The sequence below is a fragment of the Melanerpes formicivorus genome, unplaced genomic scaffold, assembly GCF_026170545.1.
Source record: "Melanerpes formicivorus ecotype bairdi unplaced genomic scaffold, bMelFor1.0.p_v2 SCAF_67, whole genome shotgun sequence".
Classification (NCBI taxonomy): domain Eukaryota; kingdom Metazoa; phylum Chordata; class Aves; order Piciformes; family Picidae; genus Melanerpes; species Melanerpes formicivorus.
Window position 1 is genome coordinate 2,657,291 of NW_027142419.1, and position 67,801 is coordinate 2,725,091.

General features: G+C 61.1%; 1 protein-coding gene across 1 annotated transcript; it reads left to right on the forward strand.

The window, feature by feature from the left end:
• Positions 1 to 10,448: 10,448 nt before the first annotated feature.
• Positions 10,449 to 58,320, forward strand: CCDC30 (coiled-coil domain containing 30). The gene is made up of 19 exons (XM_068162850.1): positions 10,449 to 10,500; positions 13,441 to 13,556; positions 18,198 to 18,305; positions 20,035 to 20,138; positions 22,665 to 22,818; positions 36,556 to 36,707; positions 38,740 to 38,853; positions 39,250 to 39,493; positions 42,740 to 42,919; positions 43,193 to 43,369; positions 45,455 to 45,589; positions 47,267 to 47,424; positions 48,882 to 49,029; positions 49,856 to 49,977; positions 51,378 to 51,537; positions 53,261 to 53,397; positions 53,624 to 53,774; positions 55,671 to 55,738; positions 56,389 to 58,320. The coding sequence occupies exons 2-19, from the start codon at positions 13,464 to 13,466 to the stop codon at positions 56,600 to 56,602; spliced, it is 2,619 nt and encodes an 872-aa protein (XP_068018951.1). The 5' UTR covers positions 10,449 to 10,500; positions 13,441 to 13,463; the 3' UTR covers positions 56,603 to 58,320.
• Positions 58,321 to 67,801: the final 9,481 nt, after the last annotated feature.

Below are 67,801 nucleotides of genomic sequence, written 5' to 3' on the forward strand. Positions count from 1 at the left end.
ACCCACCAGGTACCCACCTGGCACCCACAGACACCCACAGGCACCCACAGCACCCACAGCACCCACAGGCACCCACAGGCACCCACAGACACCCACAGGCACCCACAGACACCCACAGCACCCACAGCACCCACAGCACCCACAGGCACCCACAGCACCCACAGCACCCACAGACACCCACAGGCACCCACAGCACCCACAGGCACCCACAGACACCCACAGGCACCCACAGCACCCACAGGCACCCACAGCACCCACAGCACCCACAGCACCCACAGACACCCACAGACACCCACAGCACCCACAGCACCCACAGAAACCCACAGCACCCACAGCACCCACAGACACCCACAGACACCCACAGGCACCCACAGACACCCACAGCACCCACAGACACCCACAGACACCCACAGACACCCACAGGCACCCACAGGCACCCACAGCACCCACAGACACACACAGGCACCCACAGACACCCACAGACACCCACAGCACCCACAGGCACCCACAGCACCCACAGACACCCACAGACACCCACAGGCACCCACAGCACCCACAGCACCCACAGCACCCACAGCACCCAGCAGGCACCCACAGGCACCCACAGACACCCACAGGCACCCACAGCACCCTCAGCACCCACAGACACCCACAGACACCCACAGCACCCACAGGCACCCACAGGCACCCACAGCACCCACAGCACCCACAGCACCCTCAGCACCCACAGACACCCACAGCACCCACAGGCACCCACAGGCACCCACAGCACCCTCAGCACCCACAGGCACCCACAGCACCCACAGCACCCACAGACACCCACAGCACCCACAGCACCCACAGGCACCCACAGACACCCACAGCACCCACAGACACCCACAGCACCCACAGCACCCACAGGCACCCACAGCACCCACAGACACCCACAGCACCCACAGCACCCTCAGCACCCACAGGCACCCACAGCACCCACAGCACCCACAGACACCCACAGACACCCACAGCACCCACAGCACCCACAGACACCCACAGCACCCACAGACACCCACAGACACCCACAGGCACCCACAGCACCCACAGACACCCACAGCACCCACAGACACCCACAGACACCCACAGGCACCCACAGACACCCACAGCACCCACAGACACCCACAGGCACCCACAGACACCCACAGCACCCACAGCACCCACAGACACCCACAGCACCCACAGACACCCACAGACACCCACAGGCACCCACAGACACCCACAGCACCCACAGGCACCCACAGACACCCACAGCACCCACAGCACCCACAGCACCCTCAGCACCCACAGACACCCACAGACACCCACAGCACCCACAGGCACCCACAGACACCCACAGCACCCACAGCACCCACAGACACCCACAGCACCCACAGACACCCACAGACACCCACAGGCACCCACAGCACCCACAGACACCCACAGGCACCCACAGACACCCACAGACACCCACAGACACCCACAGGCACCCACAGCACCCACAGACACCCACAGGCACCCACAGCACCCACAGCACCCACAGACACCCACAGCACCCACAGCACCCACAGCACCCACAGGCACCCACAGCACCCACAGGCACCCACAGCACCCACAGCACCCACAGACACCCACAGGCACCCACAGCACCCACAGACACCCACAGCACCCACAGACACCCACAGCACCCACAGGCACCCACAGCACCCACAGCACCCACAGCACCCACAGGCACCCACAGCACCCACAGCACCCTCAGCACCCACAGGCACCCACAGCACCCACAGACACCCACAGCACCCACAGGCACCCACAGCACCCACAGACACCCACAGCACCCACAGACACCCACAGCACCCACAGGCACCCACAGCACCCACAGCACCCACAGCACCCACAGGCACCCACAGCACCCACAGACACCCACAGCACCCACAGACACCCACAGACACCCACAGCACCCACAGACACCCACAGACACCCACAGACACCCACAGGCACCCACAGCACCCACAGCACCCACAGGCACCCACAGCACCCACAGCACCCACAGGCACCCACAGACACCCACAGACACCCACAGCACCCTCAGCACCCACAGACACCCACAGACACCCACAGCACCCACAGGCACCCACAGACACCCACAGCACCCTCAGCACCCACAGACACCCACAGACACCCACAGCACCCACAGGCACCCACAGGCACCCACAGCACCCACAGCACCCACAGACACCCACAGACACCCACAGCACCCACAGGCACCCACAGACACCCACAGCACCCACAGCACCCACAGACACCCACAGGCACCCACAGCACCCACAGACACCCACAGCACCCACAGCACCCACAGACACCCACAGGCACCCACAGCACCCACAGGCACCCACAGCACCCACAGCACCCACAGCACCCACAGACACCCACAGCACCCACAGCACCCACAGGCACCCACAGACACCCACAGGCACCCACAGCACCCACAGACACCCACAGACACCCACAGGCACCCACAGCACCCACAGACACCCACAGGCACCCACAGACACCCACAGACACCCACAGCACCCTCAGCACCCACAGACACCCACAGACACCCACAGCACCCACAGGCACCCACAGGCACCCACAGCACCCACAGCACCCACAGACACCCACAGACACCCACAGCACCCACAGACACCCACAGGCACCCACAGCACCCACAGACACCCACAGCACCCACAGCACCCACAGACACCCACAGACACCCACAGCACCCACAGGCACCCACAGCACCCACAGCACCCACAGCACCCACAGCACCCACAGGCACCCACAGACACCCACAGCACCCACAGCACCCACAGACACCCACAGCACCCACAGACACCCACAGACACCCACAGCACCCTCAGCACCCACAGACACCCACAGACACCCACAGCACCCACAGGCACCCACAGCACCCACAGCACCCACAGCACCCACAGACACCCACAGCACCCACAGACACCCACAGACACCCACAGCACCCACAGGCACCCACAGACACCCACAGCACCCACAGCACCCACAGCACCCTCAGCACCCACAGACACCCACAGACACCCACAGCACCCACAGGCACCCACAGACACCCACAGACACCCACAGACACCCACATCACCCACAGACACCCACAGACACCCACAGCACCCACAGACACCCACAGACACCCACAGGCACTCACAGCACCCACAGCACCCTCAGCACCCACAGCACCCTCAGCACCCACAGACACCCACAGCACCCACAGACACCCACAGACACCCACAGGCACCCACAGCACCCTCAGCACCCACAGCACCCACAGCACCCACAGCACCCACAGACACCCACAGACACCCACAGCACCCACAGACACCCACAGACACCCACAGGCACCCACAGCACCCTCAGCACCCACAGCACCCACAGCACCCACAGCACCCACAGACACCCACAGCACCCACAGCACCCACAGACACCCACAGCACCCACAGACACCCACAGACACCCACAGGCACCCACAGCACCCACAGACACCCACAGGCACCCACAGACACCCACAGACACCCACAGACACCCACAGCACCCACAGGCACCCACAGACACCCACAGGCACCCACAGCACCCACAGACACCCACAGACACCCACAGCACCCACAGCACCCACAGGCACCCACAGACACCCACAGCACCCACAGACACCCACAGGCACCCACAGCACCCACAGCACCCACAGACACCCACAGCACCCACAGACACCCACAGACACCCACAGGCACCCACAGCACCCACAGACACCCACAGACACCCACAGACACCCACAGACACCCACAGACACCCACAGCACCCACAGGCACCCACAGACACCCACAGGCACCCACAGCACCCACAGACACCCACAGACACCCACAGACACCCACAGCACCCACAGGCACCCACAGACACCCACAGGCACCCACAGCACCCACAGACACCCACAGACACCCACAGCACCCACAGGCACCCACAGCACCCACAGCACCCACAGACACCCACAGCACCCACAGCACCCACAGCACCCACAGGCACCCACAGCACCCACAGCACCCACAGACACCCACAGGCACCCACAGCACCCACAGACACCCACAGCACCCACAGACACCCACAGACACCCACAGACACCCACAGGCACCCACAGCACCCACAGCACCCACAGGCACCCACAGCACCCACAGACACCCACAGGCACCCACAGACACCCACAGCACCCACAGGCACCCACAGACACCCACAGCACCCACAGGCACCCACAGACACCCACAGCACCCACAGGCACCCACAGCACCCACAGCACCCACAGGCACCCACAGACACCCACAGACACCCACAGCACCCACAGACACCCACAGCACCCACAGCACCCACAGGCACCCACAGACACCCACAGGCACCCACAGCACCCACAGCACCCACAGGCACCCACAGCACCCACAGGCTCCCACAGGCACCCACAGACACCCACAGGCACCCACAGCACCCACAGCACCCACAGGCACCCACAGACACCCACAGGCTCCCACAGGCACCCACAGACACCCACAGGCACCCACAGGCTCCCACAGGCACCCACAGACACCCACAGGCACCCACAGGCACCCACAGCACCCACAGCACCCACAGCACCCACAGACACCCACAGGCACCCACAGGCACCCACAGGCACCCAGCAGGCACCCACCAGGCACCCACCTGGCACCCACAGGCACCCAGCAGGCACCCACAGGCACCCAGCAGGCACCCACAGGCACCCACAGGCACCCACAGGCACTCACAGGCACCCACCAGGCACCCACCTGGCACCCACAGGCACCCACCAGGTACCTACCTGGCACCTACAGGCACCCACAGGCACCCACCAGGCACATGCCTGGCACCCACAGACACCCTCAGCACCCACAGGCACCCAGCAGCCCCTTGCAGAGGCAGGCTGCAGCTCTGCAGCCCCCAGCTGAGCAGCTGTGCAGGCTGGAGAGGGGAGCTGGGCAGAGCCTCCTGAGGCTCAGCAAGGCCAAGTGCGAGGTGCTGCAGCTGGGTCAGGACCATCCTCAGGGTCAGGGCAGGCTGGGGGAGGAGGCTGGGAGCAGCCCTGCAGAGAAGAACCTGGGGGCTTGGATCTCCAGGCTGCCCAAGGCCAACCCTCCCAGCCTGGCCTCCCAGCAGAGGGCTTCCACCCTCCCAGCACTGCTGTGGCCTCCCCTGGTCCCTGTCTGAGCTGTGCTGAGGGCCCCAGGGCTGCCCCAGCACTGCAGGGGAGGTCTGAGCAGAGCAGGGCAGAGGGCAGAATCCCCTCCCTGCCCTGCTGCCCACACTGCTGGGGATCAGCCCAGGCCAGGCTGGGGCTGGCAGTGCCTGGGGCCAGCTCATCTCCAGCTCTTCACTCCCCAGCACTCCAGGGCTTGGGCTGGGTGATGCTGGAGAGGCTGTGGGGCAGCTGGGAGATGCTGGAGGGGCTGAGGGGCAGCTGGGTGATGCTGGAGAGGCTGTGGGGCAGCTGGGTGATGCTGGAGAGGCTGTGGGGCAGCTGGGTGATGCTGGAGGGGCTGAGGGGCAGCTGGGAGATGCTGGAGAGGCTGTGGGGCAGCTGGGTGATGCTGGAGAGGCTGTGGGGCAGCTGGGTGATGCTGGAGAGGCTGTGGGGCAGCTGGGGGATGCTGGAGGGGCTGAGGGGCAGCTGGGTGATGCTGGAGGGGCTGAGGGGCAGCTGGGAGATGCTGGAGAGGCTGTGGGGCAGCTGGGTGATGCTGGAGGGGCTGTGGGGCAGCTGGGTGATGCTGGAGGGGCTGTGGGGCAGCTGGGGGATGCTGGAGAGGCTGTGGGGCAGCTGGGTGATGCTGGAGAGGCTGTGGGGCAGCTGGGTGATGCTGGAGGGGCTGTGGGGCAGCTGGGTGATGCTGGAGGGGCTGTGGGGCAGCTGGGGGATGCTGGAGGGGCTGTGGGGCAGCTGGGTGAGGCTGGAGGGGCTGTGGGGCAGCTGGGGGATGCTGGAGGGGCTGTGGGGCAGCTGGGTGAGGCTGGAGGGGCTGTGGGGCAGCTGGGTGAGGCTGGAGGGGCTGAGGGGCAGCTGGGTGAGGCTGGAGGGGCTGAGGGGCAGCTGGGGGATGCTGGAGGGGCTGTGGGGCAGCTGGGCTGGGTGATGCTGGAGGGGCTGAGGGGCAGCTGGGTGATGCTGGAGGGGCTGTGGGGCAGCTGGGTGATGCTGGAGAGGCTGTGGGGCAGCTGGGTGATGCTGGAGAGGCTGTGGGGCAGCTGGGGGATGCTGGAGGGGCTGAGGGGCAGCTGGGAGATGCTGGAGAGGCTGTGGGGCAGCTGGGTGATGCTGGAGAGGCTGTGGGGCAGCTGGGTGATGCTGGAGAGGCTGTGGGGCAGCTGGGGGATGCTGGAGGGGCTGAGGGGCAGCTGGGTGATGCTGGAGGGGCTGAGGGGCAGCTGGGAGATGCTGGAGAGGCTGTGGGGCAGCTGGGTGATGCTGGAGGGGCTGTGGGGCAGCTGGGTGATGCTGGAGGGGCTGTGGGGCAGCTGGGGGATGCTGGAGAGGCTGTGGGGCAGCTGGGTGATGCTGGAGAGGCTGTGGGGCAGCTGGGTGATGCTGGAGGGGCTGTGGGGCAGCTGGGTGATGCTGGAGGGGCTGTGGGGCAGCTGGGGGATGCTGGAGGGGCTGTGAGGCAGCTGGGGGATGCTGGAGGGGCTGTGGGGCAGCTGGGTGATGCTGGAGAGGCTGTGGGGCAGCTGGGTGATGCTGGAGGGGCTGTGGGGCAGCTGGGGGATGCTGGAGGGGCTGTGGGGCAGCTGGGGGATGCTGGAGGGGCTGAGGGGCAGCTGGGGGATGCTGGAGAGGCTGTGGGGCAGCTGGGTGATGCTGGAGAGGCTGTGGGGCAGCTGGGTGATGCTGGAGAGGCTGTGGGGCAGCTGGGTGATGCTGGAGAGGCTGTGGGGCAGCTGGGTGATGCTGGAGGGGCTGTGGGGCAGCTGGGTGATGCTGGAGGGGCTGTGGGGCAGCTGGGGGATGCTGGAGAGGCTGTGGGGCAGCTGGGGGATGCTGGAGGGGCTGTGGGGCAGCTGGGTGAGGCTGGAGGGGCTGTGGGGCAGCTGGGTGATGCTGGAGAGGCTGTGGGGCAGCTGGGTGAGGCTGGAGGGGCTGAGGGGCAGCTGGGTGATGCTGGAGGGGCTGAGGGGCAGCTGGGGGATGCTGGAGGGGCTGTGGGGCAGCTGGGCTGGGTGATGCTGGAGGGGCTGAGGGGCAGCTGGGTGATGCTGGAGGGGCTGTGGGGCAGCTGGGTGATGCTGGAGGGGCTGTGGGGCAGCTGGGGGATGCTGGAGGGGCTGTGGGGCAGCTGGGGGATGCTGGAGGGGCTGTGGGGCAGCTGGGTGAGGCTGGAGGGGCTGTGGGGCAGCTGGGTGAGGCTGGAGGGGCTGTGGGGCAGCTGGGTGATGCTGGAGGGGCTGAGGGGCAGCTGGGGGATGCTGGAGGGGCTGAGGGGCAGCTGGGGGATGCTGGAGGGGCTGAGGGGCAGCTGGGGGATGCTGGAGGGGCTGTGGGGCAGCTGGGCTGGGGGAAGGCCAGAGCCAGGCAACATCTTGCATGTGGAAGCAGCCTGGGCTGGCAGTGCAGAGCAGCCTGCAGCTTGCTCCTGGTCCGTGGTGGCAGAGTGCCCAGCAGGCAGGGGCCTGGCAGGGCCTGAGCCTTCCCCACTGCAGCTGCACTCCCTCAGCTCCCTCTCTTTTGCCCCCCACAGCAAGATCCCTGCTGCCCTGCAGCCTGCACACAAGGACCAGCACCAAGGACTTGCTGGTGCTCAGCAGCTGCAGGCCCTGAGGATGTTGCTCCTTGGCTCTGGGGTGCTGAGAACTCAGAGAGCATTTCACAGGCTCACAGAATGCATCAGGTGGAAGGGAACCCAAAGGGCATCTTGGCCAAGGCCCTGCAGGCAGCAGGGACAGCTCCAGCTGCAGCAGTGTCATAGTACCATAGAATCAGTCAGGTTGGAAGGGACCACAAGGCTCAGCCAGTTCCAACCCCCCTGCCATGGGCAGGGACACCTCACACTAGAGCAGCCTGGCCACAGCCTCAGCCAGCCTGGCTGCAAACACCTCCAGGGCTGGGGCCCCAACCACCTCCCTGCACAACCCAGTCCAGGGCTTCACCACTCTCATGGGGAAGAGCTTCCTCCTCCCCTCCAGCCTCAATCTCCCCACCTCCAGCTTCATTCCATTCCCCTAGTCCTAGCACTGCCTGAGATCCTGAGCAGTCCCTCCCCAGCCTTCCTGTAGCCCCCTTCAGATCCTGGAAGGCCACAATGAGGTCACCTCAGAGCCTTCTCTTCTCCAGACTGAACAGCCCCAACTCCTTCAGTCTGTGCTCACAGCAGAGCAGCTCCAGCCCTCTGCTCATCCTCCTGGCCCTGCTCTGGACACCTTCCAGCACCTCCAGATCCCTCTTGCCATAGGGGCTCCAGAACTGGAGGCAGGACTCCAGGTGGGGTCTCCCCAGAGCTGAGCAGAGGGGGAGAATCACCTCCCTTGCCCTGCTGGCCACACTTCTCCTGCTGCAGCCCAGGCTCTGCTTGGCTTTCTGGGCTGCAAGCAGGCTGCCCAGGGACACAGCCAGGCTGATCTTGAATGCCTCCAGGGATGGAGCCTCAACCACCTCCCTGGGCAGCCTGTGCCAGTGTCTCCCCAGCCTCACTGTTGCAGAACTCCCTCCTGGTGTCCAACCTAACTCTGCCCTGCTCCAGTTCCAAACCACTGCCCCTCAGCCTATCCCCACAGCCCCTTCTGAGCAGTCCCTCCCCAGCTGCCTGCAGCTCCCCTGCAGGTACTGAAATTCAGCTCTGAGGTCTCCCTGGAGCCTTCTCTTCTCCAGGCTGAGCACCCCCAGCTCCCTCAGCCTGGTCCCACAGCAGAGCTGCTCCAACCCCCTGAGCATCTTTGTGTCCTCCTCTGGACCCTCTCCATCAGCTCCAGGTCCTTCCTGTGTTGGGGCTCCAGAGCTGGCCCCAGGCCTGCAGGTGAGGTCTGAGAGAGCAGAGCAGAGGGGCAGGATCCTCTCTCTCCAGCTCTGGCCACACTGCTCTGGATGCAGCCCAGGCTGCCCTTGGCCTCCTGTGCTGCCAGTGCCCCTTGCTGGCTCCTGTCCAGCTTCTCCTCCCCCAGCACCCCCAAGTCCTTCTCCTCAGGGCTGCTCTCCACCTCATCAGCCCCCAGCCTGGGTTGGTATCAAGGATTGTCCTGACCCAGGTGGGTCCTGACCCTCTTGGCCTTATTGACCCTCATGAGCTGCTCTTTAACTCACCTCTGCAGCCTGTCCAGGTCCCTCTGGATGCCAGCCAGTCCTTCAGGCTTACCAGCCAGTCCTTCAGGCTTACCAGCCACACCACTCAGCTGGATGTCATCTGCAGTCTTGCTGAGGGTGTCTCAGTCTTGCTGTCTGGAGCATGCATGAAGATATTGAACAGCCCTGGCCCCAGTACAGAGCCCTGAGGGACAGCACTTGTCACCTACCTTCATCTGGACACGAAGCTGCTGACCACTACCCTTTGGATGCAGTCATCCATCCAGCTCCTTGTCCAGTGGACATTCCTGCCCAGTGTGCCCTGGCCTAAGGAGCCTGGTACCAGCTGGGCTTGGTTGCTGTGAGAATCTGGAAGATTGCATCCAGCTCTGGGCTGCCCAGCTCAGGAGGGACAGGGATCTGCTGCAGAGAGTCCAAGGGAGGCTGCAAGGCTGCTGAAGGGACTGCAGCACTGCCTGGGGAGGAGAGGCTGAGAGCCCTGGGGGTGTTCAGGCTGGAGAGGAGAAGGCTGAGAGGGATCTGATCAATGGCTATCAATAGCTGAGGGCTGGGGGTGAGGAGGGAGGGGACAGGGCCAGGCTCTGCTCACTGTGCCCTGGGATAGGCCAAGGGGCAGTGGATGGAGACTGCAGCACAGGAGGTTCCAGCTCAGCATGAGGAGGAACTTGACTGTGAGGCTCCCAGAGGCCTGGAGCAGGCTGCCCAGAGAGGTTGTGGAGTCTCCTCTGGAGCCTTTGCAGCCCTGCCTGGATGTGTTCTGTGTGCCCTGTGCTGGATTCTCTGCTCCTGCTCTGGCAGGGGTTGGACTGGAGGCTCTCCAGAGGTCCCTTCCAAATCCTAACATCCTGTGAGCTGTGGTCGCAGGTCCTGATGCTGCTCTCAGAGCTGGTGAAAGCTCCTGGCCAGCCTCCAGCCCCAGGCTTTGGATGGTTTGGAGCCTGGCAGGGCCGGGCAGGGCAGTGAGCACTCTGCTGTGCATCGATTGCTGGGGATGGAGGCAGCCTGCTGCTGCAGCCCCCCCCGCAGCCGCTGCAGCTCCTGCGCAGCCTGCAGCCTGCCGCTGCCCTCAGTGCATCACAACCTGCCTGGGGAGAGCTCTGCCTCCTCACCTCCTCGAGGGTCAGCTCTGACAACCTGTCCAAAGGGTGAGTAAGGCTCTGGTGCTTGTCCTGTCTGCCTGCTTGGTTTCCCCATCCCTGTGCTCCGCAAAAGGAGCTTAGAGCACCCCAGAGGCTCCCCCAGCGCTCTGCCCCCTCCTGGCCTCTCCTCCAGCACCAGCTGCTCTCCAGACAAACTGCTTTGCTGCTGCAGACCTGACAGGGAATCTCTGCTCCTCAGTGAACTGCCTCTGAGCAGTGGGTTTGGGCCAGTGAGGAGGTGCAGCTGGTTGCTTGCCTTGAAGGGAAGAGAGGAGATGGCTCCTGGCCAGCCTGCAGCCCAGGTCCTGGGCCCTTGGTGCCTAGAGGCTTCAGCTGGGTGCTGAGCTCTCTCCTGCTCTCCTGATTTCTTTGTGTGCTCTTTATTTTTCCTTATTCAGGAGGAGTCTGAGGGAGACCTCCTTGCTCTCCCTGGCAGGAGGCTGCAGGGAGGTGGGGGTTGGTCTCCTCTGTCTCGTCTCAGGTGACAGAAGGAGAGGCAATGACCTGGACTGGTGCCAGGGGAGGGAGAGGTTGGCCATGGGGAACAATGTCTTTGCTGCCAGAGTGGTCAGGGGCTGGCCCAGGCTGCCCAGGGAGGTGGTGGAGTCCCCAGCCCTGGAGGTGCTCAAGCAAGCTGTGGCCATGCTTTGATGGCCATGGTTTGATGGCCATGGTTTGATGGCCATGGAGGTGCTGGCTGGCTGACCTTGGAGACCTTCTCCAGCCCAAACAACTCTGTGATTCAGCTCTGTATGTGCAGTAAGAATCAGAGAGTGGCTCAGGCTGGAAGGGACCTCAGAGATCATCTCCTCCACCCTCCCTGCCATGGGCAGGACACCTCTCAACTACACTCAGTTGCTCCAGGACTCATCCAGCCTGGCCTTGAGCACCTCCAGGCAGGAGGCAGCCACAGCCTCCCTGGGCAGCCTGTGCCAGAGGCTCAGCAGCCTCACACTGAAGAGCTTCTCCCTGAGCTCCATTCTAACCCTGCTCTGCCTCAGCTCCAAAGTGCTGCAGTGCTGTAAGGGCACAGCACAGCTGCCCCCTCTTGTCCTGGTGGACTTGGCCTCCTGGTCAGCCCTGCAAGTGCTTGAGAGCTGGGGAGAAGGGGTGGGTGGGTGGATGGATGGATGGATGGATGGGTGGATGGAGAGAGCAAGCTGAGTTGTGCTGCTTGCAGGTCCAGAATGTTCTCAGGGCTCCTGGTGCTGGCAGATGGATTCTTCAGTATGATGGAGACTTTGAAGGTCTTCCTTGCATTCATTTGAACTCCCAGGACTTTGGGGGTTGGGGGAGTTTACCACATTGGATCCAAGACCAGTTTGGGTTGGCCATGAGGAACAATTTGTGGCCCTTGAGGGTTGTCCAGGCCTGGCCCAGGCTGCCCAGGGCAGTGGTGCAGTCCCCATCCATCCCTGGAGGGGTTTGAAAGCCCTGGAGAGGTGGTGCTGAGGCCATGGTTCAGTGGTGCCCTGGCAGGGCTGGGGGGAGGGTTGGATTTGAGGAGCTTGAAGGCCTCCTCCAAGCAGAACAGCTCTGTGATTCTCTGGTTCTGTCCCAAGGAAGCAGAAGCAGCTTTGCTTTGGCCTGAAGAGACCTCAGGCTGCAGCTGAGAGCTCCTGTGCCTGGTGTGAAGCTGAGGAATCTTTGTTCCCCTTCCCTGCTAAGGAGAACTCCTCCCAGTGGCTTTGAGGAGGTTACCAGAGCACACTGGGAGCCCTTCCCAGCACTGTGCTGTGGAGATCTGGGGCTGCCTCCTGCATCTGGGATGCAGCTGGGGTGAGCTGCTGTGATGCCTGCCTGTGGGCACTGGCTCAGCCTCCCGGGGGGGATGTTTCTCCCTGGCTGTTCCATAGCCATCCCTGCTGCACAGGGCTGGGCAGGGATCACACAGCCACAGAGCTGCCAGGGCTGTTGAGGCTCTCCAGGATCATCCAAACCAACACAGAGCCACAGAGCTGGCAGGGCTGGAAGGGAGCTCAAGGCTCAGCCAGCTCCAGCCCCCTGCCATGGGCAGGGACACCTCACACCACAGCAGGTTGCTCACAGCCACCTCCAGCCTGGCTGCAAACACCTCCAGGCAGGAGGCTTCCACCACCTCCCTGGGCAGCCTGTGCCATCAGCCCAACCCCACCATGGCCACCAAGCCCTGCCCCAGCTGCCATGGCCACAGGCTTTTTAGAACCCCTCCAGGGCTGGGGACTGCACCACCCCCCTGGGCAGCCTGGGCCAGTCCCTGACCACTCCTGCAGCAAAGAAATTGTTCCTCAGGTCCAACCTAAACCTCCCCTGGGGCAACTTGAGGCCATTTCCTCTCATCCTGTCCCTTGTTCCATGGGAGCAGAGCCCAACCCCACCTGGCTCCAGCCTCCTCTCAGGGAGCTGCAGAGAGCACTGAGGTCTCCCTCAGCCTCCTCTTCTCCAGGCTCAGCACCCCCAGCTCCCCCAGCCCTGCTCTCCAGACCCTTGCCCAGCTTCATTGCCCTTTTCTGGGCACTCTCCAGCCTCTCACTGTCCTCCTTGGACTGAGGGGCCCAGAGCTGAGCCCAGGCCTCGGGGTGTGGGCTCAGCAGTGCTGGGTGCAGGGCTGCTGTGGTTGTGCCTGCAGCAAGCTGTGAGTTCTGCTCTGAAAGGAGGACCTGAGCCTGCTGGGGTTTCTCAAAGCTCACCCCAGGCTGGCCCTGAAACCCAAACCTAAACCCCTGAGCTGAGGCATTTCCCATGATCCAGAGGAGAAGTCAACCCCTGGAATAAGCATGGAGAGGCTGTGCTGAGGCTGCTCTGCTCCTGAGCCTGGTCCCTCTGCCCAGTGGAGCAGGAGACGTGCCGGAGGTGTGGGGAGCTGCCCCCCACACACAGATGTGAGTGAGAAGCTGTGGCAGCCCTGCAGAGGGCTTGGTGCAGAGCCAAGCTGCAGGTGGTGAGCAGTGCTGGTGCTGTGTGCAGGCAGGAGGGAGCTGCAGCAGCCCATGGAGCACAGCAGCAGGCTGGACCAGGAGATGCTGGCGCTGCAGGCGCGGGTCCGGGCGCTCGACCTGCAGAGGAAAACCTTCCTGGGGCTGGTGAGTACCCAGCCCCTGCCCTGCTCTGGGGCCAGGCAGGCCTGGCTCAGCCCTGCTCCTCAGCCTGCCCTGCCCCTCAGCCTCCCCTGCCCCTCAGCCAGCCCTGTCCCTCACCCTGCCCTGCCCCTCACCCTCCCCTGCTCCTCAGTCTGCCCTGCCCCTCACCCTCCCCTGCTCCTCACCCTCCCCTGCTCCTCAGCCTCCCCTGGTCCTCACCCTCCCCTGCCCCTCAGCCTGCCCTGCCCCTCAGCCTGCCCTGCCCCTCACCCTCCCCTGCCCCTCAGCCTCCCCTGCCCCTCAGCCTCCCCTGCCTCTCAGCCTCCCCTGCCCCTCAGCCTGCCCTGCCCCTCACCCTCCCCTGCTCCTCAGCCTGCCCTGCCCCTCACCCTCCCCTGCTCCTCAGCCTCCCCTGCCCCTCAGCCTCCCCTGCCTCTCAGCCTCCCCTGCCCCTCAGCCTGCCCTGCCCCTCACCCTCCCCTGCTCCTCACCCTCCCCTGCCCCTCACCCTCCCCTGCCCCTCAGCCTCCCCTGCCCCTCAGCCTGCCCTGCCCCTCACCCTCCCCTGCCCCTCACCCTCCCCTGCCCCTCAGCCTGCCCTGCCCCTCACCCTCCCCTGCCCCTCACCCTCCCCTGCCCCTCAGCCTGCCCTGCCCCTCAGCCTGCCCTGCCTGACATTGCACCAGGGGAGGGAGAGGTTGGCCATGAGGAACGATTTCTCTGCTGCAGGAGTGGCCTGGGGCTGGCAGAGGCTGCCCAGGGAGGTGGTGGAGTCCCCAGCCCTGGAGGTGCTCAAGGAACCTGTGCCCATGGTACCTGGGGCCAGGGGTTGGTGGCCATGGTGGGGTTGGGCTGCTGGTTGGCTTGGATGATCTGGGAGAGCTTTTCCACCCCAAACAATTCCCTGCTGAAAGCTGCTGTGTGGCCACACCTGGGACAGCCCCCAGCCCCCAGCCCCCCAGGACTGGATGACCTTGGAGGCCTCTTCCAAGCCAAACACTTCTGTGGCTCTCTGCTTCCCCCTCTGTTTCCCATGGCAAATGTTTCCAGAGCTGCCCTGCTGAAGTTCCAGGGCTCATGGGATTACAAACCTTGGGAATTAGGCAGCAGCAGCCTCCAAGGAGGGTTTGAAAGCAGCTGCTGGCACTGCAGCCCTGCAGAGCCTCAGCTCTTGCAGCAGCCTCAGTGCAGGGGGAGGCTGAAGCCCCAGCGAGCACAGGGAGCTCTCTGCACACTCAGCCCCTGTGTGTGGCCCCCACATCCCTGCCCTGCTGCACAGGGCCAGCCTGGGGCTGGCTGCTTCCAGAGGTGAAAGGAGTCCCTGGCAGGCAGAAATAGGCTGTGGTGGAGCTGCTGCCTGTGGGCACTGAGTGCCAGGCAAAGCCTCCTGGGGGCAGGGTGGGCAGGGGCTGCCTCTGGCTGGGCAAAGCAAACCCTCTGGGGGCTGAAATCAGCAAATCAGGGAAAGCCACAGGGACAGAGAACAGGTTGGCTTGGAAGGGACCTTCAACATCATCCAGTGCCAACCCCCTGCCATGGGCAGGGACACCTCCCACCAGCACAGGCTGCTCAGGGCCTCATCCAGCCTGGCCCTGAACACCTCCAGGCAGGGGACAGCCACAGCCTCCCTGGGCAGCCTGTGCCAGAGGCTCCCCAGCCTCACTGCCAACAATTCCTTCCTCATCTCCAGTCTCAGTCTCCTCCCTCCCAGCTCAAAGCCACTGTCCTCATCCTGGCACTCCCAGCCCCTGTCCAAAATCCCTCCCCAGCTCTCCTGGAGCCCTTCAGGCACTGGAACTGCTCTGAGGTCTCCCTGGAGCCTTCTCCAGGCTGCACAGCCCCAACCCTCCCAGCCTGTCCCCACAGGGGAGGTTCTGCAGCCCTCTGAGCATCTTTCTGCCTGTGAGTTAGAGGCAGCAGGCTGAGGAGCAGGCTGCCAGCTGCCTCTGGCTTGGTGTGCAGGGCCACTGACCCCATGCCTGCTGTGTGCTCCTCTGGTTGGAGTGTGGAGCCTCCCCCTGCAGGAGCTGGTGTGAGGGAATCCGTGTGGGTGGGCTCTGCATGTGCCTGTGGGTGTGGATGGAGGCTGAGGAGGTCCTCAGCCATGTGGGGCTCAGATGGATCCATCTGTGCTGCTGGGCACCCCTGAGGAGTGCAGGATTGTATCTGTGTCTGCAGAGTCACAGCAGCACAGAGTGCTCTGGGCTGGGAGGGAGCTCCACAGCTCATCCACTCCACCCCCTGCACTCAGCAGGGACATCCTCCCCTGGAGCAGGTTGCCCACAGCCCTCTCCAGCCTCCCCTTCAATAGCTCCAGGGATGGAGCCCAACCACCTCCCTGGGCAACCTGCTGCAGTGCTCAACCACCCTCATGGTGCAGAACTTGTTCCTGAAGAGCAAGAAGGTTGTCCAGGCCTGGCCCAGGCTGTGGTGGAGTCCCCACCCCGGGAGGGGCTTCAGAGCCCTGGAGATGTATCACAGCATCACAGTACAACTTAGGTTGGAAAGGACCTCGAGGATCATCGAGTCCAAGCTGTCACCACAGACCTCATGACTGAACCATGGCTCCAAGTGCCACATCCAATCCCCTCCTGAACACCTCCAGGGATGGGGACTCCACCACCCCCCTGAGCAGCACATCCCAATGGCCAACAACTCTCTCTGTGTAGAACTTCCTCCTCACCTCCAGCCTGAACCTCCCCTGGCACAGCTTGAGACTGTGTCCTCTTGTTAAGGTGCTGGCTGCCTGGGAGAAGAGACCAACCCCTTCCTGGCCACAACCACCCCTCAGGTAGTTGTAGAGGGCAATGAGGTCTCCCCTGAGCCTCCTCTTCTCCAGGCTAAGCCACCCCAGCTCCCTCAGCCTCTCCTCACAGGGCTGTGCTCCAGACCCCTCCCCAGCTTTCTTGCCCTTCTCTGGACACCTTCCAGCAGCTCAACCTCTTTCCTAACCTGAGGAGCCCAGAACTGGACACAGGACTCAAGGTGTGGCCTAAGCAGTGCTGAGCACAGGGCAGGATGAGCTCCCTGCTCCTGCTGGCCACACTGTTCCTGATGCAGGCCAGGATGCCCTTGGCCTTCTTGGCCCCCTGGGCACACTGCTGGCTCATGTTCAGGCAGCTGTCAATCAGCACCCCCAGGTCCCTCTCTGTTTGGCAGCTCTCAGCCACTCTGCCCCCAGCCTGTAGCTCTGCCTGGGGTTGCTGTGACCAAAGTGCAGCCCCTGGCACTTGGACTTGTTGAATGCCATCCTGTTGGCCTCTGCCCATCTGTCCAGCCTGTCCAGGTCCCTCTGCAAAGCCTCTCCAACCCTCTAACAAATCAACTCCTGCTCCCAGCTTGCTGTCAGCTGCACATTTACTGCTGATGGACTCAATGCCCTCCTCCAGATCATCAATGAAGATGTTAAAGAGCACAGGGCCCAGCACTGCTCCCTGGGGCACACCACTGGTGCCTGGCTGCCAGCTGGCTGTGGCACCATTCCCCACCACTCTCTGGGCTCAGCCTCCAGCCAGTTCCTAACCCAGCTCAGAGTGTTGTGGTCCAAGCCACGAGCTGACAGCTTAGACAGCAGTTTGCTGTGGGGGATGGTGGCAAAGGCCTTGCTGCAGCCCAGGCAGACCACATCCACAGCCTGCCCCACAGCCACCAGGCAGTGCCCTGGGCATGGAAGGAGATCAGGTTGGAGAAGAAGATCAGGTTGGAGATGTGGTGCTGAGGGCCACGGCTCAGTGGTGCCCTGGCAGTGCTGGGGTGAGGGCTGGACTCAGTGGTCTGAAAGGTCTCTCCCAAGCAGAATGGTTCAGTGATTCTGAAGTGAGCACTGCAGGACTGGACAGGTAGCCACCCTGCAGGCTCTGCTGTCCCCCCCCCTGCCCTTGGATGCAGCACAGCTGAGGGCCCAGCAGAGGGCACAGCTGAGGGCACTGCTGCAGCCCAGCGCTGCCCTTTCAGAGCCACAGAGTCAGCCCAGGCTGGCAAGGACCTCTGAGGGCATTGAGTCCAACCTATCACCCAGCACCATCTGATAACTGAACCATGGCACCAAGTGCCTCATCCAGTCCCTTTTTAAGCACTTCCAGGGATGGGGACTCCACCACCTCCCTGGGCAGCACATCCCAAGGGCCAATCTCTCCTTCTGGGAAGAACTTTCTCCTCACCTCCAGCCTGAACCTCCCCTGGCACAGCTTGAGACTGTGTCCTCTTGTTCTGGTGCTGGCTGCCTGGGAGAAGAGCCCAACCCCCACCTGGCTCCAACCTCCCTTCAGGGAGTTGCAGAGAGCAAGAAGGTCTCCCCTGAGCCTCCTCTTCTCCAGGCTAAGCAACCCCAGCTCCCTGCCCTGCTCTTCACCTCCCCACGTGGGCTGAGGCCACCCAGCTGGAGCAGCCACAGGATCTCAGCCATCCCCCAGGCTGAGTCATGGAATCACAGAAGAGTTTGGCTTGGAAGAGGACTCTGAAGGTCATGGAGTCCAACCCTCAGCCCAAGACCACCATGGGCATTAAAGCCTGTGCCCAGGTGCCTTGGCCACTCCTTCCTCGTGGCTCAGGCTACCTGCAGCAAGCTTGGAGGCAATCTCAGCTCTCTAAGGCAGAAAGGTGAAGGCTCACCAGAGCCCCCAGCAAATGTTCTTCCTTCTGCAGGTTGAACAGCTCAAGGAGGAGATCTCTGAGTATCAGAAGAGTGGGAAGCAGGGACTGCCACTGCCTGCACCAACCCAGGCTGAAGGAGTTGCTGTGTCCTCGCTGCAGGTAGCTCTTCTAGAGAGCAAACTGAGCCTCCAGCCCCCCCAGAGCCACAAACACCCAGCTTGGAGCAGAGCCTCAGGATCACCAAGTCCAGCCCAGAGCTCTGCTCTGCAAGGGTCACCCCTAACCCACAGCCCCAAGCTCCACCTCCAAACCACCTCTGAGCACACCCAGGGCTGGGGACTCAGCCACCTCCCTGGGCAGCCTCTGCCCCTGCCTGACCACTCTGGCTGGGGACAAATGTTTCCTGCTGTCCAGTCTAACCCTGCCCAGTGGCAGCTTGAGGCCATTCCCTCTTGCTCTGTCACTAATGACCTGTGAGAAGAGAGCAGCAGCAGCCTCTCCACTACCTCCTTGCAGGTAGTTGCAGAGAGCCAGGAGGTCTCTCCTCAGCCTCCCCTTTTCCCTGCCAAGCAGCCCCCTCTGCACTCCAGCCCTGTGCCAGGCAGGAGGACCTCTGGCCGTGGAGCAGGGGCTGTGTGTGCTGCCCAGGAGTGCCTGCCCTGAGCTGGGAGCTGTGTGTGGAGCATCTCTGCTGGTGTGAGCCTTGGTGGGGCTGGGGGATGTGCTGGGGTTGGTGGGGCAGGATCCCAGGCCAGCTGCAGGCCATTTGCAGCCAGGGCAGCTGCCCAGAGGTGGCTCCAGGAGGATCCAGATCATGACTCAGTGTGAAGGGGGAGGTCTGCTGAGCAGAGGGGACCTTCCTTCTTGGCCCTCCTGCTTTGCCTCCTGCTCTTGCTTTGGCTCCTCCTGGCCCAGCTCTTCCTCCTCCTCCTCCTCCTTCTCCTGCTCCCCAGGGCTGCTTTCCCCCTTAGTGTCTCTGCTGTCCCTTTGCTGGGCTGAGCAGAACTTTATCCTCTTTCTACTGGCCTTGGTGTCAGGTTTGTTGTTCCACCCAATCCATTTCCAGCTCAACCCACAGCTGCTCTGCCCTTTCCTGCTCCTCTTCTCTGCTGGGGAGGCAGCACTGGGTAGCAGAGCAGCTGCTGTAGCTTAGCCCCAGCTGGGCTGAACCTTGGCCTTTGATTTGCTGTCCAACATCTCTTCGGGGTTCAGCTTAAATAGCTCACCTGGGAGCATGGCAGACCTGCAGTGGGAGAGTTCAGGAGGGTGTGAAGCCCTTAGAGTCACAGAATTGTCAGGCTTGGAAGGGACCCCTTGGATCATGCAGTTCCAGCCCCCTGCCATGGGCAGGGACACCTCACACCACAGCAGGTTGCTCACAGCCACCTCCAGCCTGGCTGCAAACACCTCCAGGCAGGAGGCTTCCACCACCTCCCTGGGCAGCCTGTGCCAGGCTCTCACCACCCTCATGGGCAACAACTTCTTCCTGATCTGAATGCCCCCACTTCTAGTCTTGCCCCAAACCCTTAAGAGGAGAGGGGTCAGGAGGAGCCCTGAGCAGGATCCCCAGCAGGAGCCTCCCTGTTCCCCAACCTCACAGAGCTCCATGGGTAGTGTGACCCTTCTGCTCCTGTGACCCAGCTCAGGGCAGCTGCCCTGGCTGGCTCCACACTGCTGTGGGCCAGCAGACCATGGCTGGGCTGGGCTCCTGTCCCACATGGGAGCTGGTCCTCTGGCTGGTGGACTCTGTACCACAGGCAGATGCAGTTGCTGCAGCTCCTCTCCTCCCATCCTTCTTTCTGTCTGAGCCTGGGGAAGCTTTGGGATCACATCAGCCCAAGGTTTCAGTCTTCACTGTGTGCTGGTTTGCCATCTTCTCTTGCCACAGGGCACAGAGGAGGAAGGGAGGCTTGAAGGAGGCTGTGCTTCATCAGGCAAGGCTGGCTTGGAGCAGGAAGAGAGGCAGCAGGCTGGTGACACACTTCAGAAACGGTGAGCAGGGCAGAAGTCCTTCAGCTGCTCTGCCCTGGTGCTGCTCAGCTGCTGCTCTGGCTGCTGCCTCCCTGTCTTGCAGGCTGCTGTGGTGCTGGGCTGCTCTAGGCTGGCATGGAGTCAGCCTTGTTCCTGTGCTCTGGGGTAGAGTCAGCCTTGTCCCTGTGCTCTGGGGTAGAGTCAGCCTTGTCCCTGTGCTCTGGGCTAGAGTCAGCCTTGTCCCTGTGCTCTGGGGTAGAGTCAGCCTTGTCCCTGTGCTCTGGGCTAGAGTCAGCCTTGTTCCTGTGCTCTGGGCTAGAGTCAGCCTTGTCCCTGTGCTCTGGGCTAGAGTCAGCCTTGTTCCTGTGCTCTGGGCTAGAGTCAGCCTTGTTCCTGTGCTCTGGGCTAGAGTCAGCCTTGTCCCTGTGCTCTGGGCTAGAGTCAGCCTTGTTCCTGTGCTCTGGGCTAGAGTCAGCCTTGTCCCAGTGCTCTGGGGTAGAGTCAGCCTTGTCCCTGTGCTCTGGGGTAGAGTCAGCCTTGTCCCAGTGCTCTGGGGTAGAGTTAACCTTGTCCCTGTGCTCTGGGCTAGAGTCAGCCTTGTCCCTGTGCTCTGGGCTAGAGTTAGCCTTGTCCCTGTGCTCTGGGGTAGAGTTAACCTTGTCCCTGTGCTCTGGGCTAGAGTCAGCCTTGTTCCTGTGCTCTGGGGTAGAGTTAGCCTTGTTCCTGTGCTCTGGGCTAGAGTCAGCCTTGTTCCTGTGCTCTGGGCTGGAGTCAGCCTTGTCCCTGTGCTCTGGGCTAGAGTCAGCCTTGTCCCTGTGCTCTGGGCTGGAGTCAGCCTTGTCCCTGTGCTCTGGGCTAGAGTCAGCCTTGTCCCTGTGCTCTGGGCTGGAGTCAGCCTTGTCCCTGTGCTCTGGGCTAGAGTCAGCCTTGTCCCTGTGCTCTGGGCTGGAGTCAGCCTTGTCCCTGTGCTCTGGGCTAGAGTCAGCCTTGTCCCTGTGCTCTGGGGTAGAGTCAGCCTTGTCCCTGTGCTCTGGGCTGGAGTCAGCCTTGTCCCTGTGCTCTGGGCTAGAGTCAACCTTGTTCCTGTGCTCTGGGCTAGAGTCAGCCTTGTCCCTGTGCTCTGGGCTAGAGTCAGCCTTGTCCCTGTGCTCTGGGCTGGAGTCAGCCTTGTCCCTGTGCTCTGGGGTAGAGTCAACCTTGTCCCTGTGCTCTGGGGTAGAGTCAACCTTGTCCCTGTGCTCTAGGGTAGAGTTAACCTTCTCTGCTCTGGGATAGTTAACCTTCTCCTCTGCTCTGGGATAATTAACCTCCTCTGCTCTGGGGTAGAGTCAACCTTGTCCCTGTGCTCTGGGGTAGAGTTAACCTCTGCTCTGGGATAGTTAACCTTCTCCTCTGCTCTGGGATAGTTAACCTTCTCCTCTGCTCTGGGATAATTAACTTCCTCTACTCTGGGGTAGAGTCAACCTTGTTCCTCTGCTCTGGGATGGAGTTAACCTTCTCCTCTGCTCTGGGATAGTCAACCTTGTCCCAGTGCTCTGGGATAGTTAACCTCCTCTGCTCTGGGGTAGAGTTAACCTCATTCCTCTGCTCTGGGATAGTTAACCTCCTCCTCTGCTCTGGGGTAGAGTTAACCTTCTCCTCTGCTCTGGGATGGAGTCCACCTTGTCCCTGTGCTCTGGGATGGAGTCAACTTTATTCCTCTGCTCTGGGATAGTTAACCTCCTCTGCTCTGGGGTAGAGTTAACCTCATTCCTCTGCTCTGGGATAGTTAACCTTCTCCCTTGCTCTGGGGTAGAGTCAACCTTGTTCCTCTGTTCTGGGTAGAGTTAACCTTCTCCTCTGCTCTGGGATGGAGTCAACCTTGTCCCTGTGCTCTGGGATAGAGTCAGCCTTGTTCCACTGCCTCCAGATCAGGCAGCCTGGGGGCAGTGCAGTCCTGGGGGGTCTGCAGCCCTTGGCTCTTTCCTGTCACTTTCTGCAGTCTGTGGCTTTCCCAGCAGCAGAGGCTTGAGCCTTTGTGGCTCTCTGCAGACAGAAGTGGTGGGTTTGAAACTGTTTTGCCTTTGGGAGGGTTCCTCTGGGTCTGGCTGCTGCCCAGGCCTGCACCAAAGCCTTTGGCTTGCAGACTTCAAACCCTGGGATTTGTAAGGGGAGTTGAAGCATCATTCTCCTGTGGTCTGCTCAGGAAGCTGCTTTGGCTCTCCTAGGCGGGGGGGGGGGGTGTCTGATCCCATCCCTCTGACTCTTTCCCTTCAAGTGCCCAATCCTCTTCCCCCCCTCCTCCAGCAGTGGGGTTTGCCAGTGCCTCTCTGTGCTTCACATCCCCCTGCCCCAGCAGCTCTCTCCCCAGACCTCCCCCAGTCCTTGTGTGGGGCTCAGCACCACCTCAACAGGAGCAGGCAGAGGGCTGTGAGGGTGGGCATGAGGAGGGAGAGGCTCCCTGGTGCCATCACATTGGCTCTTCCTCAGCAGTGGGGGGCAGTGGGTGCTGGCAGGCCTGGCCTTGGTGAGGTCAGGCCTTGGTGTGATGGAAGCCATGGGGGGCAGGAGCTCCCAGCTCCTCCACAGGCTGCACAACCTGGAGCAGGAGGGCTTGGTGGAGCACAGTGAAGAGCTGGAGTCAGCCCTGGGAGAGAGACAGATCCAAAGCAAGCAGGAGAAGGAGCAGCTGGAGAGTGAGGTGGAGGCACTGCACTGGAAGGTGAGTAAGGAATGGCAGAAGTGGGCTTAGGTTTGGAATCCTGGAATCACTTGGGTTGGGAAGACCTCCAACACCATCCAGCCCAACCATCCTCTGCCTCTGCTGGGGCTGCTGCTAAGCCTTGGCCCTCAGCACCACATCTGCACAGCTCTGGAGCTCCTGCAGGGCTGGGGATTCAGCCTCTCACTGAAGAAGTTTCTTCTCATGTCCAACCTAAACCTCTGCTGGTGCATCCTGAGGCCACTGCCTCCTGTCCTGCCCCTTGTTCCTAGGGAGCAGAGCCCAACCCCCCCCCGGCTCCTGCCCCCTCTCAGGGAGCTGCAGAGAGCAAGGAGGTCTCTCTCAGCCTCCTTTCCTCCAGGCTCAACACCCCCAGCTCCCTCAGCTGCTCCTCCCCAGCTGTTCTCCAGACCCTTCCCCAGCTCTGTTGCCCTTCTCTGGCCCTGCTCCAGCCTCTCAATGTCCTGCTTGGACTGAGGGCCCCAAAACTGAGCCCAGGATTCAAGCTGTGGCTTCACCATTGCTGAGTCCAGGGGGCACAATCCCTGCCCTTGCTCCTGCTGCCCACCCCACTGCTGCCCCAGGCCAGGCTGCTGCTGCCCTTCTTGCCCCCCTGGGCACCCCCTGGGCTCATCGTCAGCTGTCTGCTTTGGTTCAGCCTGGCTCCTTTGCTCTCTGCTTATTGTCTGCTGAGAAGAGGAGAGGTCTGACCCAGGCCTGCAGGCTTAGGGTGGCAGAAATGTCCCTGGCAGAATCTGCTGGCTTCAGCAAAGAGGAAGAACTTGCAGCAGTGAGCAAATGGAGCTTGCTTGGTGCAGATCCTCCCTGTGCCACAGCAGTGCTGTCCTTCCCAGCCCCTGTCCTCCCTCTCTGGTGCTTGGGCCAGCAGTGTGCCCTGGCTGAGGCACCTCCTGCCCCCACAGGAGAGGTGAAGCCATGTGCAGAGCACACTGAGCTGGGTTAGGAACTGGCTGGAGGCTGAGCCCAGAGAGTGGTGGTGAATGGTGCCACAGCCAGCTGGCAGCCAGGCACCAGTGGTGTGCCCCAGGGAGCAGTGCTGGGCCCTGTGCTCTTTAACATCTTCATTGATGATCTGGAGGAGGGCATTGAGTCCATCAGCAGTAAATGTGCAGCTGACAGCAAGCTGGGGGCAGGAGTTGAGCTGCTGGAGGGTGGAGAGGCTCTGCAGAGGGACCTGGACAGGCTGGGCAGATGGGCAGAGGCCAAGGGCAGGAGATTGAACACATCCAAGTGCCAGGGGCTGCACATTGGCCACAACAACCCCAGGCAGAGCTACAGGCTGGGGGCAGAGTGGCTGAGAGCAGCCAGGCAGAGAGGGACCTGGGGGTGCTGGTTGATGGTAGGCTGAACATGAGCCTGCAGTGTGCCCAGGGGGCCAAGAGGGCCAAGGGCATCCTGGCCTGCATCAGGAGCAGTGTGGCCAGCAGGAGCAGGGAGCTCATCCTGCCCTGTGCTCAGCACTGCTCAGGCCACACCTTGAGTCCTGTGTCCAGTTCTGGGCTCCTCAGGTTAGGAAGGAGGTTGAGCTGCTGGAAGGTGTCCAGAGAAGGGCAAGAAAGCTGGGGAGGGGTCTGGAGCACAGCCCTGTGAGGAGAGGCTGAGGGAGCTGGGGTTGCTTAGCCTGGAGAAGAGGAGGCTCAGGGGAGACCTTCTTGCTCTCTGCAACTCCCTGCAGGGAGGTTGGAGCCAGGTGGGGGTTGGGATCTTCTCCCAGGCAAGCAGCACCAGAACAAGAGGACACAGTCTCAGGCTGTGCCAGGGGAGGCTGGAGGTGAGGAGGAAGTTCTACACAGAGAGAGTTGTTGGCCACTGGGATGTGCTGCCCAGGGAGGTGGTGGAGTCCCCATCCCTGGAGGTGTTCAGGAGGAGACTTGATGGGCTGCTTGGTGCCATGGGTTAGTTGTTTAGGTGGTGTTGGATGATAGGTTGGACTTGGTGATCTTGAAGGTCTCTTCCAACCTGGTCTATTCTATTCTATTCTATTCTATTCTATTCTATTCTATTCTATTCTATTCTATTCTATTCTATTCTATTCTATTCTATTCTATTCTATTCTATGGGCTGGGGACTGCTCTGTCTCCTGGCTGAGCTGAAGCTGAGCCTTTGTGGCTCCAATTCCAGTTGCATCTTTTTTGCTCTGGAGCAATTTCTTCTGAAGCATTGTTAGCTCAGAAACTCAGATTTGCCCTGAGGATGTCCTGGGGGGCATCAGTGCTGCTGATGGACATCAGTGGGGATCTCACAGAGTGCTCTGGGCTGAAAGGGAGCTCCACAGCTCAGCCACTCCACCCCCTGCACTCAGCAGGGACATCCTCCACTGGAGCAGGTTGCCCACAGCCCTCTCCAGCCTCCCCTTCAGTAGCTCCAGGGATGGAGCCCAACCACCTCCCTGGGCAACCTGCTGCAGTGTTCCAGCAGCCTCCTGCTGCAGAACTTCTTCCTCACCTCCAAGCTCAATCTGCTCTGCTCTGCTCTGAAGCCATTGTCCCTGGGGCTGGCCCTGCAGGCCTTTGCCAGCAGTCCCTCTGCAGCCTTCTTGCAGCCCCTTCAGGTCCTGGGAGGTTGCTCTGAGGTCTCCCTGGAGCCTTCTCTTCTGCAGGCTGAACACCCCCAGCTCCCTCAGCCTGTGCCCACAGCAGAGCTGCTCCAACCCCCTGAGCATCTTTGTGGCCTCCTCTGGAGCCTCTCCACCAGCTCCAGGTCCTTCCTGTGTTGGGGCTCCAGAGCTGGCCCCAGGCCTGCAGGTGAGGTCTGAGAGAGCAGAGCAGAGGGGCAGGATCCTCTCTCTCCAGCTCTGGCCACACTGCTCTGGATGCAGCCCAGGCTGCCCTTGGCCTCCTGTGCTGCATCTCAGCCTGCCTGCTCCTGCCCAGCTTCTCCCCCCCCAGCACCCCCAAGTCCTTCTCCTCAGGGCTGCTTTCCCTCCCCTGCTCCCCCAGCCTGTGCTGGCAGTGAGGATTGTTCAGCCCAGGTGCAGGACCTGCACTTGCTGTGGTTGCAGCTCCTGAGGCTCACCTGGGCACCACCTCTGCTGCTTGTCACCAGTCTCCATCTGGACAGCACAGAGGGAAGCTCAGGCAGGTTTGGAGTCTGAGTGGTGCTCAGCCAGAGCCCTGCAGTGCTGTGGGGCTGGGGGATGGCAGCCAGGTGCAGCACCTCCCTTGTGCTGGCCTGGCCACACACCTCCAGCATGGGATGCTCAAAGGAGGAGAGGCTGAAGCACTGTCAGTAGCCACTGGCTGTGAGGGAAACTCTGAGGACAGTGTGGAGGCCTCTTCAGATGCCCTCCTGGGGGATGCCAGCAGCCTCCACGCTTCTGAGTGTGCAGCTGAGGAGCCAGGGGCAGGCTCAGAGCTGGGAACCACCCCAGGCCTGTCCCCCAGGGCTGGCTGGGCTGTTGTTCCAGGCAGGCTTTGTTCAGCAGAGCCTTTCCCACTGGAGCAGAAGGAACACAAACCCTCCACAAAGCAAACAAGTTGTGTTCCCAGGCTGGACAAGAGCCTTCCTCCCCAGAGTGCTGCTGAGCAGCTCCTTGGGAAGGCTGCCTGGGGGGGCAGACTGAAGGAGTTGGGGCTGTTCAGTCTGCAGAGGAGAAGGCTCTGAGGTGACCTCATTGTGGCCTTCCAGGATCTGCAGGGGGCTCCAGGAAGGCTGGGGAGGGACTGCTCAGGATCTCAGGCAGTGCTAGGACTAGGGGGAATGGAATGAAGCTGGAGGTGGGGAGATTCAGGCTAGATGTGAGGAAGAAGTTCTTCCCCATGAGAGTGGTGAAGCCCTGGACTGGGTTGTGCAGGGAGGTGGTTGAGGCCCCAGCCCTGGAGGTGTTTGCAGCCAGGCTGGCTGAGGCTGTGGCCAGGCTGATCTAGTGTGGGGTGTCCCTGCCCATGGCAGGGGGGTTGGAACTGGCTGAGCCTTGTGGTCCCTTCCAACCCTGAATGAAACTATGAAACTATGCAGCAGGGGCTCTGAGGAGCCTGGGAGGTGGAAGCTGGGGGCCTGGCACAGGCTGGGCAACCACTGCAGCTGAAGTGAGGCACAAGGACAGGCTGGGGGGAAGGGGAGGTGAATTAACCCTTGCTTAGCTCCAGCAGCCAGGTTCCCACATTGCACTGGGCTGGAAGGGACCCCCAGAGGGCATCTTGTCCACCCCCCCCAGGCAGCAGGGACAGCTCCAGCTGCAGCAGGCTGCCCAGGGCCACATCCAGGCTGACCTTGAATGTCTCCAGGAACAGAGCCTCAGTCACCTCCCAGGGCAGCCTGTGCCAGTGCCTCCCCAGCCTCACTGTGCAGAACTCCCTCCTGCTGTCCAACCTAACTCTGCCCTGCTCCAGGTTCAAACCACTGCCCCTCAGCCTATCCCCACAGCCCCTTCTGAGCAGTCCCTCCCCAGCCTGCCTGCAGCTCCCCTGCAGGTACTGAAATGCAGCTCTGAGGTCTCCCTGGAGCCTTCTCTTCTCCAGGTTGAGCAGCCCCAGCTCTCCCAGCCTGGCCCCACAGCAGAGGTTCTCCAGCCCCCTGATATCTTCATGGCCTCCTCTGGAGCCTCTCCAGCAGGGCCATGTTCTACAGCTGGCCCCAGGCCTGCAGGTGAGGTCTGAGAGAGCAGAGCAGAGGGGCAGGATCCTCTCTCTCCAGCTCTGGCCACACTGCTCTGGATGCAGCCCAGGCTGCCCTTGGCCTCCTGTGCTGCATCTCACCCTGCCTGCTCCTGGCCAGCTTCTCCCCCCCCAGCACCCCCAAGTCCTTCTCCTCAGGGCTGCTTTCCCTCCCCTGCTCCCCCAGCCTGGGCTGATACTGAGGCTTGCCCCAACCCAGGGGCAGGTTCTTGCACTTGGCCTTACTGAACCTCCTGAGGTTCTCCTCAGCTCCCTTGTCCAGCCTCTCCATCTGCCTGGATGGAGGCTGCAGAGCTGCTGCCTTCACCTGCAAGGGGCTGGGGGGTGCCTGGGGGGTGCCTGGGGGGTAGTGAGGGAAGGAGTGAGCAGGGCAGGTGCCCTGGAGCCTGGAGCCAGGCCTGCTGCTGGGTGCTTGCCAGCCTGCCTCATGTGGGGAGGACTTGGAAGTCTTTTCTCTTGGCATGCCTGCAGGAACCTTGGCTGCTGAGGCCACTGAGTCAGAGCAGGGCCAGCAGGACACAATGTGAGCATTGTTCTGCCGCTGGCACCCTGCTGATTTGTGCAGCTTCAGTGCTTGAAAGTTAGCAGCCTGGAGGGGGAAATAAGGGAAATGATGGCAGTGCCTGGCTGGGAGTGAGCTTCATGGCCAAAGGCTGGCTGGGAGGGGTGGGAAAGGAAGGTTTGCTGTGCTTTTGAGAGCCCTTCCACAGCTCTAGGGCCTTGTTGAAGCCCAAACCACCACCCAGCCCTGCAGGGGGAAGGGGTTTATGGCCTGGGTGCCACCCCAGGGAGCTGCTCAGCACCTTGGCTGGGTAACATCAGCTGCTTGGTGGTGAGAGCTGCTGTGCTGTGGGCTGGAGATGGCTCCCTGCTGGCAGCTCCAAGAGAGCCTCCTCGTGCCTGAGACCTGCAGTGGCAGCAAAGCCATCCCTGGGTGAGGGTGGAGAGTGCCAGGCACAGAGCTAACTCCTCACAGTCTCACAGGATCACCAAGGTTGGGAGAGACCTCAAAGATCATCCAGTCCAAGCTGTCACCACAGACCTCATGGCTGAACCATGGCTCCAAGTGCCACATCCAATCCCCTCTGGAACACCTCCAGGGATGGGGACTCCACCACCTCCCTGGGCAGCACATCCCAAGGGCCAATCTCTCTCTCTGGGAAGAACTTTCTCCTCACCTCCAGCCTGAACCTCCCCTGGCACAGCTTGAGACTGTGGCCTCTTGTTCTGCTGCTGGGTGCCTGGGAGAAGAGCCCAACCCCCAGCTGGCTCCAGCCTCCCTGCAGGGAGTTGGAGAGAGCAGTGAGGTCTCCCCTCCCAGCCCAGCAGCTCACACTGGAGGCAGAGAGCTGTGAGCTGTGCTCCCCCACCAGTGGCATTCCATGGCAGAGCAGCTGGGGCTCACAGCTTGCTCTCTGCCTGGCATCACCCAGGAGGCTGAGCCTCTGGTTTGAGCAGTCCTGGGCTGGGAGAGGGCTGAGGCCTCTCTCACCTCCTGCCCAGTCCCTGGGCTGCAGCCTCTGCAGCCTCCCAGAGGCTGTGATTCAAGTTGCCCTTGGCTCAGGGAGGGCTAAGGGCCTCTCCCCTCATGCCCAGTTCACAGCCTGGAGCTTTCCCTTGGCTCAGGGAGGGCTGGGGGGGCTCTGCCTCTCCTGTGTGCTCCATTGCCAGGCTGTAGCCTTTCTGTGGCTCTGCTGGGATTCAGTTCCCTGGGAGCCTTTCCCCTTCCTGCCTGGGTGCAGGGGCAAGGCCCAGGTGTGGTCACTGCCTGCCAGGGAGGCTCTGCAGCTGCTCCTGCAGCAGCTTTGGGCTCCAGCTCTGCCTGGCTGGGCACAGGGCAGGCTGCCTGACTGCTCAGCTGGCTGAAGCACTGTCCCAAGGCAAGGAATGCCCCTGGGGAAGACAGAAGCCTGGTGGCTGAGCCTCTAGGATGGGGCACATGCAGACATGGCCAGGGCCACACACAGCTCCCAGCTGTGTCACAAAGTTGATTGCATTGCTCCATGCTGACCTGGAGCCCAGAAGTGCCCAGGGCAGCACACTCAGGGCTGCTTGCAAGGTCAATCACAGATGCTGGGCACTTGCCTGGAGGTGTCCAGGCCAGCACACCCACAGGTGCTCAGCCACTGCCTGGCCTAGGGCATGTTTGGGGGCTTGAGCTCCTTCCATGCCCAGGGGACTGCCTGGTGGCTGTGGGGCAGGCTGTGGATGAGCTCTGCCTGGACCTCAGCAAGGCCTTTGCCACCATCCCCCACAGCAAACTCCTGGCCAAGCTGTCAGCCCCTGGCTGGGACAGCAGCTCTCTGAGCTGGGTTAGGAACTGGCTGGAGGTGAGTGAGTGGTGGTGGTGGTCTCTTCTCCCAGGCAAGCAGCACCAGAACAAGAGGACACAGTCTCAAGCTGTGCCAGGGGAGGCTTAGGCTGGAGGTTAGGAGGAAGTTCTACACAGAGAGAGAGATTGGCCCTTGGGATGTGCTGCCCAGGGAGGTGGTGGAGTCCCCATCCCTGGAGGTGTTCAGGAGGAGACTTGATAGGGTGCTTGGTGCCATGGGTTAGTTGGTTGGGTGGTGTTGGATGATAGGTTGGACTTGGTGATCTTGAAGGTCTCTTCCTCTCCTCTCCTCTCCTCTCCTCTCCTCTCCTCTCCTCTCCTCTCCTCTCCTCTCCTCTCCTCTCCTCTCCTCTCCTCTCCTCTCCTCTCCTCTCCTCTCCTCTCCTCTCCTCTCCTCTCCTCTCCTCTCCTCTCCTCTCCTCTCCTCTCCTCTCCTCTCCTCTCCTCTCCTCTCCCTCTCCTCTCCCTCTCCTCTCCCTCTCCTCTCCCTCTCCTCTCCCTCTCCTCTCCCTCTCCTCTCCCTCTCCTCTCCCTCTCCTCTCCCTCTCCTCTCCCTCTCCTCTCCCTCTCCTCTCCCTCTCCTCTCCCTCTCCTCTCCCTCTCCTCTCCTCTCCTCTCCTCTCTCCCATTCCTCTGCTCCAGCCACTTTCAAAGCTGCTTTGGCAGGTGGTTGTCAGTGCCCCTCCTGTGCCAGGGCTGTCTCTAGCTGCCCCCTGGGTTTTCCCTTTCAGAGACTCTAACAGCAAAGCAGCAGCTCAGAGCTGGTAGCCAAAGCCTCTTCTCCAGAGGGCAGAGAGGAACTTTTCAGACCTGGGAATTCAGTGCAGATTTATCTGGGGCCAGGAGGCTGTGGAGGGTTCATGGTCTCAAACTAAAAGAGCAAGATGCAGACTACACAGGAGGAAGAGAATGTTTACACTGAAGGGAGCCAGAGCCTGGCCCAAGCTGCCCAGGGAGGTGGGAGAAGCCCCAGCCCTGCAACCACTCAGCTCAGGCTGTCTGGGGCTCTGAGCAGCCTGCTCTGGCTGCAGATCAGAGAATCAGAGCATCCCAGCTCAGGCTGGAAGGGACCACAGGGATCATCTCCTCCAACCTCCTGCCATGGGCAGGACACCTCTCAACCAGACTCAGCTGCTCCAGGAGGCAGCCACAGCCTCCCTGGGCAGCCTGTGCTCAGCAGCCTCACACTGAAGAACTTCTTCCTCAGCTCCACTCTAACCCTGCTCTGCCTCAGCTCCAAACCCTTCCCCCTTGGCCTGGCTCAGACCCCCTCAGCAAAAGTCTCTCTGCAGCCTTCCTGCAGGATCCCTTCAGCTCCTGGCAGCAGCTCTGAGGTCCCCCTGGAGCCTTCTCCTCTGCAGGCTGCACAGCCCCAGCTCCCTCAGCCTGTGCTCACAGCAGAGCTGCTCCAGCCCTGGGATCAGCTTTGCAACCCCCTCTGGAGTCCTGCCTCCAGTTCTGGAGCCCCTAATGCAAGAGGGATATGGAGGGGCTGGAAGGTGTCCAGAGCAGGGCCAGGAGGAGGAGCAGAGGGCTGGAGCTGCTCTGCTGTGAGCACAGCCTGAGAGAGTTGGGGTTGTGCAGGCTGGAGAGGAGAAGGCTCCCAGGAGACCTTCTCGTGGTCTTTCAGGATCTGCAGGGGGCTGCAGGAAAGCTGGGGAGGGACTTTGGAGGGTGTCAGGGAGGGATAGGACTGGGGGGGATGGAGCAGAACTAGAAGTGGGGAGATTGAGATTGGCTGTGAGGAAGAAGTTGTTGCCCAGGAGGGTGGTGAGAGCCTGGCACAGGCTGCCCAGGGAGGTGGTGGAAGCCTCCTGCCTGGAGGTGTTTGCAGCCAGGCTGGAGGTGGCTGTGAGCAACCTGCTGTGGTGTGAGGTGTCCCTGCCCATGGCAGGGGGTTGGAGCTGGCTGAGCCTTGAGCTCCCTTCCAGCCCTGCCAGCTCTGTGGTTCCTTGCTGCCACAGCCTGGAATTCTTCCCAAATCCTATTACAAGAGGGATGTGGAGGTGCTGAAAGGTGTCCAGAGCAGGGCCAGGAGGAGGAGCAGAGGGCTGGAGCTGCTCTGCTGTGAGCACAGCCTGAGAGAGTTGGGGTTGTGCAGGCTGGAGAGGAGAAGGCTCCGAGGTGACCTCATTGTGGCCTTCCAGGATCTGCAGGGGGCTGCAGGAAAGCTGGGGAGGGACTGCTCAGGATCTCAGGGACCAGAGCTTTGTGACCTCCTCTGGACTCCCTCCAGCAGCTCTGTGTCCTCCTCCTGCTGGGGACAGCAGAGCTGGAGGCAGGACTGGAGGTGAGGTCTGAGCAGAGCAGAGCCCAGGGGCAGAATCTCCTCTCTTGCCCTGCTCAGCTGCCCCTGCTGGCTGCAGGGGGTTGGTCCAGATGAGCTTTGAAGGTCCCTTCCAACCCAAACCATTCCATGGGCATGAGCCTTCACCTCTCCCTGCCACAGGCTGGGATGGAGCTTGGAGCTCCCTGCAGAGCAGCTCACAGCCACCTGTGAGCAGCAGCAGCTTCTCTGGGCTCAGCTGTGGCTGCTCCTGAATCTCTTTGCCTTGGGGCTCCTCTGCTCTCAGTGCTGTGCTCCCTAACCAGGACCTGCCAGGCTAAGGAGGCACAGAATCAATAAGGCTGGAAAAGAGCTCAGAGCTCAGCAAGGCCAAGCTGTCACCCAGCACCTCCTGACAACCAACCCATGGCTCCCAGTGCCACATCCAAGCCCCTCCTGAACACCCAAGGGGCAGAGAGGTCTCCCTGAGCAGCTTGCTGGGCACTGCCTTTTGTTTCATGCCCTGGGGACCGCAGGAGCCTTTGCTTGACGCAGTTTCACTGCTAAGTAGACTTCTGGTGGCCTTATCTCTGCTGGCAGAGCTGCTGATGCTCTTTGTCTGCCAGCTGGGCCGTGGAGGAGAGCAGGAGTGTGTGGTGAGAGCAGGAGTGAGTGTGTGGTGAGAGCAGGAGTGAGTGTGTGGTGAGAGCAGGAGTGAGTGTGTGGTGAGAGCAGGAGTGTGTGGTGAGAGCAAGGTGGCACCAGGGCTGGCCCAGACACAGGCAGGCAAGGGGCTGAAACCAGGCTCCAGTCCAGGAGAGCTGCAGGTGTGTGGCCTGGGTCAGGCAGAGGAGGACCAGAGGGGGTCTGGCAAAGGGCTGGGGGTGGGGGGAGGCTATGCCTATTAACCCTCCCCCCTCAATTTTAGCGCTGTGAGAGGCCTTGGAGCAGCTGAGGGTCACTGCCCTGCCCTGAGCAGAAGGGAAGTCCTGAGCTGCTGCTGCAGCAGATCCTGGAGGGACAGTGGCATCTAGAGGACAGCACTTGGATGGTGCTGCTGGCAGCACATTGGCCCTGCCAGAGCTTGGGGTGCCATCCAGTGCCACTGGGGAGGAGACAGACAGACAGACAGAGTCTGCTCAGCAAGATACCAAACTGGGAGCCTTGGCTGAGACCCCTGAAGGCTGTGAGGCCATCCAGAGACCTGGACAGGCTGAGAGCTGGCAGAGAGGAACCTGCTGAGGCTCAGCCAGGATGAGAGCAGAGTCCTGCAGCTGGGCAGGAAGAACAAACTGCAGCAGCTGAGGCTGGAGGAGATCTGCTGGAGAGCAGCCCCAAGGAGAGGGACCTGGGGGTGCTGGGGGGCAGCAAGCTCTGCATGGGACAGCAATGAGCCCTGGGGGCCAAGAGGCCAAGGGGGTCCTGGGGGGCATTCAGCAGAGAGTGGCAGCAGAGCCAGGGAGGTTCTCCTCCCCCTCTGCTCTGCCCTGCTGAGACCTCCCCTGCAAGATTGCATCCAGCTCTGGGCTGCCCAGCTCAGGAGGGACAGGGAACTGCTGCAGAGAGTCCAAGGGAGGCTGCAAGGCTGCTGAAGGGACTGCAGCACTGCCTGGGGAGGAGAGGCTGAGAGCCCTGGGGCTGTTCAGGCTGGAGAGGAGAAGGCTGAGAGGGATCTGATCAATGGCTATCAATAGCTGAGGGCTGGGGGTGAGGACGGAGGGGACAGGGCCAGGCTCTGCTCACTGTGCCCTGGGATAGGCCAAGGGGCAGTGGATGGAGACTGCAGCACAGGAGGCTCCAGCTCAGCATGAGGAGGATCTGTGAGGCTCCCAGAGGCCTGGAGCAGGCTGCCCAGAGAGGTTGTGGAGCCTCCTGCCCTGGAGGCTTTCAAAGGCAACCAGGATGTGTTCTGTGTGCCCTGCCCTGGGGGTCCTGCTCTGGCAGGGGGCTGGACTCAATGTTCTGCAGAGATCACTTCCAGCCCCTGACATCCTGTGGCTCTGTGGTGTGGGGGATGTGGAGAAGCCAGGAGGAGTCCCTCTGTAACCTGCTCAGCCCCCAGGACCCTTCCCTGCCATGGGACAGGCTCTGTGCTTGGCTCAGGCAGCAGCTGCCTGCTGCTCTCCCCTGAGGAGAAGGCTTCCACCCATCAGAGGGGGCAGGAGCTGAGCTCTGAGCCTGTGTGGGGCTGCAGGGGTCTTCAAGAGAGAGGACTCTGCCTGTGCTTGGTGGGACTCCTGACTTCACAGGTGGGTTTGTTCCCTTTGGAGAGGCAGAGCAGCTGGCTGGGGCTCAGCCATCGGCCAGCAGAGTGCTGGGGCTTGGCTTGGTGTGACCACATCAGGGTCTCACAGGAGGGGCTCCAGAGCAGGCCACAAAGGTGACCAGAGGGCTGCAGCACCACTGGGAGCTCAGCCTGGAGAGGAGAAGGCTCCAGGGAGACCTCAGAGCAGCCTTCCAGGACCTGAAGGGCTCCAGGAGAGCTGGGGAGGGACTCTGGACCAGGGCTGGGAGTGCCAGGATGAGGACAATGGCTTTGAGCTGGGAGAGAGGAGACTGAGAGTGGAGATGAGGAAGAGATTCTTGAGAGTGAGGCTGGGGAGACTCTGGCACAGGCTGCCCAGGGAGGCTGTGGCTGTGCCCTGCCTGGAGGTGTTCAGGGCCAGGCTGGATGAGGCCTTGAGCAGCCTGGGCTGGGGGGAGGTGTCCCTGGGCATGGCAGGGGGCTGGAGCTGGCTGAGCTGTGAGCTCCCTTCCAGCCCAACCCATTCTGTGGATCTCTCCCAGGAGGTCAGGGCTGGAGCTGGTTGCTGCTGTGTGTGTCAGGGTGCCCAGCCTGGGGCCAGGCAGTGGCTCTGGGACATGGGAGTGATGTGCTCCAAGCTGGAGCCATGCAAGGAGCTCTTTCTGCAGCTCTCTTCTTGTTCTTAAGAGGGTTTTGGACACTGGAGAGGAGAAACCTGCTCCTGGGTCTGCCTCAGACCCACTGACTCCTGCTCTTTCCTCCCCAGGGGCTGCCTGACTCCCAACCAGAGCTTACAAGGCAGTGTGAGAGCTTCCCAAGGCTCCAAAGCACCTCAGCAAGCAGAGCTCTCCTCCCTGCTTCCCTTGGGCTGGGGCTTTGTGAGCCAGGGCTGAGAGCCCCTCGTGCCTGGGGGCTGATGCAGGCAGGAGCAGCTGCTCAAGGGGAACTGAACTGACCTTGGTGTAGGGAAGAAGACCTGGAAGGGAGATGCCAGTGCTGGCAACCCCCCAGGCAGAGCTGCAGCTGCAGGAGCCCAGCTCCCTGGGAGCATTCAGAGGCCTTGGTGGATTCTTCTTGGAAGGGTTTGAGTTCACCACTGCTTAGCCTGGGCAGGTTGTGGTGCTGGCCTGGCCTGGGAGTGCCAGTGCCCTCCTGTGCTCCTTCTGCCTTCCCCTCCTGCCCTTTCCATGTCCTTGGTGTCTTCATGCCCTGCCCTTGGGTCACACCAGCCCCATGAATGCTGCAGCCTGTGGGGCAGAGTGCTTGGGAGCTGGAAGAGGCCCTGGGGGTGCTGGGTGACAGCAGCTGAAGGTGAGCCAGGGGTGCCCAGGGGGGCAAGAAGGGCAGCAGCAGCCTGGCCTGGAGCAGCAGTGGGGTGGGCAGCAGGAGCAGGGCAGGGACTGTGCCCCTGGGCTGGGCACTGCTGAGGCCACAGCTTGAGTGCTGGGGTCAGGACACTGAGGGCTGGACAGGTCCAGAGAAGGGCAACAGAGCTGGGGAAGGGTCTGGAGAAGAGGGCTGGGGAGGAGCAGCTGAGGGAGCTGGGGGGGTTCAGCCTGGAGGAGGGAGGCTGGGGAGAGACCTTCTGGCTCTCTACAGCTCCCTGAGAGGAGGCTGGAGCCAGGTGGGGGCCAGCCAGGGACAGGGTGGGAGGATGTGGCCTCAGGCTGCAGCAGGGGCACTGGAAAGGGGCTCTGGGCACTGGCCCAGGCTGCCCAGGGCAGTGGTGCAGTCCCCAGCCCAGAGCCCTGGGGATGTGGTGCAGTGGGGCCCTGGCAGTGCTGGGTGAAGGCTTGGGCTGGATGAGCTTAAAGCTCTCTTCCAAGCAAAGTGACTCTGTGAGCACCACTGCCTGGTGCTGAGGCCTGGGGTGGTGCTGGGAGTGCAGAGCAGCCCTCTGCAGCTGGGGGCTTTGGGCTGCCCTGGCTGGGGGCTGCCCTGGCAGCACCTTGGGGCTCCTCCTGCCTTCCCAGCAGCTCTGTAGTGATGTGGCAGCTGAGGTGAAGCTCTGGGAGCTGCAGATGGGCAGCAGGAGGCTGCAGTCAGCCACAGGGAGGTTTGCTGATGGCTTTCACACTGCTCCTTCCCCTGCAGAGGAAGGACCTTGCAGCTGCAGCTTCAGCAGTGAGGAGCTGCAGGAGCTCAGCTGCAGAGTCCCAGCCCAGTGCTGGTGGAGCTGCCAGAGCGCCTTGAGCTGCTCCTGAGGGCTCCATGAGGCCACAGCAGATCCCAGCTGGGGTGGTTTCTGACCCTGCAGGTCTCTGAAGTGCTCCAGGAGAGAGAGCAGGGCCAGGAGCTGGAGCTGGGAGAGCGATGTGCAGCTGCAGAGCCCCAAGGAGCACAGCTGGCTGCAGTGGTGCTGCTGGGAGATCAGATCCAGGGCCTGAGGGCTGGACAGGACCTGCTCTGGTAAGCCTTGGCCAGGCCTCTGCTGCCTCCTGCTCTTTCTCTTTGCTGCCTCAGCTTTTAGCCTTTGCAAAATCCCTCTGGTGCTGCTCCTGGCAACAAAAGGCCACAGCAGCTTTGTGCCCTCCCCGTGGCACATGGAGGCTCCCTGCCTGGAGAGCTTCCAGGGCAGGCTGGATGGGGTCCTGGCCAGCTCTGGGGTCCCCAGCACAAGAAGGACACAGAGCTGCTGGAGAGAGTCCAGAGAGGGTATCACAGTATCACAGAATCAGTCAGGGTTGGAAGGGACCACAAGGCTCAGCCAGTTCCAACCCCCCTGCCATGGGCAGGGACACCCCACACTAGATCAGCCTGGCCACAGCCTCAGCCAGCCTGGGCTTAAACACCTCCAGGGCTGGGGCCTCAACCACCTCCCTGCACAACCCAGTCCAGGGCTTCACCACTCTCATGGGGGAAAAACTTCCTCCTCCCCTCCAGCCTCAATCTCCCCACCTCCAGCTTCATTCCATTCCCCCTAGTCCTAGCACTGCCTGAGATCCTGAGCAGTCCCTCCCCAGCCTTCCTGGAGCCCCCTTCAGATCCTGGAAGGCCACAATGAGGTCACCTCAGAGCCTTCTCTTCTCCAGACTCAACAGCCCCAACTCCTTCAGTCTGTGCTCACAGCAGAGCAGCTCCAGCCCTCTGCTCCTCCTCCTGGCCCTGCTCTGGACACCTTCCAGCACCTCCAGATCCCTCTTGCCATAGGGGCTCCAGAACTGGAGGCAGGACTCCAGGTGGGGTCTCCCCAGAGCTGAGCAGAGGGGCAGAATCACCTCCCTTGCCCTGCTGGCCACACTTCTCCTGCTGCAGCCCAGGCTCTGCTTGGCTTTCTGGGCTGCAAGTGCACACTGAGAGCTCCTGGGGAGCTTCTCCTCCCCCAGCACCCCCAAGGCTCTCTCCTCAGGGTTGCTTTCCAGCCAGTCCCTGCCCAGCCTGCATTTGTGCCTGGGATTGCCTGCACCCAGCTGCAGGACCCTGCCCTTGGTCTTGTTGAACCTCCTGAGGTTGGCTTGTGCCCACCTCTCCAGCCTGCCCAGCTCCCTCTGGATGGATCCCTTCCCTCCAGCTGTCTGCTGCACCACACAGCTTGGTGTCAGCAGCAACCCTGCTGAGGCTGCACTCAGTGCCACTGTCCATGGCACCCACAGGGATGTTGAACAAGCCTGGGCCCAGGACTGATCCCTGAGGACTTCAGCTGTCCTTGGAGGGCAGGGGGCTTTGGAGGGCAGGGGGCTTTGGAGGGCAGGGGGCTTTGGGTGTTGGGACTCTTGCAGGTCCCTGACTCCCCTTTCTCATCAGATCAAGACAAGTCTGGGGGTGCAGCACCTGTGCTCAAGCTGCCATTAGCAAGAGAGGTGAACAGAAGGCATTTAATGGCCACACACATGGAGTGGAGCTGCCAGCCCAGCCCCAGCCTGGCCTGGGCTGAGCCCCAGCAGTGTGGGCAGCAGGGGCAGGGAGGGGATTCTGTCCTCTGCTGAGCTCTGCTGAGACCTCCCCTGCAGTGCTGGGGCAGCTCTGGAGCCCTCAGCACAGCACAGACAGGGACCTGGTGGAGCAGGGCCAGAGGAGGCCACAGCAGTGCTGGCAGGGCTGGAAGCCCTCTGCTGGGAGGCCAGGCTGGGAGAGTTGGGGTTGGGCAGCCTGGAGAGGAGAAGGCTCCAGGGAGATCTCCTGGTGGCCTTGCAGTGCTTCAAGAGGCTGAGCAGAAACCTGGGGAGAGGCTTTTGGGCAGGGCCTGTTGTGCCAGGCCAAGGGAGGATGGTTTGGAACTCAAAGATGGGGATTCAGAGTGGAGAGAAGGGAGAAATGTTTGCCCTTGAGGGTGGGGAGAGCCTGGCCCAGGCTGCCCAGAGAGCTGGGAGCTGCCCCATGGCTGGCACCAGTCCAGGTGAGGCTGTTTGGGGCTCTGAGCAGCCTGCCCCAGCTGCAGCTGTCCCTGCTGAGGGCAGGGGACTGGTCTGGGTGAGCTCTAAAGGTCCTTTCCCACCCAAAGTGCCCTTGGGCCAGCTGATGACTCCCAGTGCAAGCCTGGGTTGAAGGCAGTGCAGCTGCAGCCAGCTCAGGTGCCTTGGGGGCTGGGGACTGAGATGTGTGACTCCAGGACCAGGTGGGTGGAAGAGCTGCTCAGGACACAGGGTTTGGCCTGAGGTCCATCAGACAGCTGGGTGGGGAGACCTGAGCCTGAGCTGCCACTGCCTGAGTGCTCTGTGCTGCTGCTGGGCATAGCTCGCTCTGGTGGCTCTGTGCCAGCCTCGGGCAGCAGCTTCTGAGGAGTCACCAGGAGCTGACCCTTTGCACAGACATCTGGTGGGGGCTCAGTGAGCAGAGGAGCCTCAGCCTTGCCCAGAACTGCTCCAGCCAGGAGCAGATCCCCCTTGGAGCCTGCCAAGACACCCAGGTCTCACCCTGAGTGTCCCTCTGGGCTCTTGCACCCCAGAGCTGCCCCTCAGAGGGTGGTTCCCCTGGATGTCTGCACTTCTCTCCCTCCTGTTTCTCCTTCCAGTTCTGAATGGCTGGAGAGCAGCAAGAAGAGGCAGGAGCTGGCTCAGAGGCTGCAGGAGAGCAGTGAAGAGAAAGGGCAACCTCCCCCACCACCAACCCTACTCCACGAAGAGCTCCTGGCTGCTGCAGGGAGCCACAGCGCCAAGGAGGAGCCCCTGAGGCTGAGCCACGGCTCGGTGCCCACAGACCCCAGGCTGCTGCCGGCTCAGAGCTCTGCAGGCAGTGCAGGGGGCAGCACGGTGCAGGTAGGGGGCAGCACGGCACAGGTAAGGGGCAGCACGGCGCAGGTAGGGGGCAGCACGGCACAGGTAAGGGGCAGCACGGCGCAGGTAGGGGGCAGCATGGCACAGGTAAGGGGCAGCACGGCGCAGGTAGGGGGCAGCACGGTGCAGGTAGGGGGCAGCACGGCACAGGTAAGGGGCAGCACGGCGCAGGTAGGGGGCAGCATGGCACAGGTAAGGGGCAGCACGGCACAGGTAGGGGGCAGCATGGCACAGGTAAGGGGCAGCACGGCACAGGTAGGGGGCAGCACGGTACAGGTAAGGGGCAGCACGGTACAGGTAGGGGGCAGCACGGCACAGGTAGGGGGCAGCACGGCACAGGTAAGGGGCAGCACGGCACAGGTAGGGGGCAGCACGGCACAGGTAGGGGGCAGCACGGCACAGGTAAGGGGCAGCACGGCACAGGTAAGGGGCAGCACGGCACAGGCAGGGGGCAGCACGGCACAGGTAAGGGGCAGCACGGCGCAGGTAGGGGGCAGCACGGCGCAGGTAAGGGGCAGCATGGCACAGGTAAGGGGCAGCACGGCACAGGTAAGGGGCAGCACGGCACAGGCAGGGGGCAGCACGGCACAGGTAAGGGGCAGCACGGCACAGGTAAGGGGCAGCAGGTAAGGGGCAGCAGGTAAGGGGCAGTACGGCACAGGTAAGGGGCAGCACGGCGCAGGTAGGGGGCAGCACGGGAGAGGCAGGGGGCAGCACGGCGCAGGTAAGGGGCAGCACGGCGCAGGTAGGGGGCAGCACGGCGCAGGTAAGAGGCAGCACGGCGCAGGTAAGAGGCAGCACGGCACAGGTAAGGGGCAGCACGGCGCAGGTAGGGGGCAGCACGGCGCTGGTAGGGGGCAGCACAGCACAGGTAGGGGGCAGCACGGCACAGGTAGGGGGCAGCACTGCGCTGGTAGGGGGCAGCACGGCACAGGTAAGGGGCAGCACGGCGCAGGTAAGGGGCAGCACGGCGCAGGTAGGGGGCAGCACGGCGCAGGTAAGGGGCAGCACGGCGCAGGTAGGGGGCAGCACGGCACAGGTAAGGGGCAGCAGGTAAGGGGCAGCACGGCGCAGGTAGGGGGCAGCACGGTGCAGGTAAGAGGCAGCACGGCACAGTTAAGGGGCAGCACGGCGCAGGTAGGTAGGGGACATCTGCCACCTGCAGGCCTCAGCTGCTTCCCTGGGGGCCTGGAGAGGCTGAGTGGCCTCACTGCAGGTGAGAGGGAGAGGTGATTCAGTCCTGCAGCCGTGGTTTAAAGCTTTGTGAGGCTCTTGCTCTGCTCCTCTTTGGGATGGGAAGTGCTCTTCCCCCCCAGGTCTTCCTCCCTTTCCCCCCCCCAGGTTTTGCTCTCTTCCCCCCCCCCCCCCCCCAGGTCTTGCTCCCTTTCCCCCCCCCCCAGGTCTCCCTCACTCCCTTCCCCCCCGGGTCTCCCTTTCCCCTGAGGTTTTGCTCCCTTCCCCCCCAGGTCTTCCTCTTGCTACAGTTACTCCTCCTCACCCCTCCTCACTCTGCTCTAACTCTCCACCCCAGGAGCTCACCCCACAGCTGCTGCCCTGTGGTGGCAGCTCACAAAGCCACTCTGTTTGCAGAGCTCCCTGCTCACTGCAGGGCTGGAGGAGCCTTGCAGGTCCCTGCCCACCCAAACCAGCCTGGGATCCCCAGGGAGCTGCTGGGGTTTGCTGCAGCCCAGCACTGGTGGCTGATGTCCTGCTGCCAGCTGCTGTGCCAGCTGCTGTGCCCTGCTTCTCCCCACAGTTTGCTGTGCTTCCAGTGCAGTTTGGTCACCTTTCTTGCTGTGGGATCTGCAAAGGGAAGGGAAGAGCAGCCAGGAAGACATGGGGAGGGGAGCCAGCAAGGGAGCCTTCCCCTGAGGGCAGGAGGGGAGTGTGAGGAGGAGCCAGGGTGATCTGCAAGAGTTTGGAAGGGGAGAGAGGAGAGTGGGAGTGAAGAGGAGAGGATCAGAGTCCTGCTGATAGCAGGGAACAGCAAACCTGTACAGAGAGAACCAAACAAGCCCCAGGGGGTGGAGAGGATCCTGCTGGGAGCAAGTCAGGGAAAAAAACCCAACCCCCAACTGCTGTGGAGCACAAAACCACTGCCAGATCCCAGGGGGCTGGATCCAGTTTGCCCAGCCTGGGAATGTGTCTGGACATTCCCCAGAGAAAAGAAACTGCATCTCCAGTGGCTCAAAACAGAGAGTGCAGAGCCAGGGGGCAGGTGGAGGTGGCTCAAGAGCAGAGTGCAGAGCCAGGGTGGAGGTGACTCAAGAGCAGAATGCAGAGCCAGGGTGCAGGTGGCTGAAGAGCAGAGAGTGCAGAGCCAGGGTGCAGGTGGCTGAAGAGCAGAGAGTGCAGAGCTAGGGTGCAGGTGGAGGTGGCTGAAGAGCACAGAGTGCAGAGCCAGGGTGCAGGTGGCTGAAGAGAACAGAGTGCAGAGCCAGGGTGCAGGTGGAGGTGGCTGAAGAGAACAGAGTGCAGAGCCAGGGTGCAGGTGGAGGTGGCTGAGGAACAGAGAGTGCAGAGCCAAGGTGCAGGTGGCTGAAGAGCAGAGAGTGCAGAGCCAGGGTGCAGGTGGCTGAAGAGCAGAGAGTGCAGAGCCAGGGGGCAGGTGGAGGTGGCTGAAGGTGATGCTGGGAAGCAGGGCTTTGCTGCATGAGACCTTTCAGCCTGTGTGCAAGGCACTTGCAAGAGGAAAGGTGACCCAGAGAGCTCCATTCTCTTCTGAGAGCCACCCCAGAGCATCAGAGAGCATCTCATGGTGCCCAGGCTGCTGTCACACTGTGCCAGCTGCTGCTGCTGCCAGGACTCACCTTGTTCCTGCTCCCTCAGGACTCACCTTGTTCCTGCTCCCTCAGGACCCACCTTGCTCCTGCTCCCTCTGGCAGCAGAGGCTGGATGGCCCCTGCTGCTCAGCTGCTGCAGAGTTCAGGCAGCCTGGGTGGTGCTGCTGGGCTGTGAGAGGTTAATTTGGGCAGGAGCTGCTCCCTCACCCAGGTCACTGCATCTTCTCCCTTGACCTCAAGAGCTGAGTCACCTCCTGTGAGGGGCTGGGGGGTTAGGGAGCAGGACATGGGGTGGGGGCAGGAGGAGCCCTTGCCTGGCTTTGTCCATCTGCCCTACCTAAAAGCCCTTAACTGCTGCTGGCATCCTCCCACCCTGCCCTCTGCCAGTCTCCCTCTTTCCTGGAAGTGACTCCCATGTAAGCTCTGTCCTCTGCTGCTCCTGCAGAGGCTGCCTGACAGGACCTGCCAGCAGCAGCAGAAGATGCAGCAGCTGCAGCAGGGGAAGATGCTGCAGCAGGAGGAGATGCAGCAGCTGCAGCAGGGGAAGATGTTTCAGCAGGAGGAGATGCAGCAGCTGCAGCAGGGGAAGATGTTGCAGCAAGAGGAACTGCAGCAGCTGCAGCAGGTGGAGATGCAGCAGCTGCAGCAGGGGAAGATGCTGCAGCAGGGGAAGATGCTTCAGCATGAGGAGCTGCAGCAGCTGCAGCAGGGGAAGATGTTGCAGCAGGAGGAGATGCAGCAGCTGCAGCAGGGGAAGATGCAGCAGCTGCAGCAGGGGAAGATGCTGCAGCAGGGGAAAATGCAGCAGCTGCAGCAGGGGAAGATGCAGCAGCTGCAGCAGGGGAAGATGCTGCAGCAGCAGGAGGAGATGCAGCAGCAGGAGGAGGAGCTGCAGCAGCTGCAGCAGCAGGAGATGATGCAGCTGCAGCAGGAGGAGGAGCTGCAGCAGCTGCAGCAGGAGCTGCGCCGTGTGCAGGCCTTGTGCAGCTCGGCAGAGCGGCAGCTGAGCTGTGAGAGGGAGAAGAACCTGGAGCTGCAGAAGCAAAACCTCCTGCTGCAAGAGGAATGCACCAAGGTAGGAACAGAGCTGGGAGGGCTGCTTGAAGAGAGCAGGGCACACCTGAATGGCCTCCTGGCCTGCAGCAGGAACAGTGTGGCCAGCAGGAGCAGGGAGCTCATCCTGCCCTGTGCTCAGCACTGCTTAGGCCACACCTGGAGTCCTGTGTCCAGTTCTGGGCTCCTCAGGTTAGGAAAGAGGTTGAGCTGCTGGAAGGTGTCCAGAGAAGGGCAAGAAAGCTGGGGAGGGGTCTGGAGCCCTATGAGGAGCAGCTGAGGGAGCTGGAGGTGTTGAACCTGGAGAAGAGGAGGCTCAGGGGAGACCTTCTTGCTCTCTCCAATTCCCTGAAAGGAGGTTGTAGCCAGCTGGGGGTTGGTCTCTTCTCCCAGGCACCCAGCCCCAGAACAAGAGGACACAGTCTCAAGCTGTGCCAGGGGAGGTTCAGGCTTGAGCTTAGCAAGAAGTTCTCCCCAGACAGAGAGATTCCCTTTGGGATGTGCTGCCCAGGGAGGGGGTGGGGGTGGTGTCCCTGGAGGTGTTTAAGCAGAGCCTGGATGAGGCACTTGGTGCCAGGGTCTGGTTGATCAGTTGGGGTTGGGTGGTTGGTTGGACTTGGTGACCTTGGAGGTCTCTTCCAACCTGGCTGATTCTGTGGTTCTGTGACTGGACCTGGTTTGAATTTGGCTGTACAGAACCAGGAGCTCTCCACCTGCATGGGAAGTTGACACACCAGAGGCTTGGGACCCAGACAAGCTTGAGCAGTGAGCCTGGGTGAGCCTCAGGAGCTTCACAGTATCACAGAGTCACCAAGGTTGGAAGAGACCTCAAAAATCACCAAGTCCAAGCTGTCACCACAGACCTCATGACTGAACCATGGCTCCAAGTGCCACATCCAATCCCCTCTTGAACACCTCCAGGGATGGGGACTCCACCACCTCCCTGGGCAGCACATCCCAAGGGCCAACAACTCTCTCTGGGAAGAACTTTCTCCTCACCTCCAGCCTAAACCTCCCCTGGCACAGCTTGAGACTGTGGCCTCTTGTTCTGGGGCTGGGTGCCTGGGAAAAGAGCCCAACCCCCACCTGGCTCCAACTTCCCTTCAGGGAGTTGCAGAGAGCAAGAAGGTCTCCCTTGAGCCTCCTCTTCTCCAGGCTAAGCAACCCCAGCTCCCTCAGCCTCTCCTCACAGGGCTGTGCCCCAGACCCCTCCCCAGCTTTCTTGCCCTTCTCTGGACACCTTCCAGCAGCTCAACCTCCTTCCTAACCTGAGGAGCCCAGAACTGGACACAGGACTCCAGGTGTGGTCTCAGCAGTGCTGAGCACAGGGCAGGATGAGCTCCCTGCTCCTGCTGGCCACACTCTTCCTGCTGCAGGCCAGGATGCCCTTGGCCTTCTTGGCCCCCTGGGCACACTGCTGGCTCCTGTTCAGGCAGCTGTCAATCAGCACCCCCAGGTCCCTCTCTGCCTGGCTGCTCTCAGCCACTCTGCCCCCAGCCTGTAGCTCTGCCTGGGGTTGCTGTGGCCAAAGTGCAGCCCCTGGCACTTGGACTTGTTGAATGCCATCCTGTTGGCCTCTGCCCATCTGTCCAGCCTGGCAAGGTCCCTCTGCAGAGCCCTTCTGCCCTCTCACTGACCAACTTCTGCTCCCAGCTTGGTGTCAGCTGCACATTTGCTGATGCCTCACTCCATCCCCTCCTCCAGATCATCAATGAAGATGTTAAAGAGGATGGGGCCCAGCACTGAGAGCTTCCCCAAGGCCAAGGGAGGGGTGGCAGATGCCCCATCCCTGGCAGCACTCAGGTCAGGTTGTTGCAATGTCCCTGCTGAGTGCAGGGGGTTGTGCAGGATGAGCTTTGCAGGTCCCTTCCCACCCAACCCACTCTGCCAGCCCCTGGCTGTGCTCTGCAGGTGCTGTCCCTGCTCCCAGCATTCCTCTTGTCTGCCTCAGCCTTGCTCCTCTCCCACTGCAGGCACTGCAGGAGGCTTCTGCTGAAGTGCAAAAGTGATTTCTCCTTCTTTTGAACCTCAGGTGAAAGCTGAGCTGAAGCAAGCCCGGGCTAAGCTCTCAGACACGACTGAAGCTTGCTCCTCTCTCTCTGCACAGTGGGGAAAGAGCCAGCAGAAGGTGCAGGAACTTGAGCAGGAGCTCCTGAAGTGCTCCCAGGCTGAGAGACTGCAGAGCAGCCTGCAAGAGAAACTTGCCCAGGAGAAATCCAAAGCCTGCGAAGCACAGAGAAAGGTAACTCAGGGGTGGGAGCTGAGCTCACAGCAGCTCTGGCTGCAGCAGCAGAGGAGGAAGAAGCAGCAGCAGCTACTCAGGATTGGTTCCCTGAAGTCCATTTTGCTGGTCCAGTTTGAGATCCCTTGGCACTGAGTGCAGCCTCAGCAGGGTTGCTGATGACACCAAGCTGTGTGGTGCAGCAGACAGCTGGAGGGAAGGGATCCATCCAGAGGGAGCTGGGCAGGCTGCAGAGCTGGGCACAAGCCAACCTCAGGAGGTTCAACAAGAGCAAGGGCAGGGTCCTGCAGCTGGCTGGAGGCAATCCCAGGCACAAATGCAGGCTGGGCAGCCCTGAGGAGAGAGCCTTGGGGGTGCTGGGGGAGGAGAAGCTCCCCAGGAGCTCTCAGTGTGCACTTGCAGCCCAGAAAGCCAAGCAGAGCCTGGGCTGCAGCAGGAGAAGTGTGGCCAGCAGGGCAAGGGAGGTGATTCTCCCCCTCTGCTCAGCTCTGGGGAGACCCCACCTGGAGTCCTGCCTCCAGTTCTGCAGCCCCTATGGCAAGAGGGATGTGGAGGTGCTGGAAGGTGTCCAGAGCAGGGCCAGGAGGATGAGCAGAGGGCTGGAGCTGCTCTGCTGTGAGCACAGACTGAAGGAGTTGGGGCTGTTCAGTCTGGAGAAGAGAAGGCTCTGAGGTGACCTCATTGTGGCCTTCCAGGATCTGAAGGGGACTACAGGAAGGCTGGGGAGGGACTGCTCAGGATCTCAGGCAGTGCTAGGACTAGGGGGAATGGAATGAAGCTGGAGGTGGGGAGATTGAGGCTGGAGGGGAGGAGGAAGTTCTTCCCCATGAGAGTGGTGAAGCCCTGGAATGGGTTGTGCAGGGAGGTGGTTGAGGCCCCAGCCCTGGAGGTGTTTGCAGCCAGGCTGGCTGAGGCTCTGGCCAGGCTGATCTAGTGTGGGGTGTCCCTGCCCATGGCAGGGGGGTTGGAACTGGCTGAGCCTTGTGGTCCCTTCCAACCCTGACTGATTCTGTGATGCTAAATAGGTTAGGAAAGATGTCTGCTCTGAGTGGGAGCAGAGCAGCCAGGTGTGATGGCTCAGCTCCTGGCCCTAGAGCTCACTGCTCTGCGGAGCCTGGCTGCAGGCAGCCCAGGGCAGCTGCTTGCTGAGGAGGTTTGCTGCTCTTTGCTGGGGGGCACCTTGCACAAGCTGCTGTTCTGCAGGGCATCCTCTCGAGCTGTCCCTGCACTGCCAGCTGGGCTCAGCTCTGGAGTGTGCAGGACCAGCCAGGGACCACAAGGTTGCTGCTGATGCACAGCAGGGGCTGGACCCAAACCTGGGAGCTGCTGGCAAAGCTTTGCCTTTCCTGGGCTGGGACACAAAGAGAAGCAGAGAATCATAGAATCATTTTGGGTGGAAAAGGCCTTTCAGATCACCAAGTCCAACCAGTAACTAACTACCCAATCTGGTACTAAACCATGTCCCACAGCACCACCTCTGTGACTAGTGGTCACTGTATCCCCCTGGCACTAATCCTGGAATCAGTTTGGTGGGAGAAGCAGAAGCACTCTGAAGGAGAAGCAAATCTTTCATGCCCCTGGCTTGGAGCCTGAGGGATCCCAGGGCCCTGATCCCTCCCATTCAGGCACTGGCTGATGACTTCAGACAGCTGAATCCCTCTCCCATTTGCCTCCCAGATCTCCAAACTGCAGCAGAAGCTGAAGGCTTCCCAACAGCAGCTGCTGCTGGCTGAAGCCTGTGGCTCAGACAAGAAACTGCTGGAGGAGGAGCTGAAGGAGGCCAGAGAGAATGGAGCTCGTGTGCAGCAAGAACTCCAGGAGGAGCAGCTGAAGAGGTATCAGGTGCTGGGTGAGGCCCTGTGCTGTGAGCAGAGGGCAGCTGTGTGCCAGCAGACACTGCTGTGCCAGCCTGCAGCTCCCTCCTGCAGCTTCCCTCCTGCAGCTTCCCTCCTGCAACTCCCTCCTGCAGCTTCCCTCCTGCAACTCCCCTCCTGCAACTCCCTCCTGCAGCTCCCTCCTGCAGCTTCCCTCCTGCAGCTCCCTCCTGCAGCTTCCCTCCTGCAGCTCCCTCCTGCAACTCCCTCCTGCAACTCCCTCCTGCAACTCCCTCCTGCAGCTTCCCTCCTGCAACTCCCTCCTGCAGCTTCCCTCCTGCAGCTCCCTCCTGCAGCTTCCCTCCTGCAACTCCCTCCTGCAGCTTCCCTCCTGCAACTCCCTCCTGCAGCTCCCTCCTGCAGCTTCCCTCCTGCAACTCCCTCCTGCAACTCCCTCCTGCAACTCCCTCCTGCAGCTTCCCTCCTGCAGCTTCCTTCCTGCAGCTCCCTCCTGCAGCTTCCCTCCTGCAACTCCCTCCTGCAACTCCCTTCTGCAGCTTCCCTTCTGCAGCTTCCCTCCTGCAGCTTCCCTCCTGCAGCTTCCCTCCTGCAACTCCCTCCTGCAACTCCCTCCTGCAGCTTCCCTCCTGCAGCTTCCCTCCTGCAACTCCCTCCTGCAACTCCCTCCTGCAACTCCCTCCTGCAGCTTCCCTCCTGCAGCTTCCCTCCTGCAACTCCCTCCTGCAGCTTCCCTCCTGCAGCTTCCCTCCTGCAACTCCCTCCTGCAACTCCCTCCTGCAGCTTCCCTCCTGCAGCTTCCCTCCTGCAACTCCCTCCTGCAACTCCCTCCTGCAGCTTCCCTCCTGCAGCTTCCCTCCTGCAACTCCCTCCTGCAACTCCCTCCTGCAACTCCCTCCTGCAGCTTCCCTCCTGCAGCTTCCCTCCTGCAGCTTCCCTCCTGCAACTCCCTCCTGCAGCTTCCCTCCTGCAACTCCCTCCTGCAACTCCCTCCTGCAGCTTCCCTCCTGCAGCTTCCCTCCTGCAACTCCCTCCTGCAACTCCCTCCTGCAGCTTCCCTCCTGCAGCTTCCCTCCTGCAGCTCCCTCCTGCAGCTTCCTCCAGGGCTCACAGTCACTGCCCTGCTGCTTTCACCTCCTGTCTCCCCTTTCTGCCTTGCCTCTCTCCCTGGCAGAGCTGTGCAGGATCTCCTTTTGTGGAGATGTAACAGCTTTTGGGGGGGCCCAGCTGCCCCAGGAGGTGCCTGGCCTCTCCTTGCCAGCCCAGGGATGTGCTTTGCGCTCTAGGTGCCAGCAGTGCCTCGTGCACGCATCCTGCAGCCTTGCATGGGACACGGGGACAGGGAAGGGCTGCTGCTCTCTTTCTGCCATCCTTGCTGCCCAGGGCAGGGGCAGATGTTTCCAGCCTTGGGGCCCCGGGGTGGGGCTGCAGGGCAGTGCCTGAGGGCAGGCTGCTTTCAGGAAGCTGCTGGAGCAGCAGGCGGAGGAGCTGCGGCAGCAGCTGCGGCAGGCGCGGGAGGCGGAGGCGGCGCTGGCCAGGCTGCAGGTGGAGCTGCAGGCCAAGACTCTGCACCTCCTGGAGGGGGAGAGGAAAAGTGACTCCAACGAGGTGAGCCAAGGGCATGCTGGAGCCTGAGCCTCAGGAGCAGAATCCAGCACGGTGGGGGTCAGAAGGGACCTCTGGGGATGTGAGGAAGAAGTTCTGCAGCAGGAGGCTGCTGGAACACTGCAGCAGGTTGCCCAGGGAGGTGGTTGGGCTCCATCCCTGGAGCTATTGGAGGGGAGGCTGGAGAGGGCTGTGGGCAACCTGCTGCAGTGGAGGATGTCCCTGCTGAGTGCAGAGGGGTTGGGCTGGGTGAGCTTTGGAGGTCCCTTCCAACCCAGACCTGTGCTTCTATGATGTGGTCAAAGCCTCCTGTTGAAGCAGGGTCACCCAGAGCACTGAGCCCAGGGTGGCAATGGCCAGGGGGGGTTGGAACCTCTCCAGAGAAGGAGACTCCACAACCTCTCTGGGCCAGTCCAGCCAGGTGCTGAGCCCTTGCAGATGCTGCTGATTTCAACAGGAGCTGGAGGAGAGGCAGCATCCCAGGTCATGTAGCTGCCCTGGGGATGCAGCTCTGAGGGCACAGGAGGGACTGAAGGGAGGGGGAAGAGGCTGTCCCCTGTTTCTGCAGGACAGCTGTGGCCAAGTCCTCTGCCTGGGGCAGTGCTTTTCCACCCTCCCCCCTGCCAAAGCCCACAGCCCCCAGCAGGGCAGAAATCCACCCTCCCACTGCTTCCATCCCTTCTGCCACCCAAGGCTGCTGCCCCCTGCCCTGGATGCCCCCTGGAGCGGGAACCCCTGGGACTTGTGCCAGGGAAGCTGTAGAGAGCAGGCTGAACAGAGGCAGGGGAGCAGAGGCCAGCCAGAGGAATTACTAACTGCTGCTTCCCAGCACCTGCAGTGCCAGAAGGAGAAGCAGAAGCTCTCTGAGCAGCTGGGGCTGCTGAAGGAGGACAACAAAGCTCTGTACGAGGAAGGAGTTCGCCTGCTGAAGCAGAAGGAGCTGTGTGTCAGGTACTGCCTGAGCAGCAGGGACCTGTGCACAGGTGCCCAAAGGAGCCTCCCAGCCTGCCCTGGCTGCCAGGGGAGCTCAGGGAGCAGGGCATGCTGAGAGGCATCACATGGCACAGGCACAGCACCCAGGAGGTCAGGCCCAGGCAGCAGGGGGTGCGAAAGGCAGTTCCTGATGCCTGACCTCCTCCTGCAGCCAGGTGAGCTGCCTGGGGCTGTGGGCACTCTCTGCTGCCCTGCAGTGAAGCCTTGCACCCCTTGCACCCTGTCTCCCCCAGCACCCTCCTGCAGCAGCTCCTGGCACAGGGCTGGGCTCAGTGCCCTCTGCCCTGGATGAAGCCTGGCTGAGGGCCAGGCCCAGAGAGTGCTGGGACTGGAGCTGGACCTGGCTGCACCCAGCCACCAGTGGTGGCCCCCAGGGCTCAGCTCTGGGCCCTGTCCTCTCTAATCACTGTTTGGGGGAGGGCAAGGAGGCAGCCTCAGTGAGTCTGCAGGTGGCACCAAGCTGGGTGGCTGAGTCCCTCTGCTAGAGGGGAGGGAAGCCTCACAGGGGGTCTGGGCAGCTCAGAGCCATGGCCAAGGCTCAGTGGATGAAGCTCAACAAGGCCAAGGGCCAGGGCCTGCCCCTGGCTCACAACAACCCCATGGGGAGCTCCAGGCCTGGGGAGGTGTGGATGGAAAGCTGCAGCTGGGAGAGGGCCCTGGGGGTGTTGGGTGGCAGCCACTGAGCAGGAGCCAGCAGTGCCCAGGGGCCAAGCAGGGCAATGGCCTCCTGGCTTGGGGCAGAAGCAGGGTGGGCAGCAGGGCCAGGAGGTGACCATCCCCTGTGCTCAGCACTGGGGAGGCCACAGCTGGAGGCTGTGCTCAGCTCTGGGCCCTCCCTGCAGGAAGGACACTGAGGGGCTGGAGGTGTCCAGAGCAGGGCAGCCAGGCTGGAGAAGGGCCTGGAGCCCCTGGGCTAGAGGAGGGCTGAGGGAGCTGGGGGGGTTGAGGCTGGAGGAGAGGAGGCTGAGGGAGACCTCCTTGCTCTCTGCAGCTCCCTGCAGGGAGGTTGGGCTGAGGAGGGGGCAGCCTCTGCTCCTTGGTGCCAAGGGCCAGGAGCAGAGGCAATGGTTGCAAGCTGCCCCAGGGGAGGCTGAGGCTGGAAGCAGGAAAGATTTCTGCCCTGGCAGGGATCTCAGCCCTGGAATGGTCTGCCCAGGGCAGTGCTGCAGTGCCCAGCCCTGGGGGGTTCCAGCAGCTGTGGGCCTGGGGCTGGGGGGCAGTTGGACTGGAGGGGCTTGGAGGTCTCTTCCAAGCAGATCTATTCTGTGAGCTGGGATATGGCTGAGGCTGCCAGGCCAGGCTTGGAGGAGCATCAGTAACCCCAGGAGCTCTCCTGCCTTGCCCTTGCCCTGTGGCAGCCTGGTCCCTGCCCCCAGGCAGTACAAGGAGATGCAGCTGCGGCACAAGGAGAAGCTGCGCAGGGCCAAGGAGACCTTCATCCACGAGGTGAAGCAGAGGGACAGCAGGATCAAGCAGCTGGAGAATGAGCTCAGCCTGACCAAGCTGCAAGTGGAAAAGGTGAGAGAAGGCAGCCAGGACTGCAAGGGAAGGCACTGGAGCAGCTGCAGGCTGTCTGCAGGAGCCTCCCTTCTTGCCAGGGCTTAGCTCCGGGGCCAGTTCTGCCCAGGACCTTTCTCAGGGCATGGAGGCAGCCTCAGGCAGCTTGGTGATGACACCAAGCTGTGGGGGATGTCGAGCTGCTGGAGGGTCAGAGGCTCTACAGAGGGATCTGGCTGGGTGGGCTGAGGTCAGTGGGCTGAGGTTCAACAAGGCCAAGGGCTGAGTCCTGCCCTTGGGTCACAACAGCCCCAGGAAGGCTCCAGGCCTGGGGCAGGGTGGTTGGAAACTGCCCAGCAGAGGAAGCCCTGGGGGTGCTGGGTGGCAGCAGCTGAAGGTGAACCAGGATGTGCCCAGGGGGCCAGGAAGGCCACCAGCAGCCTGGCCTGGATCAGCAGGGCAGGGATTGTCCCCCTGGACCCAGCACTGCTGAGGCCACACCTCAAATCCTGGGTTCAGCTTTGGGTCTCTCACACCAAGTAGGACATTGAGAGGCTGGAGCAGGGCCAGAGAAGGGCAACAGAGCTGGGAAAGGGTCTGGAGAACAGGGCTGGGGAGGAGCAGCTGAGGGAGCTGGGGGTGTTGAGTGTGGGGAAGAGGAGGCTGAGGGAGACCTCATTGTCCTTGCAGCTCCCTGAGAGGGGGCTGGAGCCAGGTGGGGGTTGGGCTCTGCTCCCTAGCTTTCAGCTTGTCTATTAGGATGAAGCTCTCCCCTGAAAGGGTTCCCAGGCACTGGCACAGGCTGCCCAGGGAGGTGGTGGAGTCCCCATCCCTGGAGGTGTTCAAGAGTCTGCAGACCTGGTGCTGGGGGACATGGCTTAGCTGAGGACTTGCCAGTGTTAGGCCAAGGGTAGGACTTGATGATCTGAAAGGACTTTTGCAGTCTGGGCAACTCAGTGACTCTGTGGACTAAGGAATCCCAACTAGGAGACAACACTACTGGTGCTGAGCCCTTTGGGAAAGTGCTTTAAGGTGCAGAGGGCACAGAGGAGAGCAGAGTCCTCACTGCTTGGAACTGACAGCAGCTGAACACGAGCCAGCAGTGTGCCCAGGGGGCCAAGAAGGCCAAGGGCATCCTGGCCTGCATCAGGAACAGTGTGGCCAGCAGGAGCAGGGAGCTCATCCTGCCCTGTGCTCAGCACTGCTCAGGCCACAGCTTGACTCCTGTGTCCAGCTCTGGGCTCCTCAGGTTAGGAAGGAGGTTGAGCTGCTGGAAGGTGTCCAGAGAAGGGCAAGAAAGCTGGGGAGGGGTCTGGAGCACAGCCCTGTGAGGAGAGGCTGAGGGAGCTGGGGTTGCTTAGCCTGGAGAAGAGGAGGCTCAGGGGAGACCTTCTTGCTCTCTGCAACTCCCTGCAGGGAGGTTGGAGCCAGGTGGGGGTTGGGCTCTTTTCCCAGGCAGCCAGCCCCAGAACAAGAGGACACAGTCTCAAGCTGTGCCAGGGCAAGTTTAGGCTGGAGGTGAGGAGAAAGTTCCTCCCAGAGAGAGGAATTGGCCATTGGGATGTGCTGCCCAGGGAGGTGGTGGAGTCCCCATCCCTGGAGGTGCTCCAGAAGGGATTGGATGTGGCACTTGGAGCCAGGGTTTGGTTGTCAGGAGGTGCTGGGTGACAGCTTGGACTTGCTGAGCTCTGAGGTCTTTCCCAACCTGGTTCACTCTGTGATCCTCTCCTGCACCCCTGTGCAGGGGCAGGTGCTGGTGGCACAGCTCACTGCTGAGAGGGAGAGACTGCTGCAGGAGAGAAGAGAGCTCCTGCAGAAGGGAAGTGAGCAGGAGGAGACCCCTGGGAGCACCTGCCCTACCCTGGGCCCCCTGCAGAGCAGGTAGGCACTGCCTGCTGGCACAGCTCTGGCAGCCTGCCTCCTGCTCTGGTTTTGTGCCTCAGCACTGCAGAGCAAGGCCTGAGCTGTGCCCTGGGGGCTGCTGCCCTGGGTGTGAATTGCTGGGGGTGCCTCCAGCCGTGCCCCCAGCACCGAGCTGAGGCCACAGGGGCTGAGGCTCCTTGGCAAATGCAGCCTGGCCAGCTGGGAAATCCTTTGTGCCTTGTAGGTGTGAGGTGCTGAGGGGGCAGCTCCTGGCTGAGGAGAAGGTGAAGCTGCACTACAGCAAGCTGCAGCCCCCCAGCCCCCTGCAGCCCTGTGGCCCCCTGCAGCCCTGCGGGCCCCTGCCCAGCTGGCAGCGCACAGCCAGGAGCATGGAGGTGAGACTGGGGCAGGGCTGGGGCTGAGCAGGGGCAGTGCAGCAGCTGAGGGTGCAGGGTGGTGTTTGCAGCTGCAGCTGAGGGTGCTGGGGAGGGGCTGGGTGGGGACAAGGAGCACAGGGCAGGTCCTAAGGGCTTTGTTGGTGACCAGGGACTGTGGGCAGCTGAGCTCCAGGCTCCTGCCAGAGCAGCTCCATCCCAAGCTGCTGCACGAGGAGAGCCTTCCCCACAGGGACAGGAATGTCCCTTTGGATCTCCTGCAGATTCAGAGCTGCTCAGAGCCCTTCAGTTCAGGGTTAGCTTCCCCTGAGCAGGGAGGCAGAGCAGTGTGGCTGGGAATGGCTCTCCTGGGAGCCAAGAGCCCTCAGGATGAGCTGAGCACTGAATCCACCTGGGCTGAGCAGGACCTAAACACTCAGGTTTGGGCTGACCAAGTGAAGGATGAACTTCAGGAGGAGAAATGGAGACAGATGCAGGGAAGTCAACAGCTTGGATGGGAGCACACTGCATTGGGTTAGGAACTGGCTGGAGGCTGAGCCCAGAGAGTGGTGGTGAATGGTGCCACAGCCAGCTGGCAGCCAGGCACCAGTGGTGTGCCCCAGGGAGCAGTGCTGGGCCCTGTGCTCTTTAACATCTTCATTGATGATCTGGAGGAGGGCATTGAGTCCATCAACAGTAAATTTGCAGCTGACACCAAGCTGGAGGCAGGAGTTGATTTGTTAGAGGGCAGAAGAGCTCTGCAGAGGGACCTGGACAGGCTGGACAGATGGGCAGAGGCCAAGGGCAGGAGATTGAACACATCCAAGTGCCAGGGGCTGCACTTTGGCCACAGCAACCCCAGGCAGCTACAGGCTGGGGGCAGAGTGGCTGAGAGCAGCCAGGCAGAGAAGGACCTGGGGGTGCTGATTGACAGCCAGCTGAACATGAGCCAGCAGTGTGCCCAGGGGGCCAAGAAGACCAAGAGCATCCTGGCCTGCATCAGGAAGAGTGTGGCCAGCAGGAGCAGGGAGCTCATCCTGCCCTGTGCTCAGTACTGGTTAGGCCACACCTTGAGTCCTGTGTCCAGCTCTGGCCTCCTCAGGTCAGGAAGGAGGTTGAGCTGCTGGAAGGTGTCCAGAGAAGGGCAAGAAAGCTGGGGAGGGGTCTGGAGCACAGCCCTGTGAGGAGAGGCTGAGGGAGCTGGGGTTGCTTAGCCTGGAGAAGAGGAGGCTCAGGGGAGACCTTCTTGCTCTCTCCAACTCCCTGCAGGGAGGTTGGAGCCAGGTGGGGGTTGGTCTCTTCTCCCAGGCAGTCAGCACCAGAACAAGAGGACACAGTCTCAAGCTGTGCCAGAGGAGGTTTAGGCTGGAGGTGAGGAAGAAGTTCTTCCCAGACAGAGAGTGATTGCCCATTGGGATGTGCTGCCCAGGGAGGTGGTGGAGTCCCCATCCCTGGAGGTGTTCAGGAGGAGACTTGCTGGGGTGCTTGGTGCCATGGGTTAGCTGTTTAGGTGGTGTTGGATTGGTTGATGGGTTGGACTCGATGATCTTGAAGGTCTCTTCCAACCTGCTTTATTCTATGTAATTCTAAGCTTTGGAAATCCAAGTTTCAAGGACTTCTGAACCCCAGGATAGAGACTTGGAAGGTCCTTGGTGCATGCTGAAGCGTGGGGGGAGCCCAGTGTGGAGGAGGCAGAGGCTGTGTGGGCACAAGGGGCTGTTTGTGTGTCCCCCTGGGCTTGGTTTCTTCCTCTCCGTTTCCCCTGAGCTAGTCAGGGCTGAGGAGCTTTTCTGAGCCCCAAAGGTCACATCTGTGGGGCTGGAGCTCATGGGGAGCAGGACTGGGGGCAGTCTGCATGCTGCTGAGTAGGCTCTGATGTGCAGCTCCTGCTTTGGGAATCTCTCTTCCTCCTTGCAGGACTCCAGGAGCGTTCACATTCCTGAGCGCCAGCTCCAGGGCAAGCTGCTGCCAGCTCCCCGTGCCAGGTACGAGGGGAGGAGGCAGGGAAGGCCTCTCTGCATGTGCTGGGGGAGAGCTGAGCATCCTGTCTGCTCCACCCTCTGCTTCCAGCTCCAAGGCTCAGCTCTGTGCTCACATTGTAAGGAAAATGCAGTTCAAGAGGTGCTGAAGCTGTTGGGCTGCAGCAGCGATGTTCAGGCTCTGTGTGGGCACACGGTGGGGCTTGGAGCTGGGCCTGGTGCCCTCGGGGTGTGGAGAAGGAGCTCTGCAGAGGAGCTCCTGAGACTCAGAGGAGCAGAGCTGCTTGAGGCTGGGGGAGCCATGGCCCAGGCTGTGGGGCAGGAGGCAGCTTGAGCTCTTTCTCCAGCACTGCAGGCAGGAGCACCCAGCTGGGTGCCCAGAGGGGCTGTGCAAGCCTGGTCTCTGCCTGCTGCAGGCCCAGCACAGCAGGCTTGGTGACAGCCTTTGGGTGCTGGTGAGGGTGAGGCACAGGGTGAGGAGGCTCTGGGCTAGAGCAGGGCCAGCAGGGTGTGGGACCTTAGTCCGTGTGCAGTGCACTGCCCCTTGGCCTGGGCTGCCTCCCAGGGGGGCAGGGAGGGGGCTGGGGTGGTGCAGGTGGCAGGGGGCCAGGCAGAGTTGGCAGAGTGACCAAAGAGAGACATTTGTTTGTTTGCAGCTTCCCAGCACGAGAGCCACCAGACCCTCTCAGCACCCTGAAGGCCTCACAGGACACAAAGCCTGAAGGAGAAGCTGAAAGCCAAGACTCAGCCTTTTGCTTGTCCCCCTCCCAGCCTTCTGAGATTGGCTACTTGAATGTAGCTTGGCCTGGAGACACCACAGCCCCCCAGCTGCAGCAGCAGAGTCAGAGCCTGGGCTCCCAGAACTCCTAACTGGGGGAAGAGGCTTGGGGAAGAGGAGCTGGGCTGGGAGGTTTGGAGCTGCTGTGTCCAGGCCCTGTGGAGGCTGCAGGGGCAGCAGCTGCCCTGCTGAGCTCTGGCACCACTTGGCACTGAAGTGCTGAGCAGCTTTGGAGCAGCTTGGCCAGCTGCAAGGGGCTGTGTGTGGGCTCAGGCCAGCTGCAGCCAGAGGCCTGAATGTGCAGAGCAAGGCAGTGGCAGGGAGGAGGGTTGGGCTGAAGAGCATCTTCCCCTCAGGCCTAAGTCCTTGTCCAGTCCAAGCTCTGTAACTCAAGGCTGAAGCTCCTTCCCAGCCTGTGCCCAGACTCCTCCATGCCCTCCAGCTGAGCTCACTTGTTGCCTTTTGCCAAGCTCTCCCCACAGCCCTTTGGCTTTGGGCAATGCCTTCAGAGGGCAATGGGAGGATGGAGGCCCCGAGGGTGGGGAGGAGAAATGTTCCTCTGCAGCCCTGGGGTGCACCAAGAGGTGCTGGGCACAGCAGAGAGAAAACCAAGGCACAGCTCTTGAAATGGAGGCTGGAGGCTTGGGCTGCCCCCTGGGCTCTCTTTCAATTGCAGCAGTTGTCCAAGCCCCTCCAGGCAGCCTTAGCACTTCCTTACTGTGGCTTTCTGGGCTACTCCCTCAGGTGGAGCTGATCCCTTGAGAGCAGGGGGAGAGGGCCTTGCAGCACAAAGCCTTGTGCAGGGTGCAGTGTCTCTGCCTCCCTGACAGCCCTGCTTAGGGGCAGGAGTCCCTTTTGCCATCCTCAGTCCCTTTGTTCAGGGGCAGCTGTCCCCTGCCCTGCAAACTGTGCACAGCCACTGGGTGGCGCTGGAGAGGCAGTGGCTGCCTCCTGAGCTCTGAAGGCTGCAGCAGACTCTGGGAGCTGCCTGCACAGCACAGCCACATTTGCCCTCTCTCTGCCCTGCCCTTTCCCAGCTCCTTTCCCAGCTCCTCTTGCTCTTGCCCCAGCAGCTGACACTTCTCCTGGGCCACAGTGGAGCAGCTCCCAGAGCGAGAGCCAGGCCTCAGGCACTGCCCTGCAGCACAGCTCAGTGCAGCTCCCTCCCAGCTGCTGCAGAGCTGCTGCTGACTGCTGCCACTTTTCTCTGCAGCATTCCCAGAGTCAGACAGAAGCAGGGAATGAGAGAGGGTGGAAGGCACCTCCAGAGAGCATGGAGTCCAAACCAGTCCCAGGGGGTGGGGGACAGGTGGGCAAGGGGCTGCAGAAGGAGCTGAGTGCCTCTGGCATGGAGCACAGCAGCTTCTGTGCCCCAGAGGCCTCAGCAGCATCAGCTTTGTGATGTCACTGAGCCACTTATGACATCAGGGGCAGCATAAATTGGGGGCTGGGGCAGGCCATGCAGTCACAGTGCCTGGTGCTGGTGGTGGTGCCAGGGGTGCTGGTGGAACTGGTAGAGGTGGAGGTGGTGGTGGTGCCAGTGCTGGTGGTGCCAGTGCTGGTGCAGAGAGATTCAGGTTGGAGCAGACCTTTAGGATCACCACCTCCCACCCAGAAGCCTACCCTACAAGGCTCAGCCCTAAACCTGAAGCACCTAAACCCCAAGCACCACATCCAAACCACCTCTCAATGCATCTGGGCTTGGTGACTCAAGAACCTCCCTGGGCAGCCTCTGCCAGGGTGCTATGGTCATAAGCAGCTTATTAATAGTCAATAGGAGGAGTGATTAATAAAAGTGTTAGTAACTTCATTAATCACAATCCTGTGGCAAATGTGACTCACAGTCTCACAGTATCACTGAGGTTGGAAGAGACCTCGAGGATCATCGAGTCCAACCTATTGACACAGACCTCAGGACTGAACCATGGCACCAAGTGCCACATCCAATCCCCTCTTGAACACCTCCAGGGATGGGGACTCCACCACCTCCCTGGGCAGCACATTCCAATGGCCAATTCCTCTCTCTGGGAAGAACTTTCTCCTCACCTCCAGCCTAAACCTCCCCTGGCACAGCTTGAGACTGTGTCCTCTTGTTCTGGTGCTGATTGCCTGGGAGAAGAGACCAACCCCCTCCTGGCTCCAACCTCCCTGCAGGGAGTTGGAGAGCGCAAGAAGGTCTCCCCTGAGCCTCCTCTTCTCCAGGCTAAGCAACCCCAGCTCCCTCAGCCTCTCCTCCCAGGGCTGTGCTCCAGACCCCTCCCCAGCTTTGTTGCCCTTCTCTGGACACCTTCAGGTCTCTCAATGTCCTTCTTAAACTGAGGAGCCCAGAACTGGACACAGGACTCAAGGTGCAGCCTAACCAATGCAGAGTCCTGGGCACAATGACCCCCCTGATCCTACTGGCCACACTGTTCCTGATGCAGGTCAGGATGCCCTTGGCCTTCTTGGCCACCTGGGCACACTGCTGGCTCATGACTCAAAGCTATTTGCTGGCTCAGGCTCTTGGGCTGTGGGGCAGACCTCTCACCAGCAGGTACAGGGAACAACTCAACCAACAGGAGTAAAAGTCCAAAACCAACAAACAGCAATTTGGGCTGTAAGGAATAAAGGGAACATCTGCACCAGAGGCAGAGATTGCCCACAAGGGGGAGGGAGGGGGACTCCAGAGTGCTCTGGGGCAGCAGACCTTTAATAGGTGCTTATGCAAATCAGATTTCATCATTCCTCCCTGAGCCTGGCACCCTCTGGGGGTTTAAACACACCCAAGCTGGCCTCCAGCAGGTGAGAGCTGCAGGAGCAGCTTCACCTCAGAAGAGAATAGAATCATAGAATCAATAAGGTTGGACAAGAACTCAGGGATCACCAAGTCCAACCTGTCACCCAACACCTCATGACTAACTGAACCATGGCTCCAAGTGCCACATGCAAGCCTTTTTTGTACACCTCCAGGGACAATGACCTTCTGTTGGCTTCTGCAGCCTGCTGCTGAGGCACACTGAGGGTTTGCCTCTGAAGGCTTCATAGCTGAAAGCTTTGTGTGGTGCTTTAGCCCACCTGCATTAACAAGGGCTCAGCTACCTCAGGCAGGCAAATGGAAGCTGCATTCCCAGGCAAAACTACACTCTGCAATGGAATGCAATGGCTATGTGCAAATAGACAGGAGGGACAATGTTAGGTATTTGCAGAGAGCAGAGGGACCTTGCCAGGCTGGACAGATGGGCAGAGGCCAAGGGCAGGAGATTGAACACATCCAAGTGCCAGGTTCTGCACTTTGGCCACAACAACCCCAGGCAGTGCTACAGGCTGGGGGCAGAGTGGCTGAGAGCAGCCAGGCAGAGAGGGACCTGGGGGTGCTGGACGATGGTAGGCTGAACATGAGCCTGCAGTGTGCCCAGGCATCCAAGAAGGCCAATGGCATCCTGGCCTGCATCAGGAAGAGTGTGGCCAGCAGGAGCAGGGAGGTCATTCTGCCCCTGTACACTGCCCTGGTTAGGCCACACCTTGAGTCCTGTGTGCAGTTCTGAGCTCCTCAGGTTAGGAAAGATGTTGAGCTGCTGGAAGGTGTCCAGAGAAGGGCAAGAAAGCTGGGGAGGGGTTTGGAACACAAACCCTGTGAGGAGAGGCTGAGGGAGCTGGGTTGCTTAGCCTGGAGAACAGGAGGCTCAGGGGTGACCTTATTGCTCTCTACAACTACCTTAAGTGAGGTTGTAGACAGGCAGGTCTCTTCTCCCAGGCAAGCAGCACCAGAACAAGAGGACACAGTCTCAGGCTGTGCCAGGGGAGGTTTAGGCTGGAGGTGAGGAGGAAGTTCTACACAGAGAGAGTGATTGCCCATTGGGATGTGCTGCCTGAGGAGGTGGTGGATTCACCATCACTGGAGGTGTTCAGGAGGAGACTTGCTAGGGTGCTTGGTTGCATGGTTTAGTTGATTAGGTGGTGTTGGATGATAGGTTGGACAGGATGATCTTGAGGGTCTCTTCCAACCTGGTTAATTCTATTCTATTCTATTCTATTCTATTCTAGCACAGAAATCTCCCTCACCAGGGGGAAAACTGCCCTCTGCTCCCCCCCCCTCCCCAAACCTCCACTTCCCCTTTTCCTCCATGTAATTAGAAGAAAAGAGAATGTCAGACAGAGCTGCTAGTTCAAAGCGCTGTTAGAAAGCCACTGTGCTTATCTCAAGGTGAGCTGATAAGGGTCCCCCAGCAAAGCAGCCAGCAGAGAGAGAGCAGAGTGAAATGGAATGTGAGCTCACTGGAAATGCATCCCACACATCTGACCTGTGAGATTCCCTTAGAATCCTGCCTTGGTTTCCCTCTCACCCCCAGCTGTGGGTGTGGTTATGCTTTTTCACTCTCCTGCTCCAAAATCTGCAGCTGGCTTTTTAAAGGCAGAGCCTGAAAGTGTCACCTTTGCAGCACAGAGGCTGCTGCTGAGGCTGGCAGGGCTGCTGGCTTTGCAGCTTTGCCTGTCTGGAGAGGCTCTTCAGCTGCAATCTTCGCAGCGCTGCTGCTTGCTTCTCCCAATGCAATGAAGCTGCCCTGGGCACTCCGTTCCCCTGGGGGCTGGGCTCTCGGCCCGGCAAGTCGCGGCTGTCTGCCCTGGGTGTTACAAGGCTGTGCAGCCAGAGGCCTTGCAGCCTGTCTGGGTAAGCTGAAGCACAGCTCGGCTTCCAAGCGAGGCTTGTGACTTCTCCCAGAGCTTGGACAAGGGCAAGGCAAGGCCCTGGCTCTTTGGGCTGCTGCTTACAGATTCCCCGAGACAATGCTGGCAGTGACCACAAAGACTGAGAGAGAAAAACCTGACACTGTAACCTAGAGAATGAGTTCTCTCCAAAGGTGGCCAAAGGCACTCACACCTGGCCCACTTGGACTCCAGGCCATGTTCAGACAAGCCTGGGCAACCTGAAAACCCAGACCTGCTGTCTTCTGCCCCATGGGCTCGTCCAGAGCACTTCTGAGGCTTTTTGTCCCTTCAGGGCACACTGCCTGACCACTCTCTCCAGAAAAAACTTTTCCCTGCTGTCCTGTCTAACCCTTCCCAGTCACAGCTTGAGGCTGTTCCCTCTTGCTCTGTCACTAACTACCTGTGAGAAGACACCAGCAGCAGCCTCTCCACAACCTCCTGCAGGGAGCTGTAGACAGCCAGGAGGCTTCTCCTCTGTTTCACACTAACCATCCCCAGCCCCCTCAGTGTGACCGTTTGAGGCTGTCCCCTTAAGAAAGGGAACATTGTGGTCGGATGTTTGTAAACGAAAGACGGATCTAAACTAATTTCATTGGTAGATTGGGGGGAAGCACCTTTTGAACTGGGAGTACAGCAGAGAGTCCTGGGCATTCCTGCACTTTTCCTCAGCCTTGCTTTTCTCCCTTTTAGGCTCACAGCTTTCTGGGCTCTCGGCCAGGCTTGACCTTGAAGCAAGATGGCTGTCCATGGCTCCATGTCACAGTGGAGGCCAGTGACAAGTGGAGTCCCTCAGGGATCAGTCCTGGGACCTGTCTTGTTCAACATCTTTGTGGGGGACATGGACAGTGGCATTGAGTGCACCCTCTGCAAGTTTGCTGATGACACCAAGCTGTATGGTGCAGCAGACAGCTGGAGGGAAGGGATCTATCCAGAGGGACCTGGACAGGCTGCAGAGCTGAGCACAAGCCAACCTTATGAAGTTCAATAAGAGCAAGTGCAGGGTCCTGCATCTGGGTGGAGGCAATCCCAGGCACAAATACAGGCTGGGCAGAGACTGGCTGGAAAGTAGCCCTGAGGAGAGAGCCTTGGGGGTGCTGGTGGACAAAAAGCTCAACAGGAGCTCTCAGTGTGCACTTGCAGCCCAGAAAGCCAAGCAGAGCCTGGGCTGCAGCAGGAGAAGTGTGGCCAGCAGGGCAAGGGAGGTGATTCTCCCCCTCTGCTCAGCCCTGGTGAGACCCCACCTGGAGTACTGTGTCCAGTTCTGGAGCCCCTATGACAAGAGGGATGTGGAGGTGCTGGAGTGTGTCCAGAGCAGGGCCAGGAGGATGAGCAGAGGGCTGGAGCTGCTCTGCTGTGAGCACAGAGTGAAGGAGTTGGGGCTGTTCAGTCTGGAAAAGAGAAGGCTCTGAGGTGACCTCATTGTGGCCTTCCAGGATCTGCAGGGGGCTCCAGGAAGGCTGGGGAGGGACTGCTCAGGATCTCAGGGAGTGCTAGGACTAGGGGGAATGGAATGAAGCTGGAGGTGGGGAGATTGAGGCTGGAGGGGAGGAGGAAGTTCTTCCCCATGAGAGTGGTGAAGCCCTGGACTGGGTTGTGCAGGGAGGTGGTTGAGGCCCCAGCCCTGGGGGTGTTTGCAGCCAGGCTGGCTGAGGCTCTGGCCAGGCTGATCCAGTGTGGGGTGTCCCTGCCCGTGGCAGGGGGGTTGGAACTAGATGATCCTTGTGGTCCCTTCCAACCCTGACTGATACTGTGATACTGTGATACTATGAAGATAAAAGCGTGAGGCCTCCTCTGACATCCTAACACATAACTGCTTTTTAATTAACAGTTTCTCTTTTCCTCTCTTTCTAACCCTCTCTGGGGAAAGGGGGAGAGAAGGGGGAGCAGAGGTGGGGAACCCCCCCCCCAGCAGAGGAGGGAACCCTCATTTCTGTGTGACTTTGTTGTATATTTCTGTATATATTGTAAATACTGTAAATTCTGTATATATATTTCCCTGCCTTTCCTAAACTGCTTTGTAAATATACAGCACCCCCTGCTTTGCTAATTCAGCTGTGAGGGTTTTTATTCTTTCCCTTCAATTTTATTCCCTCTACTCACAGTGGGGGGGGAAGGGCCTGGCCTTTCCCCCAACCCTACGACACTCAGTCTCTCCTCATCAGATTTAGTCTCCAGGCCCTTCACAGCTTCCTTGCCCTCCTCTGCCCTGGCTCCAGCACCTCCACAGCTCTCTTGCGTTGAGCTGCCCAAAACTGAGCACAGCACTCCCCAGAGCTGAGTCCAACCCCCCTGCCAGAGCAGGATCACCCAGGGGAGTCTGCACAGCAAGGCATCCAGGTGAGTTTTGAAAGCCTCCAGAGAAGGAGACTCCACAACCCCCTGGGCAGCCTGCTCCAGGGCTCTGATTCTCATCTCAATGTCTTGAATTTCATAGCCAATATTGGGAATATTCTCTGCAACAAACCCTGCAGCTTGCTGCCCCATTCCTGTGACAAATAAGGGAGAAGAAGAACAAATATTGAGAAGATTTATTCAGAGGCTCCAGAATTGGACACAGAACTCCAGGGGAGGTCTCAGCAGAGTGGAGCAGAGGGGCAGAATCCTCTCCCTGGCCCTGCTGGCCACACTTCTCTTGCTGCAGCCCAGGCTCTGCTTGGCTCTCTGGGCTGCAAGTGCTCCCTGCTGGCTCCTGCTGAGCTTCTCCTCCCCCAGCACCCCCAAGGCCTTTTCTCCAGGGCTGCTCTCCAGCCAGTCCCTGCCCAGCCTAGAGCCATGCCTGGGATTGCCCCAGGCCAGCTGCAGGACCTTGCCCTTGGTCTTGCTGACCCTCCTGAGGTTGGCTTGGGCCCAGCTCTGCAGCCTGCCCAGCTCCCTCTGCATGGATCCTTCCCTCCAGCTGTCAGCCACAGCTCACAGCTTGGTGCTGAGGGAGCCTCAGTGCCTCTGGCCATGGCCCTAATAGAGCTGCTAAAGAAGCCTGCTGCCAGGCCTGACCCCTCAGGGACTCCACTTGTCCCTGGCCTCCAGCTGCCCATGGACCACTGGCAGCCACTCTTGGGCTCTTCTTTGCCCACCCAGTGTCCTCCCATCAAAGCCATTGTGCTGCTTTGAGCCTTGAGTGGAGTTTAAGGGCTCAGATGCTAAGAGAGAGAGAACTCCTGCCCTGCCTCCCTCCCCTTCCCTAGCAAGGAAAGGAAAGGAAAGGCAGGAAAGGGCAAAAGGGAAGGAGGTGAATGTGTGGAAGAAAGAGCCTGGAGCAGGGCTGGAGGAAGGGGAAGGCAATTGTTTCCTAAAAGATCTCAATATCAAGAGCAGGGAGGGGTCAGAAGGGTAAGGGCCAAAAAGCAAGAGGCAAGCTCTCCAAAAGCAAGGCAGGGTGGCCTTGTGCTGCCCTGGCTGGAAGTGGATTTAGTCCTGGAGAGAGAGCAGCTGCAGGCTGCAGAGAGAAGCAGGCCCCAGCAGCTGGGCAGTGCAGGGCAGCAGCAGCAGCTGAGCTCAGGAGCAGGCAAGGCAGGAGAGCAGCAACAGCAGCCAAGGGTCTCCTCTGGCTGGGTGTTGTAGTTTGGGCTGGGTGCCCTCTGCTACAGGGCTGTTTCCTGTGTCCAGCAGTCCAGCCCAGTGGGTGGACACAGGAAGTTAGGTTATTTCCTACAATGATCCCTTGCACCACTGTAAGTTTCACGGCGGGGTCTGGCACTTCCTCTTTCCTTCCTCTCCGCCATCTGGTAACTGGGGGAGAGATCTCCCAGCCATGGGCCTGGCTAGGCCCAAGGCCACGGGGGGATGGGCAGTCTCAGATCTGGCCAGCTGAGACTAGCCTAGCAGTGTGGGGGGGAAGGAGGAGCCCTGGGTGTTTTGGGTGCACCCTCAGGTGGGGATGGGATCTCTCTGGGTCTGTTTTGGGGTTCTTCTTGTCACTGTGTTTCTAGCTCTCTGCACACACTCACTGTTCTCTGTTCAAACTTTCCATCACTTTTGCAATCTGTTTGTCTTGAGTCGTCATTTCTGCGCGTGCTGGGGAGGGCGTCTGCCCCAACCCATTACATTTTGGCACCCAACGTGGGGCTGGCTGCTGTGCCCACTCTGCAGATCGATTGCAAAGGATGGAGATTTTAGATTTAGTTCTGGGCATCCGTTTGGCTTTGGCACTTGGGGCTCAAGTGATGTTGCTGGGGCGATCGTGTGAGTTCTTGTGGATTGTGGAGGGATAACTGGTGCGCTGCCGGTGGCACGGAGCCTCTCCTGCTATTGCAAGCAGGGGTGGTTCTCGACCATCGGCATCGGGGTACCGCTTGAGAACGCAGAACCTCCCCCTCCTCTGCGGCGGGGAGTGAAGTGGGGGAGGGGCAGTGGCGAGCAGATCAGAATCAGGTCCGTTCTCACTGCGGGGATAGAGCCAACCGCTGTGAGCGGGCGAGCCAGCTCCCGAAACCCTGGGGGGCCGACAGGGACTCCGGCTGGAAAGCCGTTTTCAAGGGCTCTGAGAACGCGCGTATGGCTTTCGCTGGAGAAGCCGTCTGAGTGTCCGAGGGGGGGAGGGGATTCTGATTCTGTGCCGTGGCGGTAGAGGTGGGCGGAGCCCTGCTGTGTGCCGAGCGGCGGCGGCGGCCCCGGCCGTGTGCTCGGAGGAGTGGCGGCGGTGGCCCCGGCCGTGCGCTCGGGCTGCAGTAGGGCCGGCTCCAATCTCTTCCCCGATATTTTCGGATGAGCTCTGAAAGTGGCGCCGAGCACCTGGCTCCACCTCCCTTCTTCTCAATGAGCTGTGGTGCAGCCCCTCCCATTCCAGGGGGATGTGCAGCCAGATGCTGTCGTGCCTCGATACGGGTACGCCTAGTGGGGGGGCAGAGTACCTTGGACAAGCATCCGTGTAGTTTTGGACTGCAGTTGGAAGCGGTTGGTTGCGGCACCCTGGATGGATTGCAAAAGGCAGTCGTGGAGTTGGATTGTTTCGACTGGCCTGCCCCAGGGGTGGAGAATATGCCGCCGAGTGAACATAGGTGAGAATAAAGGCTTGGCTGAGAAGTCGTGAGGCTTTTCCAGGTGACCAGGATGTCCAATGAATCCATGGACAACTTGCACCGCAGGAGAATGAGCTCTGCATCGCCGGGAGGCTCCATTGGATGAAGGAAGAAGAACTGGAATGGACAGACACTTGAGCCTGACTGAGAGACTGTTTGGGTGGACGCCCAGATGAAGACACGGACTTCGCCGGACATGTCATCAGTTTTCTGATTTGATGATGTGTTTGGGTGCAGGGATTATGGTATGAAATAAGGGGTGGCTCCTGTCGTAGTTTGGGCTGGGTGCCCTCTGCTACAGGAGTGTTTCCTGTGTCCAGCAGTCCAGCCCAGTGGGTGGACACAGGAAGTTAGGTTATTTCCTACCATGATCCCTTGCACCACTGTAAGTCTCACGGCGGGGTCTGGCACTTCCTCTTTCCTTCCTCTCCGCCACCTGGTAACTGGGGGAGAGATCTCCTGGCCATGGGCCTGGCTAGACCCAAGGCCACGGGGGGATGGGCAGTCTCAGATCTGGCCAGCTGAGACTAGCCTAGCAGTGTGGGGGGGAAGGAGGAGGCCTGGGGGTTTTGGGTGCACCCTCAGGTGGGGATGGGATCTCTCTGGGTCTGTTTTGGGGTTCTTCTTGTCACTGTGTCTCTAGCTCTCTGCACACACTCACTGTTCTCTGTTCAAACTTTCCATCACTTTTGCAATCCGTTTGTCTGAGTCGTCATTTCTGCGTGTGGTGGGGAGGGGGTCTGCCCCAACCCATTACACCCCAGCACAGCCAGGTTTGAGCAGCCTGGGGAGCAGGCTGTGGGGTGGGAGAGTGTTGAAGGCTTTGCTGAGGTGCAGGTAAATGCTGTCAGTGGCTCTGCCCTTGTCTCTTGATGTCTCTCCTCTTGTGTGACCGCGGGAGGGTGGCTGGAGCCCTTGGCACTGAGGGCTGAGCTGAAGAAGTGCTGGAGAAGCTCAGCCTCCTCCAGGTCACTTGTCAGCAGTTCTCCTCTTCCCCTTCTGAGGGGGCTTCTGAGGGGAGAGCAGGAGATGTCCAGGGCAGATCCCCAGCAGATGCAGCTTGGTCTTGCTCAGAGACTGGAGAGAAAAGCAGGAGGCAGAGTTAGTTCTGTGGCAGCTGGAGCCCAGGAGCTGCATAGGGAGCAGCATCCAGCATGGCAAGAGGCGGCTGAGGGGTGGAGAGGCTGAAGGCCAGCAGAGGAGAGCAAGGGTGGAAGGGCAGGAGAGGAGCAGAGAGTGCTGAGCCCCCCAGGTGCAGTGCTGGCACTTACTGTGGAGGTTACTTCCTTCTGCTGCTGTGCAGGGCCCATAGGGGCCAATGATCACAGCTGTTGCTGGGCCTCAGCCGAGCCACTTCCCGGAAGCTGTCGTTCAGCAGCCTGTTGGCTCTCTCCAGTTCCTCTTCCAGAGCTGCAAGGCTCTGCTCCATGGCCTCCCTGGAAGGCTTCTTGCTCCTCAGCTCTCTTCTGGCTTCAGCAAGGATGGTGGCCTGCAGCAGGGCAGTCCAAGGGCCAGCAGTGAGCAGCAGAGGCAAAGGCAAGGCAGAAGCCCTGGGAGCCAGGGCTGCAGCCACAGCTTGCAGCTGCC

Bases quoted from the DNA above. Each gene is read 5' to 3' on its own strand.
- CCDC30 (XM_068162850.1), top strand. From the start codon at position 13,464: ATGGAGCACAGCAGCAGGCTGGACCAGGAGATGCTGGCGCTGCAGGCG. The intron at 13,557-18,197 runs GTGAGTACCCAG...TTCCTTCTGCAG, and splicing joins GGAAAACCTTCCTGGGGCTG to GTTGAACAGCTCAAGGAGGA. The intron at 43,370-45,454 runs GTAGGAACAGAG...CTCTCTGCACAG, and splicing joins TGCAAGAGGAATGCACCAAG to TGGGGAAAGAGCCAGCAGAA.